The sequence below is a fragment of the Chlamydotis macqueenii genome, chromosome 6, assembly GCF_036417535.1.
Source record: "Chlamydotis macqueenii isolate bChlMac1 chromosome 6, bChlMac1.mat, whole genome shotgun sequence".
Taxonomy (NCBI): Eukaryota; Metazoa; Chordata; class Aves; order Otidiformes; family Otididae; genus Chlamydotis; species Chlamydotis macqueenii.
Genome location: NC_141561.1, coordinates 32,432,629 through 32,504,717, shown reverse-complemented (window position 1 = coordinate 32,504,717; position 72,089 = coordinate 32,432,629). Strand labels below are relative to the sequence as shown.

Sequence of the window (72,089 nt, the reverse complement as noted above, 5' to 3'; positions counted from 1 at the left end):
AAGACAGATTATATCTTCACTAATTTGGTCCAAGGCAAATTGTCACTATTTCCTTAAGAAAACGCTGCTTTTCATGGGGAAATTATTGAGTGCAAACTGTTTCTTTTTCATGAATTTAGTCCAGGCAACCAGACAGAATCATGCTTTTATTATTTACTTCCACTGTATAATCAGCTTTTCATTGAAGATGACAGCTTTCAGCCAAGAAAGTCCAATGTTTTTTTTTCTCAGGGAAGCAAGATAAACAGGAGGCAAAAAAATGTTGAGCTTTTCTTGGGGCTGAAGAAATCTCTTGATTTTGCTGTTTCCCCTGTACATGTATGTAAAGGTACACAGACCTGTGCACTCCAAGTGTGCACGCAGGGAGCTCTGGCCCCACTGAGAGCTGTGGACCTGCTGTGGAAGCCTGTGCGCTGTTGTGAAGCAGGTCTAAAGCAATGACCAGAAACGGCCCTTCAGGACTTGAAGTGGAGAAATCAGGGCTGAAAATTCCCACAAGAAACAGGGAATGGGTGGAAGAATAATAGCTAATGGTTTTTATGGTTTTGTTACACAGGTGCTCTGATCCTCATAGTCTTCATTCTCAGGCTAGAAACGAAAAGTGGTGTGTGGGGAGGGAGCCGTGCTGTATTACTCAAGCATTTCCCCTGTTTGGGGCTATCTGGAATGAGCTCAGGCAGTCCCTAGCAGACCTTTCATGCCCCTGTTTCCAGTGAGATGCAGGCGTTCAGGCACAGCCCATGCTGGGCGGGAGGTGGGGGCTGAGTGTGGCAGCAAAGGCACATGAGACCATGCCTTGTGATGCTCCAAAAGCAGTAGAAAATATCTGGTTTTGTGCCTCCAGGTTGGCCATCACAAGCCAGCTTTTAGAGGTGAAATTAAAAAAAAAAAAAAAGGAAAAGCATTTGCTGCTAGAACTGCCTTTGCCTTCCCTACTTTTCTGTGCCCTCAGGGTTTTTCCCATGTGTCCATTATAAAGTGACTTTTCTTGCCATACCTGGGAAGTGAGTGCCACTTTCTCCAAGGTCATGCCTTACAGTTTTCCTTTACCCCGCTAAAAGAGAAGGACCTCAGTTTCTCATGTTTGGTCCTTCCATAGGGCACCTGAATGTCCAGCCCCAGTGCACTGGGTGCCAGGCTGAAAGCCCCCAGCCTTTGGCTGAGGCCATGGCAAGTGCTGGTGTTGGTGAGCGTCAGCTGCCAGGAGCCTCTGCTGCCTCTCTCCAGAGCCTCTGCGTTCATTTTATCAAACAAGACAGCAAGGCATTGATCTCGTGTGTACACTTGAAGTGGAAGATGGAAAAATATTAATGTTTCATTGTCTTCATGTTTAAAAGTGAAACCTTTTAAAGAAATGGGACTTCACCAAGGATAAGAGAAACGTTTTTCTTAACGGCATAGCAACAAGCTATAGCTGCAATTATTTATATCGAGTATGAAATTCCCTCAGTGCTTCATTTGTTCAAAGGTATATTTTTTACTCGGTTTTTGTTTTCACAGATGGCTAAGCTAAGATGCCGTCTTGGGCTTAAATATCTACACAAACTTTGGCAGTCCCCACCAACAAACAAAAATAGATTAAAAAAAAATCAACACAGAAAAATTGCAGTTAAACTTGCAAATCCCTCCAAAGAGCACAGCAATATTTTTAACTAGTTAAAACTATGATTGTCTACTGAGGAATTTATGTAATTCTGTCATTTCAACATAGTATTAAAAGAGCCTTTATGGGAACCACTGGTTCTCAAATGACAATTGTGATTTTTTAAAATTCTTTTACAAAAGGCACGGGTTTATAATTTGATGCCAGCACTCATTCTGAAAGGAAAAAAAGAAGTCAAGTACTCACAACCGAACCATACACACTCAACCAGCGCTGAGATTCAATTTCAGTGTTTTCTCTCGTGCTCTTTTGGGGTGAAAAAGTGTGATTTGCTTTGTTGTTGTTTCATCTTTTGCATAGTTCAGAAAACCAGTGCCCATGGGGATGTGCTGCCCTTGCATAGGCGTGCCAAGTATGGGGACCTGTAACTGAAGCTCCCAGGTATTTCCAAAGAATGATTTTGATTTTGATATGATTTTGCATTTGAGAACCATAATTTTATTGACCTTTCCTCCAAAATAAGTATCACACTTCTGTCTAATGTGTTTTCCTACTGTTTTTTACTCTGTATGTGGTATTTTGATGATGGGCATTGCTTCAGCTGGCTACAGACAGCCTTTTTCTCAGGCAAACTCGATGTTCTACCAATGTAGAGTGTTATTTAAGAGTAATCCGGAAACTAAGACTGTAGACCAATAGTATAGGGTCATTACTATCTCTATAGAGCACATAGATATTGAGGAGGTGTCTTTCATCAGATGGGAGGTTCCTTCCTCATCTGATCTTATTGTCAACCTTCTTTTTTGATACAATGTACTTGAGCTCTGAAAATGAATAATCTGTTTATAGCATTGAGATCAACAAGCAGGCTTCAGTTTGAATATGAGTCTCCTGAAGTATGTAAGGAGTGTGACAGACAGGGACTCCTACAGTGTGCAGGTTATTTTTGCTTTCCTGCCTAAAGGTGGTGAGAAACCTGCTTTGCCTCTCTGGCTGTTTCCTGAGCTGTAATATTGGATTAGGGCTCCCTTGAAATCTGCCAAAGGTGTGAAGATGACTTCTACGGAACAGGTAGTAGAAAAAAATACCAATTCAAAGCCATGTTCACCATTTAAAATAAAACATATTGGGGATGCTTCAACTTCCATGAAGGTCTCACAAATGAGTTACCATCCTGTCTAACACAACCTCTGTGCCAGTGCTGTAGCACTCATCAATCAGCACGAGAGCGGCTGCCACAATCGGAAACAATTACTCACTTCTACTGCAGTTCCAAACAGAGAGAATAATGAATACTTTTCACCAGCTCCTGCCACTTTATGTTTTCATATCAACCAGTCAATCAAACTCTGTATAAAACAGCATGTGTCTGTTCATTAAGAGGAGAAAAAGTTGATTGGTACCAGAAGATGAGTGCAGAGTGATTTAATTGTAGCCCTTTGGCACATCTGTGTTAGATATATTAGGCACTTAGACACTCCACATTGACAGCAACAATGGGAATTATATTGGAATAATATGATCTCAAAAAAAAAAAAAAAAAAACAACCAGCCAAACCCTTTTTGATCTCTGTGATTAAGTATTCCAGGTAATTTCACATCATCAGTTAGTCTTTCTCCAAAACCAGACTGAAAGCTGTTAACTCCCCTCTTTTGCACAAGCCAGCTGATCTATAAATAAGGAATACGTTCTCACAAAGAGAGTGTTCTTACTGATTCGCAAGATGTATTGTTACCATTTCATTACACTTGATCATTCTACGTTCCTCTCCTGCCAAAATTTTTTATTCACTGCTAAGTTAGAGCCTTGCAAACTTTGCGAAGGCATGCCCCCTCAGCTCACAGCCGGGAGGGGTGTTGACTCCTGGCCAGAAGCAAGGTTTACCTGAGTGATGTTACTGGCAAGGAGCCATCACTGTACTGTTAAGTCTGTCATTTGAAACACGCTCTGCATGTTCTTAACTGGGTTTCTCAGAGTACCTTTGCTAGAGCAAGAGCAGAGGTAGGAATACGGCTACAATGTGACTGAGACCGCCTTGGGAAGCCAAGTGGCTACCTGCCACCCTCGGCATGGGCCACGGTGTCTAGCTGGCCAAGAGCATTGAGCCATCTTTGTTAAGGAGCCAGCAAGCTTTCAAATCCTGTCCTAACAATCCCGAATGTATCATTATGAGAAAAGCATGGCTGAGTCTCTTTTATTGTTTCCATTTGAAATGTATTCTGCACTAAAACAGTTTTGTGGGGCTGGAAATTCTTTTCAGAATCTGCTAATTATTTTCACAATCTTCAGTCTGCTCTTACAATTCTAATTGTAACTATTAATCCTCACTCATCTACGTGTCCTAGATCTGTGCAAGGCAATAATGCATTTTATGCTCAGCAGCACCCTGCCTCTTGACTCATTTGTCAAAAGGATTATTCTACAGTTGATGCTGAATGTGAGAAATTAGCTGCATAAACTTGGCCATTAAAGAGAATGCCTGTATATTACCTGTGCTGGGCACTGGTATGTACACAGCAATTCCCTCCTCAAATACGTAAGCACAGCTCTCTAGTTTCAGTTAGATTCATACATGCTGCAAACAAATTTGGAATTTATTTGAATGCAATTTCACCCTTGTGTCAAGTCAAATGGTGTTATAATTGTAATTAATGAGGACTGAACTTGACTTCAGTCTCTTGATTCATATTTTGTTTCCTAAAGACATTTTATAATCCATTTTAAAACATGGCAAGTACAGAACATCCCCTGTTGTTTTCGAAATGTGATCAGGTAGCTACCTACAAATATTGACACCAAAAGTCTGACAGATATTTATAATTGCCAAGCACTCGCCAACACTGCCAAGACAAGACAGCATCCCTGCTGCTCTGTCGGAGACAGGGAAGAGCGATCAGACCGGAGTACTATCCGTTTCCCTTCAGCTGTGTAGGAATGATGTGCTTTCCATTCCTCTCTTAGAGCAAAGAAATTCCCTGTTTCTGTCTGATGAATGTTGCCTACCCAGGCATCTCTGGACAGGTTTCAGTGAGGGTTGTTTGATGGTGAAATCCATTAGTAGCTGCCTTATCAGAATGGCAGCTGGCACTGCCGCTGCCCTTACTGCCAGAGACAGCAGCCAAATATTTTCTGTTGGCAAAGTATGAAGAAGTCTGCTGAAGCGTTCATCTATACTAAAATTTGGCCCATTATTTTCATGGATGGCCCTCAAGCTGCACAAAGGTCTGTTCGCTTCTTGGCTTATGTTTATTCACATTCATCAAACGTTCTCTACAAGAAGACCACTAGGAGAAAAATAGCAGAGATGACACTTTTCTGGTTATGTCCTGCCTGTCAGTCCCAGCTGCATCATGGCCAGACACAGCCAGACCCTATGTGCCTCATCCTTGGTGTGCAGTTGGAGTTTAGAGAATCATCTTCTCAAGCTGCACCACAACTTCTGCTCCAGGCTCTTGCACAAATCCAACATCACTTCTCAACGTGACGCTTAGTCTATGAGGCTCACTGAGACACGTGCAAATCAGACTCATGCTCACCCCACCATCACCAATGGCCTGGTTTCTCCTGGGGTTTCCCTTGGGCAGTGTGACTCTTCGTTTCTCCTGCCAAGTTACATCCTCCTCTGGCAAAGACAATGAGAATTCACCCATCCCCGAGCCCTGTGCAATTAGCCCACTGCTAACCTCGTGTTCAGAGCAAGGTCATCCTTTGCTTCGGATTGGGATGCATCCAGGGGTCAGTCTGTCAAACTCATTCCTCTCCCAGTGGTCCTTTTGGGCTGTGTGGGGACAGGGCAGTCCCACCAGGTAAGGACTCCTGCGGAAGGAGGTACAGTCACACATGCCAGTTATCTTAAAATGCCGTAATATTTGTACTACTTGATGTCATGTGAGCTGGTGTGGTACTCTCATGGTTCGACTCACTTGCCACCAGTGCAAAATCTCTTCCAAGGCTTTGTAGCAAGTTTAAATGTGGAAGGACAAAATCCTTTCCTTCTCCTTTATCTGGCACAAGTTTTCATAGACGATTACACTTATCCTGCTAAAGCCCAAAGATATATCAGGCTGCAGATTAGTATATGTGTACAAGTAATTGGGGTGCCATGTTCTGATGGGAAATGCTTAATTAGAAGAAGATTGACTCAGGAGACCAGAAAATAACCATTTTCTGAAATAAATCAGGTCTTGCAAGAGGAGTATGTATTTTTTTTTCCTGTCACACCTGCTGATACGCAGGAGGCCACCCAGACAGAGCCTGTCATCGTACTGGTTGATGAAGATGACTCAACTCTAATCTGAAATCCACACTGGCTTTGCAGAACTGCTTCTTTGCTTTACATCTGCTTTCCCATCTTACCCAAGCCATTTAGTCACTTGCTTTCTATTTCAAAAGGTGACATTTATTCTAATTCTTTGTTCGCATTCACCCCATTAAACTTCCACTTTCAGTCATCAGCCGCTGAAGCGCTTGGCTACACCGTTCAGCAAGCTTTGGTGTCTGGCTCGTGCTGGAACAGCGCTGCGCCCTTCTTTATCAATTCGCTAACACTGAGCTGATAACACTTATCTTCTCTGGAGGCTGGTGCAGGGGAGGGGCCTTTAAAACAAAATGAAATTTTCAGTGTGCAAAGAGCGCTGTTCCAAGAAATAAGAATTGAGGTGGCTTTCTCCTGGTGCAGTGTGTGGCCTCAGCCTGGGAACAGCACACAGGGGCTTCTGGGGGAACTGCCGAAACGAGTCAGAAACCTTGTGTTACACTGCACAGTATTCATTTATTTTTCATGCTGAAGTTTTCAGCAAGTGTGCAAAGAAAGCTGGAACAGAAGAGCACTTATTTGTATTTGAAATAGCAAATGCATTTCTGGAGTGAGGAGGAATAAAAGTGCCTTCTGCAAGAAAAGTTTAACAAGTTAAATACTAAACAGACAAAATCAAGTAAAAATTAGGCACGATATAATTTATTGCCTGTTCCACCCACCAAAAATAAATAAAAATTAAAAAGGCAAAACTTGCTTAACACAGGCAAGCTAGATACAGATTCACTTGTGAACTGACTCCTGGGCATCACCGAGGTCCTTGGCGTTACAAAGGAAGTTATGACAGCTGTACGTGTATCTCCCCTGCGCTTCCTAACCCCTACATACCTGAAATCCCTTGAATAAACGTAAAGCCCTCAGAGATATGCTGATTTTTGGTACCCACACCAATCCCTCAGGCCCTACTGCATTAGTAGGAGCACAGCACCTTGCCTCCAGCTGGGGCATAAACTCAGAGAAGAGCTACTGTGTGCTGAGACAGACCCAGCTGAAGAAACATTTTTCATCCAAATATGGGTCTATGTTGGCAAAAGTTGTAGGATTAGATACTCAGTAATGTAAACAAGCTCAGCTGCAAGTAATCTGAGCTCCCATCAAGTGGATTTGAGCTGTGTTAACTTTTCCTCTGCAGCTTGGACACCTGCTCCGACTACCGCTGAAGTGCCACCAGGTCTCTTATCCAGTGACAGTGTCCTCACGGATGAGATCCTGCTAGGAGCTTAATCTGAAGCATAACACAGTACTGGGATACCCAAGGAGAGCTAAAGGGGGTCCATCAGGAGAGTCTGATCTTGGAAACTCCAACAGCATGGCCTGATGCGACATGTTTATTCACCCTCTACTTTCACAACAGGCTAATAAAGGTAAGATGATTGTTGAAGTATACAACTATTCCCTTTGAAAATGAGAAGGAGGGGAGTTTCTATGGGTTAAAAAAAAGACTTTGTATCAGCAGTCTTTTCTGTGAGAGCTTTTTAATTTCCAAAGTCTTCACTGATCACTTTCATTTCACCTTTTCTTATTATTCCAAAGACCTTCCAGGAGAGCACATATAATTTTTTTTTGGTGTGTGTGATGGCAGGGTAGTGTGTTCCTATAAGATGCTCTTTGAATACAGAGATTTTTATTTTATTTTCTTTAAAGATGAGGATCACACCATCATTTCATCTTCTCAGTTACTCTGTGCTGTGAGCGTGTGGAGGCTGCAGTTCCCTTTTCATTTGCCTTTATTCTGTAAGATTGTCCTTAGAAAACAAGCAGAGCCCTAACAGGGAAATGCTTGCACCTGTGGGCAAGCCACTGTTGCTGGTTTGCAAGGAGGAGGGAAACTAGGTGCAAAAGGTGAGCATGTGAACGAGGAGGGCTCAGAGGCTATAAAGGAGAGTCCCACAGGCCAAGAGAAAGCTAGCTGGTTGGGGCTGATTCAGGAGAAGATGGAGACTTTGTGTTGCTGTCGGCTGGAATGGCTGCTCTTTCTTCTCTCCACTGATGTTCTCTTCTTTCTACTGTGAGTTTTATGTTTGTAGTTTATAGTTTAGTAGTAACTTAAGGGTTTAAAAGAGTAACTTTGCTTGTCCTTTGCTTGTTTTTGGATGTTGTTCTTCTCATGCTCATGAACCAACTAAGTTACTGGGTTAATCTCTCTTCCTTTAGAAACGAAGTGAAAGCCCACAAAACTCTTCTAAGTGTTGCCTATCAAAGAGCAGAAGAATTTTTAACACAGGAAGATGCAAGAGTTTTCTTTTTCTTTATGAGATACCTAAAGTAGATTGAGTTCCTACAAAATTACCAGCTCAGGGAAGTTGCCAAATTTAAGGTTAATCTCAGGTTTTCTTCTTTTAAGGAAAGATTTCTCAATGCAGACATAAATTCAGAAATCCTTCTTGAAGCAAAACTCCTACAAGAGTCCTGAGCTAGAACTAGAGTGTGCAGAGAGACTTCTGTTTTCCATAAACATTAATAACTGAATGGGGTGAAATTTGAAAGTTGAAGCTGTTACAGCCAGATCTTCAGGATACAGAAAATGAAACATCTTAGTCTGAGTTAGTCAAGGGATTAATGGCTTTTTGTTTAACATACAGCTGCGTGGACTATTAGAAGTGGAAACATGTGGAACCGTAATTGAAGAAAAATCCTTTTTCCAGTGATAAGATCAAAGACTTTTGGTCTCTGCTTAATATGTAGTAGCCAAAGTGGTGCATCTGTTCAAAAAGTGAAACAAAAAACTGCAGAGGCAGTGTTATAATTTATTTTTCTTCTTATATTTAGAAATGTCCCATTTAAATCAAAACAAAAGCAGCATCACAGCTTCTTTTTTTTTTTTCTGTTTGTACTATCTATATTAAGGCAGGTGGGTGCTCAGGACGCAGGTGTATTAAATTTTTATATGGTCTTTAGGAGAGCTAGGATTTTTTTCCCTCACTTGTCATGGAAGAAGAAATGTTGTAACTTTACAACTGATTAAATTGATCTTATGAAATATTAAGCATGAGTAAACTGAATTTTTCAAACCCTTTTTATCTGGCCAGTGATCATCTCAGGTTCTTTGCTGTAGGCAAATTATTAAAGATTAATAAAAAAATGTACATTGATCAGGACTTAAAACTAGTGGACCACTGCTCTGCTGGCATGCTGTTCCCGTACCTTGCAGCAGAGCCAGGGCAAACACAGCATTTCTGAAACTCTGTTTGCAGAAAGGTGTTTCTTTGGGTTTTGATTTGTTGCCTTTTTTTTTTTTTTAACCAGTTTCTGACTCTGAAGTCAAACTCTGTGATAGCCTCAAAAACATAGTGCAGAGAGCTGTCATGGCATCTCAGTAGTGGAGTAAAGCTGGGAAGGATGTCAGCTTTCTGTGCCAAACTCTCCTATCAAGACCCAACTTTGGCCAGGTGGCATCCAGAGGTGGAGCTGCTTGCAAAATCTCAACTTTCTTACTCTGGGAAGCAAACATTTGAAGGGAGAATACTAGCAGTTTCTGAGACCAACTTGAGATTTGCTGATTCTAGTCTTGGCCAGACATGGACTGGCAGATTTCTTTTCGGGTTGCAAGATTGAAGGAAGCTCTGTCATTATAAGCTGAGAGAAATAAGCCGCAGGGGAAAGTTTTGGAGTCATTGTGCAAATTGGGGGGAAAAGCATGTTAACTACTTCAGTTTGATCTCAGGAGAAAAAAAAAAAAAAACTTTAGTAATACAAATGTGTTCAAGAAACTACGTATTTACAGGTTTTTCAAATATTACAAAGTAGTATCTGTCTTTAGGAGAGAGAAAATTTTGTTTCTCAAAGTCAGCATTTTCCCTTTTTTGTCAACACAGCCTCTTTGCTTTATTTTTAATTTTTATTTAGATTATGTCTTGCTTGCATTTTAAAATATTCCATATCAAAGTATTTTTTCCCAACTTTTGCCCTTTTTCTAGTTTCTGTTGCAGAAGTATAAAAATAAATCAAAAGCCAGAATTTGTGGTACTTAGACTGTAATAAGCCTCGCTCCTTTCCTCTTTCTCTTACACTTGCTGTGAAAGTATTGCTGAAATTATCTACGTTGTGGCATGCTTTCTGTAAGATAAGAGGAAGGGAAGAAGGGAAATTGAGATAAGAGCTAGATGTACTGCCAAGTACATTTTCCCTGTGGAACAGGGTGAGTTAGCAAACGGGGACCTTAGGGGTGGCCGTCCAGAGTTCAGAAAAGCAACCTCACATCCCAGTGTGCTGTGCTTATGATGTACATAGGATTTGTGTTAACTCTGCCTTCAGGAAAACTCCTCATGAGCGTTGGTATGAGATGCATAGCCTGAGGAGAGATCCCTAATGGACTGTGCTGCATGTCATGGTCCATGTGATAATGGCTCAGTATCCCAGGCAAGTGATGTTTTTAGCTTAGATCAACCTGCCGAGTGTTTTTAAAGTATTGTACCACTTGTCTTGAAGAAGCAATTGTTGGTAGCAATAGATCCTTATACTTGCATCTGGCTTGCCAGAAGTGTGACTTTATTTTGTGACTTGTTTTTCTGAGTCACTGATGAAGTAACTCAGGATCTGCATATCACTCAGCCACGAAAGCTGGTGTGGTGAGCAAAACATAGAAGCATGTGCCTGCATGCAACAGAGCATGTTGTTCTGCACGGGAGGATGGGAAGACAGACCCTTGTGAGGAGGTATCTTTCCAGTCTGCCATTCATCCTGCTAACAAAGCACTAACAGTTTTGCCAACACTTGAATCAGAGCAGACATTTGGGGAAAAAACATTTATTGTGGAGTGTAAAGGAGTGCTGGGCTATGGCATGAGAGAAAGAGATTTACCAAAGATGTACAAGACATGGTTTAGATAGAGGATGTCTGTTGGGGTAGTAGTAAATGGCTTCTGTCGGTTTATGATGGGTTGGTTTTTTTTTTTTAATGGAGTCTCAGCAAATTATTCTACTGAATGTATTTCATTTCTCTCTAAAAAAGCAACATGACATTTGCAAAATATATTTTGGTGTCTCTTAAAAGCTGTTGTGGATAGCTTGAGAAATTTGTATTTAAATATTTGAGTCTATATGAGTAGCTTAAGATGAAGCAAATAGGAAGCTATTTTATTTACAATTTCAATTCATGCTGTGGACAAGCTAGATGTTTATTCCAGCTGATCTGAAAGTGAGGAGCAGCAGTGAATCTAACAATACAAAAAATATTTTTCCCTATTTGAAGCCTGTTGCCACACACCAAGTTTGAATATCCATCTTGTAATGATATTTCATGCTTTGAAATATGACAAAGTCCATGATCACTAGCTGTGAATTCTGACAGTGAAAAGCAAAAAGATTGGCATTTGGTAGGTTGTAGGTCTTTGTAAGCCAAAAAAAAAATCAAGCCAAAATCACTGCTCAGCTGAAGTATCCTTGGAAAAGCTAGTAATGTTTTCAGCAACAGCACTGAGGAAGTGGATTTGACAACTCTTTTACAATTCCTAAAAAAATAAAGAGATTGCAAGATAAGTCCTCTGTGCGTTTTGGAACAATTATGGTAGGCTTTTGTGTAGTTTTACCATACGGTTTCTTCTGCTTTCCCAAAAAGACGAAAAAAAAAAATTAAGCTTGTTCCCAGCACAAATCATCATCACAAAGATTTTAAGTGACTGGTCTGTAAAAATGAGGAGTGTGCAATTTACAGCTTGATAAATCAAAAAAATCTCTCACAGGCACATCTAAACCTCATTATACTGAAATGGAGTTGGGAATGAAAATGAATCATAGTAGCACCTTTGAGTCAGAAAAATATAAATGACTGGTACAGGATTAACACTTTTTTTTAAAGTAAATTAAGTTAACAATAGTTTCTTCTCTTCTCCTAATGCTGTTAAGCCTCTTAGGAGCTTTCTCTTCTGCAGAAAGCAAATGTTTAGTTTTATTAAAGGGACTTCAAATTTTGTATTCTATCAGTAGGGATATTATTTTTTTGTAATGTTTTGCCAATTGTTTCATTATGTATTTATACAAGTCACATAGTTTAATTTCTGAACATCCTTTATCTGTTACTGCACCGGAGAGTTTAAATGAAGCTGGGAGGATACAGAGATTTAGCCTTTTGTAATGAAGAAAAATATGTGTAATTCCTTGCAAAGAAAATAAAGTAGTACTAGGAGGTAATTTTCTCAGGGAATCAGTATGCAGAAGTAAAGCTTTTTGCATTCCTCCTTTGTCCTACAAATAAAGCACTTACGTGACTTGGTGCAAAGTGAGTCCTGTAGAGCTGCGATTATGTGCCACTAAAGATTTTTTCCTGACACCAGGTTGCTGTTTTTAATCCAGCTGGGTCTGAGAGAGACCAAAATTCCTGTCTCACTTCAGTCTGGGTCAAAAGAATTGGTGAAATCATCTTAATTAGGTGATCTAATGGGTGTCACTGCAGTGGCAGGGACTGTCGTGGTGGCGGGGCTGAAGTGTCTGGGGAAGGCAGGTGCTGCAGTAGGGGAGCGGAGGCTCGAGCACACATGGTCATCCATCACCCCACGTGCAACCAGGACAGCCATAGGTACACAAACACTCTGAATCATTTTCCTCTGGCTTTTTATTCCTTTTTGCACTGAACCTCCCGTACTGCTTCACCATTTTCCAAGAGAAAAGGGCTGCAACTGTTATTCCAGTGCCACTGTGCCAGAGGTAGGGAAAAAGAAATTGCTGCCACCTTTTTCTGCCATTTGATGCTTCTCTGTGGCTCTAGTCAAACTTGGATTCCTCCGTGCGTTCAGCAGCACCTGCACAAAGGCTGCTCTGGATGCCAGAAAGCTTGTGTATCTGGTGGATTAGAAAGTAATGCACTGGCTGACCATGATATAGTGACCTGCATTAAAGAAATCAGCAATCTCGCAGAAGGAGCTTTCATCTCAAGTGTATAATCAGCGTGGCATCAGATCAGGTGCCAAGTAGAAGATGTTATGCCAATAAGTCAAAAATACTTGATGGTGCAGAGATAAGTAGCTGTGCTCACAGCTGTTTGCAGTGCAGAATTGAAGCGGTGCTTTGGTTTTGTAATGTCGAAGAACAGCTTGATAGACACAGGTTCGCAGCAAACTACAGATGTGCTTTGAATGGCCTTGCACTGGGACTTTCCCACCTTTTATTGCATTCACAGTGCCACTTTGACTCTGTGGGAATTTTTATCCCATTTCAAACCTGCCTTAGCAGAGATTTGTGACTGACTTTTTTGGGGAATGGCAGAGGGGGGTGGGAAATGTAAGGAGCTTCTCGATTCCCCCCAGCCCTTTCCATGCAATAGCTTTTCCCCTCAAAGTCACTCAATATTGGAAGATCCTCAGCATCGTTTGGTTTCCAGTGATGTCCCATGCTGGGCTGTGCCTGAGTTCACTGAAGTTGTCTCCTGTGCTGGGGAACTTAAAGGAGATTACATTGTACATTAAAAAAAAAGTGTCATATTTCATAGAGCACAGACAGAAACCTCCTACAAAAAAAATGCAGGCATTTAGAATCACATTAGAAAGACATCATCAATCTTCACTTAGTATCATTCATGTCAATGTGTCTGTCACTAAACCACACACAAAATAGGCATTCTTGGTCTTTACGTCTTTCAGTGGCATCATTAGCATTTTAATGATTTGTTATGTTCTCTGTTCAGTCCTAATTTGGTCATTAATGTACTGTTTTAAGTTAAGGTTTGGAATAATCCCTTTTCCATTTTTAAAATTTTATTTGTATTCAGCAGAGAGTAGGGAACAGAAGACAACCTCATGTTTCTCTTACTTTTAGTAACTGCTGCTCAGGTATCCACTACTGCCCTTCACATGAGACTCATGCTCTGACTTAAAGATGGGATGCCAGTGTGTTTGGAGGGACACATGAGGACAAGGGCGTTTGCTCCCTCGACACAAGGGATGAGCGCTCTCCTTCCCGCAGAGTTTTAGCAGACAGGAGGAATGTGGATGCGTACAGGCATACATCTGAGGAAGGAGGGCAGAGAGGAGAGACCCTGCTGCACACCAGCTGCTGGGATGTTTTGGGATGCAGCGCAGAACCCAGCACTACGCTCTTTCTGCTGTGCCTTTCAAACCCAAACTCCCCAAAGGTACAGGGATCGTTTAACTTGGAAAAAGAATGTACTGCTCTTGTAAAAGCAACGATGCAAATAGCTACCCCCAGTAACTCCTCAGGGCAGCTGTAGAATCAAGACTTTTGCTTGGCCAACCAGGATCAGGTCTGATAGTTTAGGTTGTTACACAGAAAACATACCGACTGCCTGGAAGGAGATAGGGAATCACCAGCTTTATTAACAGTGGTTGCAGGGGGAAAATCAGAGGCTTGGTCTCCACAAATGCATAATGTGAGAACTTTTTGCAGCAGCTGCAACAAATATAATCAACTTCTGCCTTGTTTGCACATCGACTTGGTTGTAATTCAATGAAATGAGAAGCAATTCCCAGCTGACTGTGAAATTTTCCAGCAACTCTGAAGGGATTAGGTGCCCTGAAGTGAAGGATAGATCAGAGGATGAGCCATCCTGTTTTCCAGGCTGAGCAGAGATACCTCCAAATTTCTACTACCCTGAAACAGTTGATGAAAGCAGGGTAGTTAAAAGCCCTAAGCTGCAAGCAGGTAAAACTGAGTGACTGTTGTCTGTACCTGACACTCAGGAGAGCTGCAAGAAGGATGCCCTAGAAATGATTTTTTTACTTTCTTCTTTGTACAATGTACGTCATGGGAGAGATACAGGTGATTGTTGGCAGGGGGTGCAAAGCTAACACACAGAAATTAAGTGATTGCTTTTTCTTTTAAGTAGCAGCCAATGCATGCTTTTTTTTTTTAATTAGGGCAGATGAAAAGATAATCTATAGAAAATTATCTGCATTGAGAAGGTGAACAAGGGAAACAATATCTTCGTGAATCCTAAAAGAAATGAGAAAGCCTATTAGCCTGTCTCTATGACATTGTTAAACCTTTTTCTCTTTCATTTCTTTGTGTAATAGTTGCTCTTTTTGAACACAGTGGCATTTTTCATCTAATCTGATGATGATTCAAAGTATTTATGCATTCTGCTTATAATATGAACCACTGTTCTTTCACCACAGGGTTCACATTTAAGATTAGACTGCTGTGATTTTCACTGCTGCTCTGGTTGAAGGTCATTTAGTTTAGGAAATGGAGAGGGCAGTTGCCAAAAGGTAATCTCCTCTCATTTTACCTGGCAGTTGGCTGTCAAGTTCAAATCATAGCGTTAAAAACCACAGCTACAGCCTGCCTGTGGTTTAGCTTAAAAAAAAAAAAGTGGCTGAGAAACACTGCAACTGTTTCTCAGTAAATTTAAATCCCAGCTTTTCCAGAATGTTTGCTTTGCTAATATGGTACTTGCAGAGCAGGTCTGATCGATTGCTTATGTCGAACGCAGTGCCCAACTCATAACTCCATTTCGTTATTATGTAATTTATGATGTGTAGGGTCACATTATGCCATAATAGTGCTCATAACAATTATGTTTTCTTTTGTTTTTTCTCCCTCAAAACTGTGAATTCTCTATATCATTTTTGGAATGAAATTATTTTCTTCAAAGTTCATTTTGCTTTGAGTAGCAGAACTGTGATTAAAAAGCCCCAAACTGCCAGCCCATCAAGTCTGGCATTATATACGTTCACCATGGCTTAGTTTCTCTAGGGGAAGAAAAACAAGACTTTCAGGTTGTCTTAGTAATTTTGGTACAATACGTTAAAATTCTGTTTCTCTTTAAGCGAAGTGGGGAAGTCAGGCTCACCATCAAGCTATAGCTGAAAATGTTACAAGAGGAACTTTATGCAAAGATCAGATCACTTTTTGAAAGGCAAAATATTTAAGTATTTTTCCATATTCATTGCATTTACTTGTTTTCTTCTCTTTAACAGCATCCAGATCATAGGCAATGCTGCTAAGTTTCAGAGTCTATGTATGTCATGTGTATTTGTTTTATAAGAACACCACTGCAAAGGGAAGGAAAACATGACCTCCTCCCTCCAACAAACTGTCCTTAAAGAAATCTGTAATTTGGAGTGACATCAATATCACACACGCACCCGGTGTGAAGCAGAATGAGATCGAACACTCCCACTTCACCATCAGGCATTTCCAAATGTCCTTTACACTATCTTTGTTTGTTGTATTTTAAGAAAAGACTGGGAGCTTTATACTGAGCTTAGTGAAAAAAGGCCAACATATGGCCTTCTCTGCATGATGTCCGCTCAGAGCGCGACATAAAAGCAGCAGAGAGGAGAGGTGGTTTTAACCGATTTCCTTGTGTATACGCGGGGACCACAGCAGGTAGCTTAATTGGAAGGGACAAAAGGCATCTAGGGACTTCTCTGCCTTAAGGGCAATAAATACTAGGGATGCTGAACCTCCCTTTGGGAAGCTGAATAGCAAGTTCAGGAATGGGTAGAAATTTCCATTCACTGAGTAGCACTTGAGCTTAAACAAAAGGCAACTGGAAGCTTGGTTCTGTGTTGTTTTTGTTAGCTGCAGAAGGACATGATGCTCCATCCCAAGGCTTTATACTGTGTGAAGTCTACAGTTCCCTAGATTGCAGGACAGTTGGCTTTTGGCTTGCAAACAGAAGCTACCCTCCTGCTGCTTAGCAGTTAAAAGTCGGCATTAGACTAGCAGTAAAAATCCATAGCCTACAATTTCTTTAGGTCGTCTTGTTGCTTTCTAAAGAATCTATCTAGTTGCTTTTTATCTTTTTATTCTATGAAGGTTTAAAAAATCATCACTGTGATGTGCCCATGTGAGTAATAAATCCACATAACCATGAAAAAGTATTTAAAGATGGTCTTTATTGAATGTGAAGAGCTACTAAATTGCTTTTCCATGTGTGAACCTTGGAGAATATGGTACCTCGTGTTCAGGGTCTCTGCTTATGAAGTGAAAAATTTTGCCTAATTAAGGATATTTGTAGGAAAAGTTATTTATTTCCAAGAAGTGGGACATGAAAGACCCCCTTTTTTTTTAACCAAATGCATGCTCTACTTTTCCAGGTGATTGTGGAGACTCTATAAAACAACTCTATTATCCTTTTATTTTGCGTGGCATATAAACACCCTCTTCTCCTGCTTTTTCCTGGAGAAGCTGAGTTCAGGTTTTTTCTGAATCTGAAAGAGAAGTTCTATGCATCCCCTGGCCTTCTGTCACCCTTCTCTCACATGTTTCAACTTTCAGAGAGTGCAGGGTGACTGCAGATGGATTGTTTTCCACAATAACATTTCCTAAAGCCTTTGTGTTCATCTGATTTAAGAAAAACAAGTGTAGTCAAGAAACGTGGCTTCTAACCCTGTGTTTTCACTTAGGGAATAAACAAAGGAGAAACTTTCGAGTGCTTAAGATGCTTTATGGGTTTTTTGTTTTTCCCCTCTGCTGGAAAGCCTGTGGTATTACCTTACCGATACTCCTCCCATGGGACTAGTAATGAATGTTTTATGAACAAATACAGAATAAAATGACCTTGATATACCTGGGTAGAAATAAAAGAAACTATCTGAATGTAAAATATTTCTGTTCATCGGGAAACTATCTGACACTGTTTATACAACTTACTTACCAAACTTGGATAGTTAGGAATTGCCTCAGCAGGTCTGAGGAAGAAAAGAGACAATTCCTGACAACCACTTGAAGTAAAAATTTGATAAACATTATTTTAATTTAATTTTTAAAACAGGAACACAAAGACTCTTCTGAAATAGGACTTCAGCTTTGATTGTTAGCCCTGATAAAATCAAAGGAATTTCTTAATAAAGAAATTCAAACTCCAGCTGATTTTGTTAACAGGTTCTCTCAATCTTTCAAAGCAAAGATCTTTTATTTGATACAAAGAGATTTCAATAAAGTCAACAAAAAGTGATTATCAGTTTTTGTTTAATTCAATCGAGTTGCTCTTCACTGGCAATTTGCTGCGAGTACTGCATATTTGTTTTAGCAATTGGCACAGGATTCCTCTTCATTGGTTTTTGCCATCACACAAATTAAATAACTTTAAAGAAACTGAGGGATTTTTTTTTTTTACTTGAATGGTTAACTGGAGTGAACTGGAAACTGAATACTGAAAAAGCTGGGAAACGCTGTTGTCCATGGTTAAGCTGAGCTGAATAACAGCATAAAGCTGGAAGAATTCTAGATCCGGCCACTGTAGTGGCACAATAATGCAGGGCCTTGAACATACTCTTTAGAAGAGCATTTTCCAGTAAGTGTTGCATGTATTCTGGAGGTAGTACTTGATATGTGGTGTTGCCCTCAGAGGAAACAGCCAGTTTTTGGAGCCTTCCATGACCTTCCCTTCTTCCCTTCCTTACTGTATGTTCTATACTAAATTTAAAGCAACTTTTCCTGTGGGGTAGAACTTCAAAGCAGTCACCATCAGTCAACAAAATATTTTCTATTTATCAATATCCATTTTTGAAACAAAATTTATATCTCAAGAAAAAGTAATAGATCTGGTTTTTTACATCCTGTATTTCTTCTGGATCTGAAATAGAAGTCAATACATTATATTTATTGCAGTTGTGTTGAAACACAGTATCAGAAATCAAGGCCAGAAAAAAACCTCAGAGCTGCATGTATGCCTCTAGTAGATGCTCTCCAGCATTGGAGTATTTAGTCTTCCTTTTAATTAGATGTTTGTGTTTGGCCTGAGGAGAGATTCTTCTAGTCTGGTGGTCACGTTGGGGGCAATAGGGGCTTAGTGCCAGCCTGGTTAACCTGTCCGTGCTGAGCCCAAAAAATGGTCTCAAAAAATGTTCAGTGTACCTTCGACAGCACGTGGGGCTGCGTGAGAGACCGTGCATGGGGAAACATGTTTGAGGTGTGTGAGACCCTCTGTTGCTATGCGTGTCTGGACGGAGCAATTGAGGGAGCAAGGCGCCTGCCACCCTGGGGCTGCTCGGGTCCTGTGGGGCTTTTCTCCCTCTGTAAGGAGCCAGGAATGAACATGGAGCTGCATGCTGGGCAGGGTTAGCTTCACAGGTAGGAGCACTTTCCTCCACTATTGTTTTTGGATCAAGACAGTGCTTTTGAAGCAAATTGTGGGATCATTCCCTCTTGCCCGAGTCTGGCTCACTTGGCCCACCACCCAGGCCCCTTTTGGAGGGAGCTGGCCTGGGAGGTAACCTCCAGGAGGGCATCTAATGCCCTCCTATCCCTGAAGAACACTCTTTCATATCTGAGGTTCAGGTAAACCTGGGCAGAAATGCACAGCCTAAACATAAATCTGGTGGATACTGAGTCCACAGCATGAGCTATTTACCTCCATAGACCCTTTGCTCTTGCACGACAATGCTTGCAAATGTAGATATGCCTGTATCTCTTAAGGAAAGAAAAAATGGTCATTGCCAGCATATTGTTTGTTGCCTGGTGATTATCTGTGTAGTTCTGTGATGAAAGACTAAATTTCCAGCATTGATTCCTTTTATGACCTTGCCAGGAAGTATTTGTCCCACTTTAAATTCCGGCTATCAGCTATACACTGTAATAGTCTTGTAGAGCATTGTATTATTTTTTTTGTAAACCATTGGTAAACAGACCCGAGTTCATTACTCTGTGTATCTAAGCAGGTATTTTACCCTGTTTAAATGGCTATTGAAATTGCCTTTTTGCATCCAAATATTTACGTAGGTGTTGCTGGCAATTGTTGCAAACTCAGACATATTTTTTTCCAAAAAAGGGCAATCAACAAACAAAATTAGAAAAACTTGACACCATAATAAATCAGAGTAACAACAAAATTGTAAAAATCATTTGTAATGGCATGTTTTGTTGCTGTTCTTGTTTGCTAGATTAGATTTCTGCTAAAGGTAATTGAAGAAAAAATTGTTCTGTAGGGAGATAAAATACATTAAAATTAAATGAGCTTCCTGAACTCTTGCCTAGGCTTTAAGATATCATATCAAGTAATGAAAACACATGCATAGTAGTTATTTTGTGTGGTTGACCATAATGTACTTATGGTCCAGCCTTTCTGTCACACCACAAGAAAAGGCCTCTTGGGTAATGGCTGTGGCATTTGGGCAAAAGAAGAGGTCTGTTTGCTGCTTTCCATCTGAATCTCAGACCTCCCCTTGTGTCTAGCATAAACATGGCATTTGCTGCCGAACCGAGAAGCAGGGAGAAGCCACGGGGCGTAGATCAGAGCATCAGGGACTGCAGGCAACTGGTGCTGCTGCTGCTTCAGGGGAGGAGAGATTGGGTACCTCTCCGTCCCTGGCTGATGGACCTGGGGTGTGATTGTGCTGGGGCTTGAAATTCAGGCTGTGATTTCATAGATTTTCTGTAAAGGAATATAAAACTGAATTTCCTTTCTTCTGGGCAGCCCTTTCATGCATCTTTCAGACACTAAATAAATACAAACAGGTGGAAAAATAATTCCTTACAAAACAAATATTGAACAATGAAAAATACCAGTAATTTTAAAAGTACTGTATCCTTGAGAAACTCTGAGCCTACAGAACTCACTTTGTCCACTGGTTTCAAAACACAGTTCCTTTTAAAATGTACTTAATAGTTCCTTATGGCTGAATTTGGAAGCAGCCTATGCTTTCTTTTAACAATTTATTAATTTGTTTTGATGCGTACTCTCCTATTAAGTATACCTCACTGCCCCTGGCTTTTTTAACCTTCCTTTTATCCTCTGTCGTCTCTCCCTCCCCTTTCTCTCCAAAAATACTCAGTCAATCAAGCTAAGAGTCTGTTTAAAAAAAAATAAAAATATATATATATATAAGCAGTAATGGATGGCAGTTACGTCTCCAACTGGTATGGGGGAAGGAGCAATACCTTTTTTTTAAAAAGCATCTTTACACATCTGTAGAAAACTCTTAGGATTTTTTTTTCTTTCTTTTTTATTGTTTACTAAATCAAAGCCAATGCATCTGAGGCTTATAGTGATGATAGCAAAAATTACAAAGACCTTTCATATGCAAAAAGGCATTTTTGTATGACTGAAGATTGGAAATGTATTATGCCAGTCTTGTATTCAAAGACCAGCTTTGCGGGGTTTTAGTTCTATTATGTGATTTTTCTGGAGACTTTTTGTTTCTTGGGTATTTTCTTTTTCCTTCATTTTCATGATGTTTGTATTATTAGTACTTTGTAACATTTTCATGGAGTCTTTCCTTTGAACCCTGCACAAGAGATGAATAAAGGAGCTGCTTTTGCTTTATGAATCAGCCTCTCTAATAGGTCTTCTGGCTTTGGAAATATCCCCAGAATTCAAAAAAACTATCAGACAAATCTTCATCAGCAGTTTAGCGCTGGCTGCATGCTGCAGCACACAGCTTTGAAATTTGAAAGATCTTTCTATTCTGCTATTATGCATCTTGAAGGGATGTGTTATCTCGCTTTTGGGGGATTTGGAAGGGGAGGGTGAAGCACTTACAAGAGCTAGAACCACAAAATGTTTTTGAGTGAATACTATGTTTTTAATGAAAGTTGTCAGCTCCTCAGAGTTCAAGGCTGCTTTGTTTTGCTGTTATGGTTCTTGGGACACTATCTGTCTGTAGTGATCCATCAGCTGTTCCAGACTTTCAGGAACTGCTGTCAAGTTTACTGCTTCCTGGACTTATACACACTGACTCATCCCAAATTTTGGCTTTTCTTTGACCCATCTCCCAACTGTGCTTGGGGTATGTACCTGCCTGTTGTTTACACCAGGCAATTCCTACAGCCTGGGCTGGAATCTTAGGGCCCATGACTTTCATGGAGTCAGGATTTCCACTCTTATTACTTGTTTTCTGCCTTGGCACCCCATTTTCTTTGTTTTTCAACTAAACAGCATTTATTACTTCCTTGCAACTATGAAACTCCACTCTCCTACCAGCGCGACAATAGCAATTGGTGTTAGGAGGGAACTGAGAAGCATAAATTTGAACTTAGGTTATTTTTGTTTTAATTAACAGATATACACCATGAGGTAGGAGTCAATACACAGGGAAATTCTTGCAGCACAATAAGCAGAATATTTAGTTACAGTCATACCTTAGATGTCCAAAAAGGTCTCCATTCAGACCCCTACTGTCTCCCAGCAGCCAGGTGAGGAAATGTTGAATGCAGCTACTAACCCCAGGCACATGTTAGCAAGCCTGCTAGCGTGGGTTAAAAGTCATTGATTTTGAAATAAAACTGATTCAGAAGGTTAAGATATCCTCTTGCCACTGCCAAAACCAGCAGCTACCAAAATGGAAATCAAGAAAGGCGTGTCCCAGGGGCTCTAGTGCTTACAAGTTACAGCTATATTTTAAATTGAGGGCAACAGGGATCAGTTGCCTATTTAGAAGTGTCTGTGCCTTTTAACTATCAGCAGTTTCTGTGCTAAATGAGAAAGATACAATTACAAGAGCTCATGAAGTAGTTTTTTCTCTTGATAGCATATTTGGATATGTACAAATGAGAGGTAGCTTACAGCCTTCCAGCATCTCAGAATCCTTTTCATAAACAATCCCAAAACTGTCCTGCAAAGCAATATCTATCTACCGTACTGACAGATTCAGAACAAATTGTGCTATATGAGGTTCAGTTTTTTTAATAGACTACAAAAATTTGCACAGCTATGCAGATGTTTCAGCCATTTGGCTTACTGTAATCAAATATGGTGAAGAAGCTCTAAGTGCATTTCAAGTTTATAGCATGTCAGTTCAGCTGGCTTGACTGTTTTTTTTTTTTTCTATAGCAAGTCTGTTGGAAAATGCATTCAGTAGAGCAAAATGGTGCTGCTGCTAATATTAACAATAATACTTAGCACTTCAATTGCATTTCATATTTTCAAAGTGCTGTACAAATGCTAATTAATTAGGCTGTGAGATTGAATGCCAAATAGAGAAAAAGCCTTGTGTCACTGCTTGTAGAACAAGTTATCTTGATTATTGCTCTTTTAATATTTTCCTTGGGAAAGCACTATTAATTAAAGGAACAATTAAACTGTGCGGAGCATGGCAGGGACTAGGGGGGACAACTGCCACAAAACCCCCAGGAATGTTCTGATCCCAAAGCTGTGACAAGCTCTTGTGATGTTAGTCTTTCAAATGAAAGAAGGTGTCTTTATTCCAGGATTATGGTTTTAGTTAAGTGACAGAAGCAGAACAATTGTTTTCCTAATCTGTGCAAAGTCTGAGTTTGTTTTTCTAATTCTACCATGAGGTACTGCATTTACAAGTTTTTCATCCTTCCTCAAATGTATATAAAAAAAAAAAACCTCACACACCATCCCCAAACTCATCTTCAACACTTTGCTATTAAAAAAACCAAACCACTTCAAACTGCTGTCAGGGATTGCTATGCAGTCACCTTGTAGTTTGGCCTATAAAACCAGCCCCTTTTGTAACAAAAGCTCATAGCTGGAGGCTGACTGGGGCAGGACAGGACGAGAGGAAACTGGATCTGCCAAATCCTCTCCACTGCTCCTCTGGAGATCTCCTGTTAGCTGGAGGTGGGGAAGACTGTACTCTGAGTCTGTATACCAGGGCCATAAGGAAAAAGATAGACTTTTCACCTCCGGACATTTTGTAGGGGTCAGTAGTGCTGTTTGTTGGCTCATAAAATTTTCGGAGGCTCTACACAGTTGATATTTGCAAAATGTAGTGCCCATCTTGTGGTTTGTGTTTTATCACCACTGCAACACTTCAAAAAAAGACAAACACAACCGCCCTGTCCTTCTTTAGACAGCCCACACCAGCAGTTCAAAGTCTGAAAAATGCCCTTGCAGTGGAGCTGCTTCTGTGAGAGCTGAGCCGCTGAAGGCGATGTGGAGGCGTTTGCTTTTTCCTGGAAATGATCATTCAGTTTCGGAGAAAATCAAATGTGAATTACAGTTCAGTAAGACCCTGGGCTGTGCACTGGTTGCATTAATTTTGCATCAAGTGGCATGGAGACATGAGTCATCCCTAAGTGGATGGTGCACTGCCCCGCTCAGGGTCCTCTCCCCTGAGAGCACCGTCACCTACTGGTGCTGCCACGGCCCCTCGGGATGGTGCTCGCCCGTGAGCTGCCCGGGCCCTTCCTCTGAGGCAGCCCCATGCTGCCAGTCACTGTTGGAGATGTGGCTTCAAGGAGGAGACGGCATGGTGTTACTTCTCAGGAGCAAGGACTTAGTTCATGTCTCTTTTCTTTATTGGTTTTTTTTTTCTTTTTTTATCTGTTTTTTTTTATCACATACAAAAGTGGTTGTGGAATGCCAGAATATGGTAGAATGGGGTCTGCTGAAGAGGAAGGCATTTGCTTGGTCAATTTGAAGTGGTAAGGTCTTTTGCTATGTTCTGGGCATTGATGTTTGTTGCTTAGTCTTTCATACTGACCAACTTTGCCAATAGCTGTTTTGCTCATATTTATTTTCTCATGAGTTGTTTTCTTCTGGAGAACATGAGAGAACTTGTACAAGTGAGTGATGAGTTAGCAAGGAGAAATGCAAATCAGGTCCAGCATCTCCTGGGCATCAGCAAGTACTGAAGCATTCCCTGGAGTCCAAACTGCAGTTCTGCATGTTTCACTTGAGAGAGTTGCGTTCCAATGCAAACGGGCGTCTAGTTCGTCAGTAAACAACATCAGAGGCAACATTAGGCTGACTTAAAATAAATTAGGAAGCTGCTTTCAAAGATGCTTTGCTGATAATCTGTTTGTATAAAAGAGCATTGTGAGACGGTGTCATAGGTAATGTTTTCCCAATCTCACATGCTTAGTTATCCTTATGCACATCCACAACATAGGAAGATAATGGAAAGGAATAATGATATTTATTCACATTTGGAAGGGACTTTTCAAACTCTTGTAACCAATATGGAGATAGAAATAAAGGTAAAAGAGTAGTTCCTCTCTTTCCTTCTCTCCCAGAGTCAATAGAACATTTGTTATTGCTTTTGAAAGAAACAAGCTTTTTATCCTGAAAATGCTGCTACACCGCGTTGCTGCTTCAAAAAGACAGAAATAGGCTAGTGTTTTGAAATCAGCAGTTCAGGAATTCTATTTGCCTGTACTGAATTTTTTTTTCACTATAATTATTATAATGAAACAGCGGCTAATTTTTGGTCTGACCACCAGGCCTTTGTTAAGCAATTAATCTTTGGTTTGATGAAAGCAATGTGTCTAGCATCCTAGTTTCAAATTGCCTCTTGAAATTATCTTAATTTTCTCTATAATACCAAGAAATTACCATTATTGTATTTTAATGTAATTTGCATATGAGCAGTTCCTTTACTTTATTGAAATACAAATGCAAGGTGCTTCCATGACTTTGGTCATGGTGGATGGTATATTACGATGATAATTCCTCAAATAATACTCCTCAAAAATATATACATTGATATACTGATTTTTCCAGACTTCTATTTTGAGAGGCAGGAGATTAAGTGGTAAAATTGCTGGAATTACTTTTTTTGTGAATAAATTATCCAGCCAATTTATTTCGTTTTGTGGTTGGCAGATCATTTTGAAACTAGCTGTGATTTCTGTTCTGGTATGATTTGTTCATATGTAATCCCCTAAAATAACTAGCGCCACACCTCAAACTGCCAGGAATTTGGTCACCTCCTGATTTATACTGAGTGGCAGAATAATGCAGAGAATGGGATTGTCCACTGCAGTCTCAGGGGCTGCTCTTATAATCACTCAACTGAAGGCGTGCAAACAGGATAACAGTGATGTTTGCAGTTGGTCAGTTATCTCTGCAAAAAGTGACTCTGCATCAGAACGTTGATGAACCCAAGTACTAAATGTTCAAAACAACCACGAGGCACATGCAATGGCATGTACTTAACAGAATTGTTTATTTTCTGTATTATTTTGAAAATACTATGTTTGTAGTTTTTAAACCTCTTGTTGACCCCCCGACAGCAGTGGATTTGGAGGGTTCACTGTGCCCTTACACTGCTCACTGCACTCTGCCAGCCAATTCCCTCTGCGGCAGGAGGTGAATACGCTCCCAAATCAAAAGCAAATTGAAAAGTTACGAAAGATATTACAGAACTCCTCAACTCTATGGAGGGATGAGTGGTTAAGTGCTAATCAATTCAGAATATATTTCTTTTGGGACCAACACTTACTGGCAAGTAATTATTCTTTAAGAGATATATATCATAATGGATTCTGCTTCCCAAGAACAAAGGCTCAGGTGGTATCTCCCAGAACAGTACAGGCCGAAATGGTCATCACGTTTTCCCAGTGAAGATGAGTATACTTTGAATATATAACTACTGCTAGACCGATGAGGTGGAGCTGCTGGCTTGCAATCAGGACAGCCAGGCACTATCTCTGTTACCGCTCCCAGGCAGTAGCTCTACATCAGCGCTCATGTGCCAAAACCACTTCTTTACCTGCTTGTAAAGGACAGCGGTAGGGTACCTCTGCTCTACCAGGAGCCTCATTCCTGTTGGTGCTAGGATCTTGAAACGCAATCATCAAGCATTAAAATTAGTCACAATTTTCAGTGCTCAGTGCAGAGTGCAGGAGTCTACATGCAAGTAAGGGTCAGAGTCAACTGTGTTTGTTTACTTGTTAGAAAAGGGCTGATCTGGCTTTAATGAGTGATGTGGCATCTGTATCTTCATGCTGAATCTCCTACAAGACTTGTTTTTCTGTAGTATTTAGGAAAAAGTAAATCAGTGTGTGTTGTAGTGTTACATATCCTGTTGCTAAAAACATATCCCTTGGTTTATATATTTCTTCTGTGTATGCATGCAGAAATATAGATCTCCTCTATCCTGCAGGTGCACTCACACGTGCAGACTTCGCGTTTTATATTCTCTATTGTAGCTCAATAGATAAAGGATGACTTTTGGGTCCTCTCAGGTCGTTCACTCTCTTCCCAGGCCTCTCTTCTTTGACCAGTTACAGTTTGGGTTAACTTTTTCTTTAGCTGAATTAAATGTGTACTCTGTATTCAGAGTATGCTCCATATTTTAATCTCTACTTTAAAACACTTGCACATCTTTTTTGCACTGAAACTACATAAAAAAACCACCTTTTTTTCTGGGGTTAGTTCTACTCTCACTTATTTCAGACTATAGCCAACACATCTGCACTGAAGATGTACAGTAGGATAAGCAAAACCAAAATCTCACTCATACAATATAAATGACTTTTATGTCTGAAGCAGTAATTATCTAGTGTCATAAGAAAAGCAATAATAATTTCCTAATGCTTCTTCCAAGTGACATGGGAAGCATCAGACACTGAATCTGTTCTGTAAAGTACAGGAGATGTTAATGAAAATTAAAACAGAATTAGTGGAAATACCAACGCAATGACGTCAAACAAAAACAACAGATATGCCAGATTGTAATTGCAAATGCTGTTTTGTGGCACGTTCTCTCATGTGGAAGCAAAAATAACCATATTCTCCAGCCTCTATTCAGTCATTTTTGAATGTTGCATTTTCTTCTTTTTCCCCACTGTACAAGCCAGGTGTTCCTTTTTGCTGCAAAACAACAATACATCATTTAAGTGAAGTTCATTTTTTGAAGCTCAGGGAGTTGAGGCTTTCTCCATTTCCCTGGCCATATCCAATCAGCTAGTGGAGGCACTGGCATGTGTCATAAATTTTGCTGCAAATATGGGCCAGCTGAAACATATACCAATTCAGAGATCACATCTCCTCAGCATCCCACTAGGCAGGAAAGGAAATTAAATGTGTTTGCTGTGTTCCGCTGAAGTAAGAGGACGGAGCAGGAGCTGAAAGAAATCTGAATTCTTGGCAGGAAAGAAAACCCTTCTCAAAAGAAAACTTGAGAAAAATTAACCCCCAGAACACTGTCTTTGCTTTTCTCCAAGAGTCTCTTCTTGAGTAGTCCCCGAGCCCAGTGTGCCTCTTGCTTGCTGTGATTCACCACGGGTTTCCCTTCTTTGGCCCCAGCAGTGAATGCCTTTGCAGCTGCACGCACAAGGCTACTGCAAACGTATTTTATGAGCAGTGTCTGGAAAGCGGTTTGAAAATGAAAGCCATTTATAATAAAGGAGTGCTGTGACTCTTCTGTCTACGTAGAAGTGGCTCTTGTGGCTATGCCATTTGCAGGCCAGAGTGCCCAACACTGAAGAGCAGCACAGCACATCTCCAACACAGTCTGGCGTTCCTGTCCCAGTGCTGTGATGAGAGGAATGGTGTGGCCAAAAAGACAATTACTTCTGCAAGTTATATGCTTTATCACATAAATGCAGCCACAGTGATCTCACAGCATGGGAACAAATGTCCTACTCCTGCTGTCCAGACACTGAAACAACCATATCTGGTTCTTGAGTCAGACACTCTCAGGAAAAGTTGTATTTTATCAACCTGCTGACCCCACTGCCTTATGTGTTTCCCAAACACACTCCTCTTCTCTACAGCCATTTTAGGGGTCTCTGGACTTACTTGTTATATTCATGGAATGATCCTCTCCCTTTCTAAGCATGAAACATTAATCATTTCTCCAGCAGAGCCATGCAGCCTGTTGAGGTCACAAGAATTTACCCATTTACTTGATGCTACAGCAGGCTGAAGGTGACATTCTTAAATTAAAAAAAAAATTAAAAATAAAAATTCTACAGAGGATAAAGAAGTGCTTTGTCTCGCAGGAGGTCTGAGTTTGTCGATTCAGCCTTTGGCCCACTCTAGGATGGCTACATGGCATACCCACCCTGGTAGGCAGAATTTTTTGCATGAGGAGTGGGATATATATCAAATTTGAAGCTTTCGGTCATCCTGAGGAAGTCAGTCCTGACTTGTTTGATCTCATACTATGGACTGTGGTGTCATTCTGCAGTGATTTCTGGTTTCTATGCTACCTCATTTTTTTTTTTTCCTGACTGTTCTCTCTGAGTAAAGCAGCACATCTAAATGGCAGTTTCTTCTTACTGTTGGAGATTGAATGTTCTCCCAAGAGTACTCTCTGGTCTCTACCACTGGGGAATGAACAGTTTGAACCCTGGATGGTCTGAGCAAATATAGGCATTACAAAATGCCTTTAAATCACTATGGCATGCAGGGTGGGGTGTTCCTCATATATTTATTTCAAGGGGTTTCCATGACTGTAATGAACTTTGTGCAAAAAAAAAAAATTACTTGTATTCATGTAGTATGTAGCAAAAGGGGGGAAATAACAAAGTGAAAAAGGATTTAACTGTGCTTGATCACTCTCAGGATTGCTTACTTTTGTCTGTTTGCTTCAGGGTTTTTCTCTTAACTTTGCATCAAGGGTATGTATTGACTTTGCTGAATTATTGAAGGTAGTTGCAAATGATGCATGAAATGAAAAATCCTTCTTCACCCTTTGCACTGACTGCCAACAGACAACTCTGTGCAATCACTGCTGAGCTGCACTGTGATACCAGGTATACCTAGATACCCACAAAAATTGTTGGATTTAATGGTAATGGGGGTTTCTGTCCTTGATATTTTCCTTTACTCCTTTCACCTGTCAGTTTCAGAAGTGCAGCCTACTGTCAGGGCAGTTGCCATTGCCAAAGGCAGTTGCACCGGCTATAATCTTACGTTAGTATAATGGCATAGCATTTGGGACCAAGCCAAAGAAAATAGGCAGCCTTCTGGTGTGCTTCTAGAAATCAGCCTCTTCAATTTCTCTCAGATTTATGACTGTACATGTGTGTGTCTTTTAATATTTATGAAGGGCAAGCTTAGCACTGAATACATAAAAATTACCTAGAAGCTGCTACAGCGCAACATACAGCTGCACGATGAGAAAAAGACTAATAAAGTAGAAGGATATGAACACACACACACACACAAAAATACTATTAAAGATAAACAATTACTAAGTTGTAACAAAAGCAAGAGGTATGCATGGGAAGAAAGCCTATACTATGGAAGCAGGAGGGAATGGAGTGGTGAGGGAAGCCAGGAGAAAGCAGACGGACAGTAGAAGATTGGACTGTGAGTTTCTCAGGATAAGCTCTGAAGAAAATGTGGAGTGTGCAAAAGATGTTCCACACTGAAAATAGATCTAGGAACAGCACGTGTCAGGGTTGAGGCCTCTGGGTTGTCAAAATTTGTCTAGAACAGGAACGAGCAACTTCCATTCTCAGTCTCCCCACGCTAACCCAGCTGGTGTGACGGTGCCAGGACGGGGGAAGCCATGGAGGCTTGCCCCCGGTTTAAAAAGTAGGGAACACCGCACTATGTAACATATGGGTTCGCTTATTTTTCTCTTTTAAAATATGCTTTACCTGTTAAAGGAATCTCTGTTCTGAAAACCTACATTTCCATGTAGCTGCAAAAAAAAAAATCGCACCACATTTTTAATTGAGCAGCACACATGGATGACAACGAACAGGAGTTTTTCAGCAACTTGCATGAATTTTTTGAGTGGCATTTATATTAGCAAAACATCCCTTGCCCAGAGACCCCCACCCAAAACACTATATTTGCTTGGTATAATTTGAAAATCTTCTGAAAATATGTATTATGAGAGTAAGTGATAACGTTAGGGTTTGGAGTTTGTGACTGTGCTGCACAGCTGCTTGTCCTGGTTTCCAGCCTCTTCAGAATTTATGTCTTCATCTAGGTTTTTTGGGAAAATTTAATTTGAGGAAGTTATGTTTATCAACTTCCTGGCTTGCTGTCAACAGCATACTGCTTTCTTTTTAATATGAGGTGCTAATTATGTTTTTCTCAGACTTCAATATAAATGAAATGTATTTGGCAGTTGCCAACAGCTTTGCAGGATATGATAATGCGATCCTGCAAACTTTGAGGTTTTCTGAGCATGAGTTTATGCTTCTGAGCTGTACAGCTTACAAGTGTATTTCACACTGTGGACAAGATGATCTGGCTCCCAGGGGTTACTACCAGAGGAGCCTGTTTTGCAGATGTTTTGGAGAACACAAACTGCCAGAAAGTGTTATGGCACCAAACATCAGAAACACCAGTTCTTTGTGAGGAAGGAACATGACAAAGCTGGTCTTTAGTGAAAATTTTGCAGTGTTAACAAAGAGCTTGAATCTGACTAAACAGGGGAGTGCACCTGTGAAGTTCCTTCTTGATCCCTAAAATGAGAACTAGGTAAGGGTAAGCCATTCAGAAGGGGTGGCTTCCTCTTCTTTCCAACACACAATGATCTGCAGTCTTCAGCGAAGGGAAATCACTGAAAACTTTTTAGAAAAAGAGTCTGGGCTCCAGACCTTCCTTTGTCATGTCTCCTCTGGGCACAACAGAGGAAGCACGCAGCCCCGAAATCCATCTTCCCTGTGCCACACCTCTGGCAATGATAGGCTGAGTAGATCCCACTAGGAGATCCTCTCAGACACAAGCTGCTCAAGTAACTCTTGGAGGTCTTCTGTTAGGGGCTATTAAAGGAGTATTGAGCCTTTTAAGTTCCTGCAACAAAAGAAAACAATTGCAGGGCAGAAAAGAAGGAACTGGTAAAGGCTTAAATGCAGTTTGAGCATCGCATGAGAGATGGAGGCAAGCTATTTCCACAGGCCATCACATTAGGGATAGAATCGCATTAGTGCAGGACAGTCCTGCCATTTCCTTTGACAGTGACAATCTCAATAGCGGTGTTTTGAAGCTAAATAACCTGTGGGCTGCGGCGCAGAAGAAAGGATGATGAGGTATCGATTGCATTTTGCTTAGCGAGAGGGGGAGTGAAAGGGCGCAGTCTGTTTATAATGTCTGGTTACCACGGTGGACTGAGCGAGACTCGGAAAGCCTGGGAAACCTTTGTTTTGGTAAGAGGAGGCAATTTCACTGAAGTCTCAATAACCTTTGATATAATGTTACTGATATCAAAACTGGAGGACGGGGCAGGAAGGTGATGTAGGAAGCCATATTTTGAAGTTAAGTGGATTGGGGATTAAGAGATTGTTGGGTTTAAAACATTTTTTTATTATCCTTTATGTACTTAGAAATCAAACATTATTTCAATTATATTGCACTTAAACATTATGCTCTTAAATAAAACTTGCTCTCAGTTTACTTATAGAAAAATCTTGAAATGGGAGAGGCTTTTTAACATTTGGTACTTGAAGTCAAATTTTTAATAATTCCCTTTGCAAAATAGCTCTTACATCTTCCATGCAGATACAGCTATAATCTTTCTCTCTATCATAATTAGAAGACACTTCCTTGACATTTCTTCCTCCTCTTTTTCCTTTACATTAAATATTTCTTTAGAAGAAATACTGAAACTTGCACTTTTCCTTCTGCTCCTGCTGTGCTATCACCCGTGGTGCAGGACCGGTGTCGTGTTTGTATTCAGCACGACAGCTTCGTGGCTCTGTTTCCTTCCAAAAGCCGTAATGTTTGCATCTTCCTGGCAAAAGCCGCTCCAGGACCTGTGTGCAATGATGACAGGATCATTTACAATGTTCATCTCCTTTTGAACACTGTCTTTGACTGACTCGCTTGTGCTTGTGCGCGGCGGTTGCCCTCCTGGGGATGCACAGAAGTAGAACACCTCTGGGGACTCCTAAAATGCTAGCCAGGCAGCAAGGATAACATCTTTTTCCTTCCCAAAGGAGCCACTAACCATGCACACACATAGGAGATAAACACATATTTCTTACAATGACAAAGAAAGAAAGATAATTCAGATCCCCAAAGAGATTTGTGATATGAAAACGTGTCCCTTTTCCCTACCCAAACTAAAGCAAATGGACTTTTCTAGTCAATCTGATTTAGGTCAGCATGCCAAGCACTACAAGTGTTGCTGAGCCCTTAGGAGGGACAGATTCCTCAGAAATGAAGATATGTCCAATGTAAATGTGCCCACTGGCACCCCACTGTCTGGTCCCTCATGATTTTAGGCTATTACATCACCTACTGCCATTTCCATTGCTTCTCTTCTTCCTACCACAGTAACCTATGCTTTTCCTCATGCTTTTTCTAAGAGTATATTTATGATTTATCCGGAGGAAAAATATTTTTACAGTTGAAATGGACGAATTATCTCTCAATCTCTCCTCCACCACGCTGGCTGCAGAAGTGCTCTTGATGCTCCTCAGCATGCCTCAAAGCCAGCCCTGAGTCCTGGGGACAGACCAGGCTTGTGGGGTTCATCTGGTACCAGCTCTCTTGTTTGTGGAGGCAGGCGAAATGAGGGCCTCAGCTGGCCCGGCTGCTCTGCGAGAAACTGCTGTAACCTTCCTGCTGGCACTTGTCCTTCACATCTTCATTCACAAAGCCTTGAAAACAGCATGGTAGAGATGTTAAAAAGTTAAACCAACCCTGTGAGGTAAGAAGGTTGTCTCCACAATGGCATAGAGAAGGAAATCCCTTTTCAACCAATGAAAGCTAGGTTTCAGCCAGTGGAAGTTTGGGGTAATCCTGCCCAGAGACATCAGAAGGCACTGAAGAGTCTGTTTCAGGTGCTTTCTGCATGCTTAACTGTAAACACATAAATAATAGAGAAAGACAGGAATGATAGCCCAACTCTCAAACCAAAACTGAAGGAGAAAACCAACTGGGGATGAACCTTACAGACTTTGGGAAGGGCAAGGCAGGAGTGCCAGCAGCATCATGCCTTGCATTGCGAGTCGCTGTGTCCCGCGCTATGCTGGGCGGCGCTGACACCACACACCCAGGGAGCCCACTTTGACATTTTTCCTCAGTTTAAAATTTGCTTGTATAATCTTTGTATAGAAATTTTGGCACAGCTACATTGCGCCCCTGCCAAAATGTGTGCCGTGTTCATCCTTTTGTTCTTCTCAGCATAATCATCGTAATTTAATTTTGTATAATTAAAAAAAGCCCAAACCCCTCAGGCTTTAAATACCCTGATTTTTTTTTTTTTCTAGAATGAACATAGTAGAATAAAACATATTCTGTTTTTACCATTATACTTACACTTGAAATCACTTGCCATTTCTTTCTGTAAAAAATGATTTGATCTCATCTCAGGAAAAACAGTTAATTCATTTTTACTTAACTCAGTCCTCTTCTGAGTTTAATTTTCTACATGAGATTTTCCCTCTTATTCATGTGTTTCTTAAAGCCACTGGATCAAAGTTATAATTCACCACTGCTTTGAAGTTATAACTCACAGTGGTGTCATAAAAAAACAAAATGGAGAGAAACTTGTGAGCTTCACTTATTTTGACTTAATTTATGTTTTTTTTTTATTCTAAATGTCAAAAGTGCAGCAGAACCACAGTCACTTCTGTTCATGACATGAGAAATATTAATAAACCAAATAAAGGAGACCACACTGGAAAACGCAAATTCTAAAAAAAAAAAATCCAAATAAAAAGCATAAACTTACTCTATGAAAATGAAAGAATGCTGAATTTTTTATCAGAACTGTATTTCGTCTGTATATTTTGAATGAATTTGTCATGCCTTATATATACAAAGAAAAATCATAAATCGGATTATTTTTATTATTTTTTTTTCAGACTAAGGCAAGAAACAAACAAAGACATAAACAGCTCATTTTTTCTTTATTGCTGTGTAGTTGTTGACTTTGATGGAGTGACTTCAAAGACTTTACATTTCTTCTAGCATGAGAGTAAAATCAGATTCAAATTCTTTGTATACAAGAGAGCTCTGTTTGACTCAGACTTTTTCCATCTTGAACTTTCTTTACTGTGTAAAAGGAAACCTCAAGTCTCTTTTTCTAAAACTTGTAATGAAATTTAATATTGTTAAATTTTGGTGAAAAAGTAATCCATGTGCAAAGTCTAATAGAGGTCAAAGGCTGGAAACTCAGTAGGAAGTTTAAAGTGAGCAAACCACTCAGAAAATTATAGAAAATCCTCTTACAAATGAAAAATTAAGATTTTGGTGTCTGATTCAAAAGGTATTTTTAAAGAATCTTTACATGGAAAAACTGTCTCAGTCCAAATAGTTGGGCTTTGGATTCAGAGCGTGACCTGGCTGTTCCCAGAAGCCCGAACTGTAAATTTTTCTTTGGAGCCATAACCACTCAGTCACGCAATTTGCTATTTTACAGATTAAAATGGTTCTGCTGAGATGCCCATCTTCTTTTCTGAGAAGTCATTTTTTTTTTTCCTTCAAAAAGCAGAACACTGGGGCTTTGCAGTGGCAGTTGTCACAGGATTTTCTGGGTTTCTTTTCCGATTAGGAAAAACAAACTGCATCAGTCTGGATTCTAGTTAAGTCTGATCACTGCTTAAAATAACCTAGTATTTAAACCTGATTTTATGTTATAAGTACAGAGAAAAGAGACATGACACCATAATTTTAACTACAGTTTCTATGACCTATATGTTTAGAGTGATAAATGTTCTTAAATGCAATTGCTTATTTTGCAGGGAACAATTTCTACAAATCTGTCTTTAGTCAGTCAATAAAAGCAAAAAAAAAAAGATTGTTTCAGCATTGCCATAGGTTAACTACCTATTTAATTCTATGTCTCGAAGACTAGCATGGTACCTGCATAGACTGTGGGTCTATGTATAAGCATTGCAGGGGTGTGTTGGGGGGAGTAAGCTCCAGCTAATTATATTGGTATCGATGTGTAAAATAGTTACTAAATTGAAATATTTTTCAACAAGAATTGGGTATCTTAGCACTCAGGCATTGAATTAATATTTGATGCTCTTTGAAGTTAATAATAAAAATTTCTCATTGGGCTAAGTATGACACTGGTATTTTTGGTTTTGCTTGGAGATGGACGCAGGCTCTGAGCAAGTAGAATAAGGAGGAAAATGTATGTCAAGCACCTGCAAAACTTCCCTTATTTGCATGAACTTCTATAAAGAGGCAAGAGGGGAAATGGTAACTTATTTACAGGACTGCATTTCTGGGATTGCAAAAAAGAGACAGCTTCTTGTATAAAAAGTGAATGTGGATGGTGGGACAGCATATAAGAAAGTCAGCCTGTGGGATATAGAGAGGGCCAGGAAGATGCTGCGCACTTCCAATCCAATCCATTCACTTTTGACTTCAAAATTTTTGAATACTAGCTTGGGTCTGCCAGATCTAGTGCAGAATCCGAGATTTCAGAAAGACCTATAGCACCAATGAACAACAGTTCTTCACTGAGGAAGATTGGCACTTGAATGTGGTGACAGGTCTTTATAAATCGCAGTGGTGGGTGGCACAGCAACCCATAGGAAAATTAAGACTTTATTTTTAGGAAGGTGGAAAAGCAATGTGCTAAGAGACAAATCACGAAGCAAACAGAAGTGGGCTGAAAGATTTTTAGGAGATAAACAAGCTATGCAGGACAAGTGGATAAAATAAAAAGCCACATGGATAAAATTGGAAAACTAGAACAACGTTTCTGACTCAGGTGCAAATCCTGAAGTCTATTATTCAAACTGAGGTTTATCTACCCAGAACAACCAAGAAAGAAGAAAAAGACTAAATAGGTTTGCTAAAGGAAAGGAAAATCAAACTTCTGCCGTGGTTAAATCTCAGTGAGTTTGGGTTTTCTGAAGTTTCCTGGCAGGCAGAGCATGGCTGGGCCCCATGGCTGCTGACTCCATGGCTGAACCTTATCAATGCTCTCTTATCAGAGGCATGGCTGGGAATGGCCAGGCAGCAGGAGGCAATGGAAGAGAAGCTGGGTTACAGGACACAGAGGCATCTTTCTGTAGGAAACGCCACCCTGCAACAGGGCTTTTTGCCTGGCTGTAACCAGCCAGGTCCCAGAGTGGTTACTGTACTGGCTCACCTTCTTTTCATTTTGTAATGTGGGATGGCAGAGGACAAAGATGCCAAAATAATGTCCAGGTGAGTCAGAAGATTAAGAATTAAAAAGGACTAAAATGCCATATGGAAATGAGAAGATGTGTCAGTTTAACTTTAACATGGCACCAAACGGACCTCCCTTTCACCACCAAATGGTGGCTGTCCCACATTTCCCTTTGATTTGGTTTTGTCCCAGCTCCTTGGCTTGTCAGGAGCACTCAGTCCCCTGAGAGGTTTCCCATGTGCGCTTGGGGTAGGAGCTGCTGTCCTCAGCCTTCTGTAAAGATTACTGTAATTGTGGTGTCTTTAGACTATAAAAAGATCATTAGCTCCCCACTGTTTGTAAATGTTTATCAGCCTCCTTTTCACTTCAATTGATTTTCTAAACACAGGTTCCCCTGGAACGGGAGCATTTGTGTCTCCGAGGAGCTGGATACACGGTTTTTCCTTCTGTCACCGGGCGAGGGCAAGAGGAAATGCTGGCTCACTGAGAGCTGCTGGAGGAGAGGTGACTATGATGTTTACTTGTTTCGTGTAAGCATTCATTTTTAATTCTGTCAAACTAATTTGAATGAGAACGGTGTAACTTTTTTCCTTGCATTTCTCACAGATGCAAAATGTCCACTGCACTGCTGATTCCTTGTACCTCTGTAACTTCCTCATTATTGTTTACTGGAGTTCTGGCCAGGTGTTTACATCAAAAGTGTATCAGGCAGCTTAAAAATACTCTAGGATTTCCTGCATTTTTCTTTGTTTTTTCTTGTCCCCTTTCTTTCATTCCACCTTTCCTATCAGTATAGCTCACTGATGCGTACTCTTCAATAGTTTCTGTCCTGCTACAGAAAGCAAAATGATTCCATGAAAAAAAAAAAAAGCTGGGTTTATATCTTTACAAAAAGAAACACATAAAAGTATAAAAGTTAGCAGCTTGGGGGTGGGTGGAGTGGGAAGTTCTAGTCTGAGGTCTTATTGATTTGGGGAAAAAGTCATTTAGGAAGAAGGAGTCCTTATCAGAAAAATCAGACCAAGCAAAACTGAGATGTGTGTGTTTTCAAATGTATCCATTTATACAAGATTTGACGCAAGAATCCTGAGGTACATCTGCTCTCTTCTTCACACTTATACCTTTTAATCTTTTACCTGTGAAAACTGCTCGACCTCATTTGCCACGTGATGAGGAAACATTGACTTTCCTAACCATTAAATCAGTTTCTGAGGAGACCATTTTTTTTTGTTTGTTTGTTTGATCACATGGTATTCACCCTCAATTGGAGATGTTGGCCAGACGACTTTCTTATTTCCCTGGGCTTATATTCCCCTTGCCTGTAAAGCCGGTAAGATGTCTTCAGAAGACATCTTCTTGCCTAATACATTAGGGAAGATGAGTATTTGGATAAACCTTCCCAGCTCAACATGGGTAAGGCAGCCAAGAATAGTATCAGAGAAGGCAAGCTGACAGATAAATTGGGCAGGAGCAGGTTTTACACAAGTACAGTAAATAAACATATAGAAAGGGTAAGGTAAGGACATAAAACCTTGTACCATAATATTACAATTTCTTCCCTGAAATGTCTTGTATAGTATTCATTCTGGGTTATTTACTACTTTTAAAGCATCCTGAAAAGGGAAAATACCTTTGAAATCAATATATTAATTTTCTGTTATCTTCTTCTTTAACTTGTTCAATAAACTATATTTTTAACAGCATTAGTGATTTTAACTTGTAAGCCTAAATGCTTACTTTTGTCAGACAAATAAACTAAACCCAAGCCTAAAATAGCCTATTATGTCTGAGAGGATTTTCTCCTGTTAATTGAAAATGAACTGGAACTAAGCTAAATTACTTGAATGTTTAATCTGTCTTTGCTACACTAAGGTTACTAGCAGGTGCAAGCACAGACACATTTCTCAACGGAAATAACAAGCTATTTAGTGTTTCAGCTTTAGTAGATGCTGAGAAGGGCAGTGACCTGTAATACCAGCAAGAGTATGAGCATTTCAAACTCCCAGGCATTCCTGCTAAGATCCAACTTCTCAAAGCTTAGATTTGTTTGTAGCTGAGGGAAATGTTAAAGGAACTTCTTGTAAGAAAGCTGATTGTCCCCATCATTAATGTAGGGAGAATTTAATCTTCAGAAAATTGAACAAGTTTGCAAACAGAAAACTAAAGAGGCTATTTTAAGGATCAAGCAGCAGGATAGACTGGATCTCCTGTCTTGAGGGAAAATTGCAGTAGTTACAGCTCCCTGTGGCGTGAAATCTTCGCTAATCCTCCAGGCGTGTGCTCCCTGTATCATCAGGCATATCTTCCTTGCAGCACTCTGAGACCAGTCTTGGGAGCAATTCACACTGGAGAGCAGGAGGAGGAAATTGCCCTGCATCCCTAGGGAAATGCTCAGCACAGAGAAAGCAGGAGAGGGGGTCTTTCAGAGGAGAAGAGGTGTATCTGGCAGATAGACAGTGGTTAAATCCTGCTCTTAGGGGCAGAGAAGTTGGGACTGGTGTCCAGCAGAAGCTGCTTTGCTGGCGGGGGATGAGGAGAGCTGGGGAGGAACACAGTTCTCCTCTGCATCTCAGTAAGGAAGGACATACATGTCTGGTGAGCCACACATTAACAATAGTCAATCATGCACTTACACAGAGATGAGGCAGAGGATAAAGTTTTAAATATTCTCTTAAAAAAAAAATGTGCATCTCGTAGATTCCTCATTATTTTCACTGACAGTTCCCTCTGTCTTGTGGAACTTCACAGCCCCTTGTTAACTTTCCCTTTTCCATCTTTTAGGTACAGGTGCTGTTTCACTCCACTGCCACAATTAAAATTACTTAGATATGTGGTACAAACTGGTGTTTGTTTTCTTTTTTCTCAGTGCCTCAAAGCACGGACATCAATAGCTTGATCCCCAGCCCATTGACACCAATGGAGTCTTTCCATTCGTCTCGATGGAGTCTGTGTCAGGTCAAGGAGCAACACAGGTGAAATAAGGCAATTTGGCCATTGCATTTTCCTTTCATCAAGCGCTTTACACAGCCAAACTGTTTTTAATGTAACTTCTGCTCCTGAGTTGGAGATTTTTGTCTGTGTGAAGTGAATTTCCTGTAATAACTACAGAGGGTTGCATGCAATTCCAGGACGGGTCTGAGAAATGCAGTGAAGAACTTGAATCACATTGGACATGTCTAAGGTAATGAACGCTTTCATTATTTTTATCTTCATTTGGCAGCTGAACTGGAGGGAGAGAAGTAAAACCAGTCTGAAGCAGAGCAAGTGGAAAATGAAGGCGAATGTACATTATTGTGGTAGTTCAGCTCCAAGCAGCACCCCTGTGCCCTGGCACGCAGCAATGGGGCCAGAGCAGTGGCGGGAGAGCAAGGGCTGAGGGGTAACATTCAGGTGGCACCTAAAGCATTCGTGTCACTATGGAGACAAAGGCAGCAGCAGCATGAGGATATGAGCATCATTTTGGTGGCCTGGGTGGGAGGGAGGACAAGAGCCAGCTTTCAGCCCTAAGTCTAGTATGGGATGTGTAAAAATGACTACACTCACCACAGCCACCTGGTGGGTTTCAAGAAAAAAAGGATCATCGCAGCGGAAGGGGAAGTTTGCAGGACTAGAGGCTTTAGGCAAGGATGTAGGTACGATCTTCTAAGTGACTGTAGAGCTTTCATTTATAAAAGGGGTAATATTTTTTTTTAAATAATTTCTCATTAAATATTGAATTACCTTTCAGGATAATGGATTGCTACTTTCTCCTTTGGGACAAGTGCCAAAAAAAAAATGGTACCTGGGGTGTATCCCTTGAGCTATCAACTTTCTGAGGAGGAAATATGCTGAGTGACAGGTAAGATCAAAAATAATAATTTGCCTCTTATTCTTCCTTTAACCTGATGCAATCATAGCAAAGGCTGGAAACTCAGGTGAAAGGATGACATTAAGTCAACTTTCTGCCTTTTCCCAATAGTACCTCAGATGTCTTAATGTTTGGGGTGTCATTTAAAGGTCGACTTTATTTTGACAAGGTCACGTCCCTGGGACACTTGGGATCACAATCAACCTCTAACATCAGTGCATTGTCAGAGGAGTGCAGCTCAGTGCATTGTCAGAGGATTGCACGGGTGAGGTTTCTGAGTGAGGGCCAGAGAGGCATCTGCTCCCAAGTCTGAGCTTCAGCGTGGGTGGAATGGAGAAAAGGCAATGCCCCCTCCCTGCACACCAGTGTGCCCAAAAGCTTGAGAGGACTTCTGTCCAGAGATAAATTGGAGATATTTTTTCCTTTCTGTGCACACTGATTTCTCTTAGTACATCTTCTTTCTAGAGTTGTAGATGCCTATTTTCTATAAATAAATTGTCATTGTTGGAGTAGATAGAGCAGGAGGTGTAGGGCCTTGGACATGGTTACAGTATTGGCCACTTCCATTCCTGAACTGTAAATGGTTATAATCATCTACAGCCACTTTGGGGATTCCAAACTGTAACTTTTTAATAAATGTAAATGCCTAACAATATGGATAGCTTGCTATCATGTGAAGCAGCTCTAAATTTGGTGACATCAAACCAGACCTGGCTGAGGGAGGCTTGATGCTAAAAATGGAAAAGGAAGTTAACTTTGGGTTATCTGTGGTTTGCAGATTTTTAATCAGGGAAGCAACGTATGTTAGGGAAGGGGAAATTTCCTGGAGTTGTGTCCCAAAATGATGGGCATGCCAACTCCAGGGACAAGCTCAGGGTGAGGACAGATGGTTCTGAAACAAACATTAGGAAGAGGCTTCTAATTGCTGATCTTTGAACACTCAGACTGAGTAGATTTAGTGGCTTGGTGCTGAAATCAAATCAGATACAGCTTGGATTTTTAATTCACGGCTGGTCAAAGTAACTGTGGCCATGAGACCTGGCATGAACTTCTACCATTGAAATTCCTTTGGAATTCATGATTTATGTACGCTAACAATTTATACTTAATTATATAGGAAACTTATATTGTCAATTCCTAGAAATCACCCTATTCATCATAATGTAAAGCTACATTATATGTATAATGTGTAATAAGCATATTTTAAATATAGATCTGTGTACTATTCTTTCTTATTTGATCCAACAAGGTTTTGATTGCCTTAGAAAGTAATTCAAATCAGTAAGAATAATTATTTTTCCTCACTCTTACAAGTCTAGTTCTCCCTTTTTCAGAGTCAACTTAGTGTAATTGTCCATAGAATCAAAATCTCCATTAATTATTTTGAAAGCAATACAACAGCGACTCGTATGAGATATAACAAGATAAGCAATGTGTCTTGGATGTACAGGCAGGATACCAATCACAACTGTGTTTTTTTTACTAAGTACACATGACAACAAAACCATATACATTTAACTCCTTCAGATTATTGTCTCGGTGGAGTTAAGACCTAATTTACACCATTGAGGCTCCCACCAATTCTGTTAAAGTTCAGAAAATTTCTTTAAAAAAAGCCTAGAGTGTAACAGGGGAAAAAAAAAAAAGAAAATATGAACTTAATTCAGACAGAAATTGTAATAACTAAGCCATTTTAGTTTGTAGACCCAACTCATAATTGCACCAGCTTCCATTGCTGATAGGCTGAAGCTAATGAACCTTCACTTTGGCATACAGGTTGTCACTAAACAAAATATCTGTTTAGCAAACCATCAGAATTTGTGGCTGATAGGAAGCAGATGTATCATTAAGCACTAAATGGGAATATCATTTACAGTAGATGTCATGTTTCATTTTGATAAACTGCAAAAAAAACATGTGAAAGATGTAGCCCTGTGCATCCAATGCTGAAAGCGCTATTTTGAAAGGTAATGCTATTGATACTCCTCTAGGCTGGCAAATCTAAGTTTTATTAGAAAATATGATATATGACTTGAGCATTACCATGAAAGATAATGAAATGTTATCTGATATGAGACAGTGTCCCATATAAAAAGCTCAGAGAAAAGAAGCTAGGAAACAGCAACCTTTCTTCCCCTAAGGCTTTAAAATGATGAGGTTCCTGTTTTAAAGTCTTTCAACTTTGAGACTTCTCCTTTGTCCATAATAACAGTATGTGTCCCTGACATGACACTTCTGTTATTTAAGCTCTTTGAAGTTATGAGCTAATTACTCATCACAACTGTAACAAATACAGTTTTCACTTTGTAGAAAAGGCATATGGAGTGCAGGGACCTGACCGGGACCAGAAAGTTGGCATCCTGTTTATGGACTTTAGGTTGATGTAGATTAGTCTTCCTTCATAAGAGCTGACTGTCCTGCTAGCTGGAGGAAAACTGTTGCTGTAGTTTTACATAGCAGCAACAGTGTTGCTATGATCAAGTACATTTTAATGTAAATAAGACGACATAGTGAAAGATGCTTGAAATGATACTGTTGGGCGGGGGGAATCCTTTGATTTATCTGTCATACTCCTGTCACTGCTACTTGAGTGCCAATTTACCATTTTTAATGCATGCATCTCTTTTACCTTTTCCTCATTTTGAACATTCTTCCTCCTTTCTCCTCTTCCTATTTATTCTCATTTTTAATGTCAGTCTGTATAGGATGTTTGTCTTCTAAATAGCAAGTTAGTTGGGAGAAAATACATGGAAACAACACTTCTTGGGGCTGTTCTAATTCCATAGTCAGTTTTGTTAAAACTGTTTGCTTCAGATTTTCCCAAAATACTTCTCAACAATTATGTTTTCTGGAATCCTTGTCTAGGTATTCTAACCCATTATGCCTTTTCTTTGGGTATTTACACTGTCTTACTTATTATCCATGTCAAATATGTAATATGTATGAGGCAAATGCAAATCACGCCATTATCATTGTGATTAATAGTCAAGCTCCCTCTGCACTGACTAGGGATCCGCTGCTGAATAGGTTGAGAAAAGCACTGTTGGCTCAGGAAGTGTATATGATGATACTGTGATGGGCTACGGTTTGCAAGTGCAATTTTGGGTGAGTTGTCCATCCCCTGTTTACCACTCCATTTAAATATGGTGAATACAGACCAGGAGCACTAAGGAGCTGATGCTCCTGCCACCATCAGTGGCTGGGCAGAGGAGTGGGTGCTGGCATGGGTGCTGGCTCACTGCTGCCCTGAACTGCTCCTGCAAACCAGCCACAGCCCCTGACTGGCAGCACCTCTGTAGGAAAAATGAAAACACTGATTTTTTTTTTTCTTTTTTTTCAAGTGTCTAATGGCCCTAGCTGATAAAAAAAAGTGCTGCCATGGTGACACAGAAGATGGTGATGAGGACAAGTATGATGGTTATGGGTGGCTTGTACATGCAGAATGACAGATGTCTCACTTTTGATCATTTTGCTGCAAACTGCTGGGTCCAGTCTGTGAGCTGACCTCCTCCATGCTCCCAAGCCCCTCCAAGGCTTGCAGCACAATTAATGATAAATGAACAGCTGTCATTAATTTCAGGAAAGCAATAAGAAATCAATAGTGGTACAGTGCAACTGTTAGTTAAAGCGTTAACTGCACGTGACTAATTGTGCTCAGAAGGTTGGGGTGGTTTTGTTCTGCTGACATTTATAGATTGTGAAGCCTTCACTTCCATAGTTTATGATTTCAGATAAATCTCTTGGGAAAGCATTTTCCTTTGGAATGATGTTTAAATGTCTGTAATTCTGTGCTGAATGCAATTTACCAACAATTGTAGTGCTTTAAAGCGTACAGTAAACTCGCTTATTTCTGTATCAAGCAACTTGACATATAAGATAATTTAACTGCAGCAAAAATACATAAACAATGTAATTTTCTTGTAAACAGTAGCCATGTAAGACATGCAGTATAATTGGTAGCCTCTGTCGCAAGCAGGAACAATGCCATTTTAGAGAGACTTGTCATGAATGTGGGTGTACAAAATGAAAAGCATTCCACTGGATTGCACCTGTACTGGGTCTGCTCAGCTGGGGAAGTAAAATGGGCTTACAGAGAGGTTGCTGCTGGAAATGTGTTTTTAAAGGAGGGGGGGGAAATAATTTTCCCCAAGGCTTGTTTTCCTTCTGTTGCTCTGCAGTGGGGCTGAGCTGCAGCAGAAGCTGGTGAACCTGTTGGATACCTGTCCCCGGCGCAGGGTGGCAGCAGCTGACACCGCAGTGCCAGGGTCGTACTGTACAGCTCTTCAAGACTTGGACCCCTGCTTGCTTGGGAGGTAAGGGTGCAAAATGGCCATTTCTGAATATCGAAGTGACTTGCTGTGCATTACCAGTCAGTGTCAGATCCTTGCCAGCTCCACGGCAATGGGGTGTCCGAGAGCCTGTAAGTGCGGTAGAGCTTGGGTCCCTCTTCCTGGGATATCAGCCGAGATTTTTGCAGCATGGCTGACCCTTAGTTATGTTCTCAGCAGTCCAGTCTGCTTTTTGTGTGCATTTGTGCTGTTGGAGCAGAAAGAAACCCTTTTTTTTTTTTTTTTTCTGGTGACCAAATGTATGAGGATGTAACCCTACACATCTTATTGAACATGTTCTTATAAGCAAGGTGACAGACGGGCACTGCAGCGTATAGCAATTCACAAACATTTTGGTTGATAAAGAGACAGTATGCAATGACTAAAAGCAAGATATTCTGAGAATTTGCTTAGAGATTCCTAGTGATACAACTCTTCCTTAGCAACAGTTTGGAGGATACAGCAGAATTTTTAAAAAATGCTGGATGCCTCTTGCTAGTTAATTGTTAACTGTACCAACACAACATGTATTCATTAACTCACTGCAGTCATTAATGCTCTGTAGGCTGTAGTTCCTAAGTAAGCTTCTGAGAGAGGAAATAGAGGATTTATTTCTAGAGGCATGTTATTCTGAGTGCATCCTTCATCTGGCCACTGAAAAGATCCATTTTCCTCTCCTATTCACTTTGCTTCCTTGCAGGACTGTCTTTTTGTGAACCATCTCTCTTTGCAGGGTCTAGGCCTCTTCTAGGTGATAACTAGGCTGCCACAATCCTTCCCTGTTCACAGGCCCTCTCCTGCTATTATAGAGCTACCCTTTGTGGATGCTGTTGTCCTCTTTACTTCTGTTTCTCTGGAATCAAAAATGAAATGCTCTGTTTCTCCCAACACAATGGTGGCAACACGCTTTTCACAGAAAAGATCTGTATCTGCGGTTTCACTAGTTATCTGCCTTGGTACTGCAGTCTTTATTCTGAGTTTATATTATGAATCCTGCTTCTATTCAAGTTGTGCTTACAGTATATTTAGAGGTACATGAAATATTTGCAAGCACCTTATCTTTATTTAAAAAAAAAATATATTTCCTTCTCAGGCAGAGTTTTTTAGGGGAATAAGGTTTTATGTACTCCTGGTACCTAGTAACAGTGTTGCTAGGGGGACAGTGTTTCTGCAGAATCTCCTTCAGCTGAGGTTTCATCTTAACATTTGTCAAGTCTTTCTGTGAGAATAAAGAGCATTAAGAAAATTAAAACAAAAAACCACCCACACCACTTGCATCACCTTAAACTTTCTACAGATTCAAGGGTTATGATAATAGGGACTCTATTCTCCTCTCAGTTAGGCATGGTGCACATCAGCTTTGTATTGAAGTAAATGAAATCAGACTACTATTTTCTCTTCAAAATATGTGCAAATGATGTTTTCGTCTTCATGATCAAGCTTAATTACCAAGTGGAAAATGTGCATTTAGCACGTAGGGCCATAATGAAGTTAGTTGGTGTTTGCTTTTCCAGAGAGGATAAAAGTAGAAGGTGTTCAGGTTCATTTTGTTTCTGTGAAAGCTGAGAGTTTGTAGAAACCAGGGAGCTTTCCTTACGAGTGGCCAAGATACACTATGTGAGGACCCAAACCAAACCAAACACCACCCCATGCGCATGTTCTCAGCTTCAAGTGCACAAGTCTTTGTGTAAATATGTGCGTAAGCACGCACTCAGTCACCAGAGTCAGGGAGAAAGAAATGATTGCACTCTGAACAGTTTTATTAACAATGTTAACCATATTTAAATGTCTCTTTTAACCCCCTCAGAAACATCACACCTACTCTTTGAGACCATGAGGGTCTTCTCTTCAGGCAAACCACAATTTAAAATGAGCATGGGAATCAAAGACTGGCCAGGGCCTTTTCTTTGCAGCAAAGAAAGGGAAGGATGAGAAACAAGCATCTTTGCATCAGTTCTTTATGGCCGTGTGATGCTCCTATAGCAGCTTCTTTACCCGGTTAAGCTGAAATGTGTCCTTGTTATTTTCAACAAAATCCTAACTGTATCTCAACAGAGATACAATCTAGTTTCATGGAGGGAATTTTCAAAACACACTCAACATAGGATTTACTTTTAATTTGTTTAGTAGAAGATAAGATGCTGTTTCTCATAAAGACATTGTTGTTTTGTTTTTCCTTAAAAATCCATTAGCTTCTATGCAGGTCTTTAAATATTTATAAGATTTAAATAATCTCTTAGAGCATCCTCACAGAAGACATTGACTTTTCTTTTAGTTAAATAGTTTTGTGGTTGGTTTTTTTTTTTTTTTTTTGTGGTAGGGGAATTGTTTCAGTACTCAGCCAGCTAATTCCCCAAATTAATCACAATATTTTTATACTCAAATGTCTATTTTATGTAAGCAAAGAGAAATACAAGAGACCAAGTTGTTATATTTATGTGTAAACTGACTTACTACTTGTGTGATGGGGATATTATGCAGTAATTCTGGAGCTGGCTGGAAATAGAAGATGCTTTTAGATAAACACCTCAGGAAGTTCATGCCCTTTAAATATTTATATTATAAGAAAACTTTTGCCATGAAATATTTCTTATCACCACATTTCTTCCTTAAAGCCATCTGAAGTATGTGGACTACTTGCAAAATAGATGCTGGAGAGTCAAACAGCATCACCCTTAGAAGGGGCCATGAAGTTTGTGGTGAAAGCCAGACTTGGAGACAACGCCAGAGATGAGCACTGTTACCACTTGCCATAGCATCTTTGCTCACAGCTGTGGTTAAAACATGCTGCAAGCAGAGTCTACCCAAGCAAAGGCCAGAGTCAGCAGGTATGTATGTCCAATAATTCAGTGCGGAGATGACCTTATTCCGCCTGGCTAGAGCTTGGACTTTTTGGGACTGCAGAAGACACTTCTCTGCAGAAGATGTTTGCTTTGTACAGGTAAAATGTGGGCAAGCAGGAGTGGATGTCTCTGTCTCAGGTGCTTTTATACCTGCCCCTGTACAGCACAAGTGAATGAACTGCATTTTTCATTTAGTTGGCTCCTCCTTGGCTTTATTTGGTTTGCTCTTTGGCTGCGCAGCATTTTGGTTTCTTTGCTTGTTTCTGCTACCAGCAGAGTTTCTGCATCTCTGCAGAGCTAAGTTAAATACCAGGCTTAGGGTGCCTCTTCACAACAATTAATTGTGCTGGGAGGTACGTCAAAGACAGTCTTCAGTATCACGCATGTTCAATGCAATTTTCCTATATTTTCCGCTGAACCCCTCAGCTGAAACCAATACTTCTTGGGTACATTTTGCTGAGAAGAAATCTACCTTTTCTAATCCATAGCCTTGGTTCCCCTGCTCACTGCATTGCCCCCAGCAGCAATGTGGCAGCCACAGCAGTCAGGCATCAGCCACAATTTCCTCACTAGTGGGGAAATAATTAATGAGAAGAACCAAAAGCATCCATGCACAGGGTTGCACCCTACAAAGATCTTTGCCAAGGTGATTCATATAAATACTTTTAAAACAGGCACTCTGTAGCTACACCAGTGTAAGCACAGGATTTTTTTTTTTTTTAGCACTAGCCTAACCATGTGGTGATACATGATGCTTTTTTTTTTTTTTTAATCAAGGGATAACATTCTTCTTGGCTGATTGAAGTGTTTTTATTGGAAATAGCTTCCAAATAATAACCTGTCTTGTTAGTACTGTAAATAGTTCAGGCTAAAATCCTTTGTTTCTTATTAAATTAACTAATTACTGTCTCATTGGATAGATGGATTTAGAAGAAACTGACATAATCTTGCCAGGAAAGCTGCCAAATTCTATCACTTCACTTAAATCTATTACCCTAGGATCTGCACATTGGCAGAAATTTACCACCATGTAATTGATTGCTTTAGTTAGTTGATTGCCATATCAAAAGGAGGCAAATATATAAGTTTTAAGCTAAACAAACAAAAGGCACCAGAAGAACTGCATGTACAGTTTATTAAATTAAGATTATTTTTTAAAACATATGAAAATTATTATTTTTAAAATTCTTCCCATCATTGCATGGCAGATGATGTCCAGCACACTCAGAAGCAGCATCCAGCTGGCCAGGTACCTGCCTAGGAAGCTGCTAGGGATGCTTGGTGTGCCCAGCCATGCAGGACAGGCTCCCCACCTGAGCTGGGGAACAGGCATTTGTACACTTGAAACCTGCTGTAGGGATGCCTCTGCTTTGCACCAATGGGCCATCAGCTGTCAGCCTGAAGATCCCAGTCACCATGATAGGGTCAGGTAAAACCCTATGAATCCTGAGCCACATGCCTGTTGTTTGTGACTCCACTCACCTTTTTTTTTTGCTTAGCTCCACAACAGAGTATTTAGGGTCCTGTCCTATGTGAGAAATAAAAAACTAGGATTTAACAGGATTAGAGAGCCAATTAATCTCTAAAACAGTTGATCCATAAGGTAGGAGGACTAAATCTTAGAAGGTTAATGGTGCAAACAAGCAATACCATTTCTCAGCTGCAAGCACTGCACTCTATCCAACTCCCAGCTTAGCTATCCAAGTAGTTTTACTATGTTTGCTCAGCTTTAATTTATATGTGTTTTAATATACTATTATTTTAAATTTTAAACTAAAAAAAACTCTGGCAAATATATTTTAATATAATTAGAATTTTTCCTTTAGTTTGCTATTTAGTCATTTCTTTCTTCTGCTTTATTTTCTGGGGGATAAATCCTCTTATTCATTTGTTTCAATGAAGCTTGAATAAAGGTCTTTTAAATTGATTCACCTTTCTTATCTCCTCTGTGTTGTTCTATAATCCTACTTTCCATTGTATTTAGGAGAATAGCTTTCTTTTCTCTGCTAGAAGAAAAAATTGTAATCCTTTATTAAATAAATTTGGGAAACCTGTGCTCTAAATCCATATTATTACTAGCTTGGGGAAACAAATCATTTCACAAACTTAAAAAAAAAAAACACTTTTTGTAGTTTGCTATTAAATGGCCTGAAGTTACTATCTCAAGCCCCTTAAATGAATGAGGGGAATACTTCAATGTAATTTGCAAATGCACAGACACAAGCTCAGGCAGCCAAATCTAGGAGCAATTTTCAATTGTAAAGCCCTGTGGAAGTGCAGAGCACCAGTCACCTCACTGCTGCTGGGGCAGTTGTCCAGTCTTTTCCCACTATTCCCACATACTTCCATATTTAGGAAATTGTCCAAACACACAAACTTGTCTCTTACCATACAGTTCAGCTTCTGGAGCAATACCAGGCTTCAGCTTTGAAGGGAATATTTCTGTTCTGGCTGCCTAACCTGGTACACTACCTACCTCTTCATGCACTTTTTAGCCTTTTTAAAAGCAAATCTAGACTGCTGAAAAGCACCACCTGGAACGGAGCAAGTTTATATACTCTCTAAAAGATCTAATATTAAAATAATAATGAGTGACTACTCTATTAGCCTGAGTGCATGCTTTTGTATTTGCTGTTTATTGTCAGTTGACAAGAATGCCTACAGGCTCCTGCACCACTTTCCAGGCACTTTTTGATTCTGTTGCAGAGAAAATAATGGGTTGTTTTCCTGGCCAGATGTCATTCTGTGATGTAGGACAGGTTTTATATTATTTAAAAAATGGCATTTAAAAAAAAAAATTGGAATGTTTAAGGAATTGAGAGGAGGAAATGTAGTCAATTCCATATGACTAGGAAAATAAAAACAACCCAAATCTGTTAACAGTATGTTCACACACATAAGCGTATATGTTCTTCATTTTAAACAACTCAACCAGTATTGCTTCTTATTTTGTTGCCAAGGTTATTGACTTTTTCATAGTTTCAGAGGGTGAAGGTTTTAACTCAAGGAATGGCATCATTGTTTAATATTAAGAATATTCTGATAAAAGCTATCTCAGCTGTTGTTACAGCCCACTCAAAAGGGTTGTTTCAGTGCGATCTCAAAGTGCAAAATTACAGCAAACATGCAAAAGAGGTTGGTTTCAATCAAACAGCACAAACTTTGTTATTTTGCCTGTAAAGTGGCATGCAATAGGTGAAAGGGAGTAAAAAGGAAAAAGGATTATAGCTATCACTGCACATCCAAGGCATCTGTATGGTCCCAGATCCTGGCAGCATCCCACCAACTCAATAATCTGTTGGTCCTAGTCTCACCACTTAAGGTGGTCCTCTACTGCTGCTACCAGACTTGCACCATGGCTTTGTCTCTGCCAGATTTTTACCCTTGCCTTCTTCTGCAAGGAAGTCACTACATCTATTACGCTCTGCAAATTTGTCCAATTTTGCCCAATCTTGCCCAGGTGTGGGCAGCCAGGCACCCTGCTGTGCCACAAGCTCATAAAGCAACTCTCAATTTCTCACTAACAAATGGGTACAGATCATCAGCTTTTCCTGCCATTCTTATTACAAAGGGAACAAACCCACTTCAGAGAGGCTAAGCTTAGTTTCCACACACACACAGGTCCCTGTGTTGCCCTTCTCTTCCTCAAGTGGTTGAAGGGACCAAAATCTGCTATGAGGAGGCCCAACTCACTTTCCACAAAGGCAGACTCCCTGCAGTTGCCCTTCGCTTCCCTGAGTAGTCTATCTCATACATGTGAGGACAGCTCCCCCTTTTGTACAAAGAGATCTTATTATTAATCCCTGTCAGCCAGAGCCCAAACTTCAGCTCAAGTTCAAGTCCATTGGGTGTGTGAGGTGTGCAGGAAATTTGGATCGGCCCCCTTGCTTTCTAGACACCTCTCATCCCAAGGGATGTAGGGCTAGGTGCGGCTGGACTGAACCGTCCTTCCCCTGTTACAGACCACACACAACCTGCACCCCTCCGTCTTTCAGGATCCTGCCAACAACATCAATTTAAAAAAAGAAAGTCACAGCCCAGTGGGGACGGTTCTTTTAGTGCAATCTCAAAGTGCAAAATTACAGTGAATACATCAAAGGGGTTGGTTTCACTCAAACAGCACAAACTATTATTTTGCCCATAAAGCAGCATGCAATAGGTGAAAGGGAGTGAAAAGGAAAAGTAAAAAGATAGGAAAAAAGGATTATAGCTACCACCGCGGGTCCAATGCGTCCCACTGATCCTCACGATCGATGTCGCTCCTTGGTGGGGAGAGCTCTTCAGGGTCACATTGTTAGGGGTCAACCTTTTATGCCAAGTAGCAAACCTTGCTCCTCCTTATTTTGGGGATCTGCGCCTGTTCTCAGCCCTTAGGATACAAGTGTGTTTCTGTACATTATAATGAGCAAAGTTCAGTTAAAGGGCACTTTCTCAATATTGTTTTTGAGACAGCAGTTGTGATTCATCCTCCTCGATAGCAGCTGCACAGTTACCTCTACCAGTCTTGACAACAGGGATGAGCCATGGCACCCCCTGAGCCACTCTGTCCACTGTCTCAAGGCTGTTGTAGGTTTTGTTGCTAGGCCAGAACCAGCCTTGCCCATAACAGTTCCCTTCTCTTCCTGGGAAAAACAACTGCATCTCAGGCAAGCTGCTTGCAGCAACTCATGTCAAGTTGTGAGCCTAACTTTCAGGCCACATCAAATCCATAGTCCACCTGGAAGTCCTCAGTGACAAGGCTGAGACAATACTGCTTTTCTGACCAACCCTTACAGCTGTGGAAAATAATAAATTCTTTCTTCAAAAAAAAAAAAAGACACCCCTAAAACTAAAAGTTATCATTTTAAAATCACTGGAAAGATAAGGCCATTTTTCCGTCTACAAAAGTGCTGGAGAGAGCAGGAATAGGCAGTAAAGAGCAGTTATGTAAAATCACCCTCTGCACCACCTGAAGGAGCTCACCTGGCCAGGCAGCATTGCCCAGGGTGTGTGCAGGGGGGACTCCACATCTGGCAGTCCAAAGTTTGCCAGGGGTGCAACATGGATGCAGCTGCATGGTGTTGGTGTGAGACCTCCAAATGCAGTCAGTTATCCCTGCAGTGAGCCAGCCAATGCCAGGGAGACCAAGAAGGGATGCGTCACAGTCAGCACAGACTGAAGAGCAGGGAAGGTGATGTTCAGAGGAAAAACAGTTTTTCAGATCAGTATCATGGACAGAATACAGACAAGTGCAGGTAAGGTATAAAAGCTGTCTCCAGGATCACAGCAGTGTTAAGGATGCAACAAAATCTTACCTTGTAACCACCAAAAAAAAAAGAAACCACACATACAACCACAAACAAAACCCAAACACTGGAGCAGGGGAGGAATGTGAGCTCTTTCCCCAAGGAGGAGGGAGAGGCAGAAAGCCAAGTGATGAACTGACTATAACCCCCATTCCCTATCCCCTTTGTGCCACTCAGGGCAGGGTTGTGGAAGGAAGTGGAGTGAATTCAGACTGAAGTTAAGCCTGGGAAGAGGGGAGAGATGGGGGGGGGGAATATTCCCCCCCCCCATTATCCTGCTTTGGTTTTATTATTAATACATTGAAATAGTTTTCCCCAAGTTGAATCTGTTTTGCCTGTAACAGTTACTTCAATGACCTCTCCCCGTCCTTATCTTAAACCTTGAGCTTTTTCTTATATTTTCTCTCCTCCATTCCCTTGGAGGGTGAAGAGAATGTGTGATAGCCTGTGTAGCTTGGTCCCAAGCAGGGCTAAACTGCAAGTTTACAGGAGGGATGCTCTAACATTACAGTCACATTTGGGATAACTCCAGGATGTGCAGAGCTCCTTCAAGTTCAGGCAGTCTGAGGGAGACTCCAGGAGCTTCCCCTAAATTCTCAGTTCTGCACATATTTGTTACCCAAAGCTCACCTGGTGATTAGTTTGGTTTACATCAAAATTTTTTTTTGCTGTCATGAAGTCTGTCATCCAGATCTCGAGTAGTCACAGACCCCAGCTGTAGCAGAGGAAACCTGATCCTTGCACTGTTTTTCAGGCCTCACTTCACTGAAATTTGACGACCAGGGTACTTGAATCCTTGACATGCAGCCCACCGTCCTCACTCACCCTGTGCAGCGCTCCTCACGCATCTGAAAAATACATTATGCAGCACCCTGCCAGAGCACTCTCAAGGCAAAATGGCATTTTAAAATCTAGAGAAAGACAGACTCAAGTAAGTTAGAAATATCTTTTCCCCTTGGTAGCCCAATAATGGAAGTGAAAACTTTTTGGGTTTCATTAGGTTTCAGAAAATTGCTTGCTTCTAACTACCTCAGTGTTCAGTTCTGCAACGGCTCTTCTGTGAGTTTGGCTGTTAAGCACTGAGTGCCACTGCTCGAAACTGGAGCCACACTACTGGGTGCTGCTATAATGACCTTCCTCATGAATATGTATTGCCAGATAAGTAAAGCAGAATAAAAGATTAGAAACTTTTAACACTCAAAACTCTCCAGAGCTTCAGCCCTGGAGACTGGAAAGGTAATCTGCTTCTTCAGGAGCAAAGCACTGAGCGAGCTTGGGGATCTTTGTGGTACATTGTTGCAGTTTCTTGGCTTCTAATAAAAAAAAATAGAATAGCAGACCCATTTATTGCCCTGCTAAATATTTTCCATTCAAAAAGCAGTAACGTAAAATGCAGTAAGAGTTTCATACAGAACTAAAAAAATTAACCATCAAGGAGTGATGGACTAATTACCAAGAAAAATCTGGTTCTAGAACGCACCTGGGTATTACAGAGTTTGAATTCATTTCAGAATTAGATCAAATTTAATTCTGCACAGAATGAATAGTATTTGATATAATCATAATGAACATTACCCTTATACTGTGCAGTGAGGGAACTCAGCTCACCTTGCCAAAATTCATTCCTGAAATCACTGCCAACATAAAAAAAAAAATAGCTTCCCCTGCAGGCACAATATTGAGGAGTTTTAAAAATACTTCAGAGTGATGCTAGAGTTAAGTTTAAAAAATACCCAAGTTTTGGAAACTGTGCCATGCCATTTTTCTGTCTGGACCAGAGTCCTCTCCAGGATGTCTGATGTTATGACTTTGTGTGGTCATTCAGTGACCATCTGTCACTTATCTCCTTTGGCTCAGTGTGTCCTCTGCTCTGATCATCATTGATTTATTTCTCCCTCCCCCTTCCCCCCCCCCCCCCCCAAACTAAATGCAGCAATTATTACATTCAGGTCAGGGGAAAAGAAAAAAAAAAGAAAAAAAAAGCCCTCTGTTGCTGTGAATTGTTTATGTGTTTCTGAAGTGTTTATTGGAAGCAGCCAACAACAGGAGAAATCATTTTAGAGGAGCCCTTTCACACTGGGATCATTAAGCTCATGTCCATAGTTTCATTACCAGCTTTTCTTTTCAGAGAGGTAGAAGTCATCTGCAAAAATTTCTATGCTAAATTTTAGTCGCACAGAGAATTGTTGTCTTTGCTGCCTTAAGCTCTTCTTGAGCTCCATTTGACTGATGTGTGATTTTCACAAAACCTGCAAATTTCCCCTAGAAAACACATCGCCATCAAGCCATCTGCTCTTCTCTCCCTTTGAAGGCCAACTTGGTCTCCCCACATGGCTCACCTCTCAGGGCTGTTCTTGGGTTCCAGTCCCATGCCAGGGCTCCTTGGTGCCAGCTCGGGAAGCACAGTCAAACTCCTGCCCTGGTCTCTCTGGGATGGCCCCTCACCTGCAGGAAGTCAATCCGTAAGAAATCTGTTTGCTATGCAAGTTGTTTCCTATATTCTGACCAAATACAAACTTCATAACACCACAATATTAAAAATGGAGTCCCAGAATTTTCATCTACTATTTGGCCTAAAAATGATCTTCAAATACCTTGCAAACATAATCCTGGGCATAAGCTTTACTTTTTACATTCTCCTGCAAATTTCAGATATAGTAATGTTCCTGTTCATTAATGGCATAGCTACCTCTTGAATAAATTTAATTTAGCCTGGAATTAGCATTTCATCAGTAATCAGTAATTCCCTTCATCAAGCTAGTTCTAAATCTGGGAGGAAATGTACCTTCTGCAGCTGCCTTCACCTAAAAGCCATTGTACTAAACCCTACCCTGAGGCAAGCAGTCCAAAGGGATTTCATCATGAGGGTTTCTGTTTTCCCTTTTGAGAGCATTTCTTCAGCAACCAACAACAAGCTCTAGAGCTGAAGTCCTTTCATAGTACCCAGCATTTTCCTTGATTAAGTACGTCTCGCACAGTAAATACCCCAGGTGCAGTGCATCTTCTGCTTGGGGAAATAAGGAATTGAGATCAGTCTCTGTGGGATTTTAGAGCTGTTACACTCACTGTTGTAACACCTAAGATCCATAAAACTGAGATTTGTACCTCCATTCCCCTGCATATTGAAGAGGGAGGAATCTGTTATTACACAGATCTGTAACATTCAGTACTCTGTGCAGACACTTGCGTTTGGAAAACACCACCAAATGCAGCAAAAAGCTGTCTTATTCATGAAATATTCTCCTGTGACATCTGCTTTTGTTTTTTCAGTTTTTGTATGCTAATGGAAGCAGGATCTCCAAGCACTTTTAGACTGCCCTGGAAAATCCCAACTTCATTTTGCCTTTGCAAAGACTTCTTCCTAAAGATGGAGGGTCTCTGGATATTGCGTGCAGAAACTTGACTAATCTACAGAATCCAGCCATTTTTTCCCCCCATAGAAGTCTCAAAACCATTAGTATTGTTGCAATCCTACCAGGTTTAGAGGAAGACAGTATCTTCTGATGGTTAGATTACCACTCAGGAGACTGCTAAATATCCAATTAGCATCCTGGCTGAACTAGTACCTTTGAATCCATCATTTCACTAAGATAACAGAAGAATGACTTCTTGGTTGATATGGCCTCACTTATGGGATGCTATTTTAATTTGGATGAAGTCTTACTCTGAGGCTAGTTTTAAGAGTGAAAGCGCATCTTGTGTGAAGGATGCAACTTTTTCTCTACTATTATTGAATGTCATGGTGTAAAACTGCAGAAGTAGACTTGGAGGAGATAATCCTATACAGTCATGGGAGCATAAGAAAAATAAATGCACTCTAGCAATGCTTTTTACCATATTTACGGTTTCCCAAGTAGGTAGTTTTTGTATTGCTGACTAATCTCTTTGGAAGATCTTGCCATTGCACAGGGCCACACAGCATTTGAGGACAAAACAGGACTTGAACTTTCTTTTTCAAGAGCCAGAGCATCTACCTTAATGAAAGGCCTTTTCTTTGTCTGTATGCCAGCTTGCTCTTTAGCCTTGCTTTCTCGTATTTTCAGATATCATCTTCTCTCCTCTGATTAGTAAGAGACATTTTGCTGGGCTTTCTTCACCAATGGCTTAAAACCCAAAAGAAATTTAACTTCATCCCACCAGCTATGACACTGGGCAACTGAACCTGCCTCAGCCCATTTCTGTGGCTTTTCCCCATTTTGTTGAAGGTGGGACCTTGCTCAGGTCATCTGCAATTACCTTTGTGTGAAGTAAGTCAGCAATTGCAGGATTTCCTTAATTCTTCAGCTAAACTCTCGACCTCCCAGACAGCTGCTGTTAGGACTGTATGGGTAGTGACTCCTCAGAGGAGGGAGGTTTTAAAGACAAAGTATTTGCACATGTTTACAATTGTGAAGCCATGTGGTGATGGAAGTTCTTATGGGCTTTTTATTGGTAGCACTTCAAAATGTTTTGCTTGAAACATGCTTCCAAAGCGTTTTCTTTTCTTTGCATTTATCTCTGCTCTGCCAGCTTCAAAATGTTCTCTCAAAGGTTTCTGGGTATTATAGCTTAGTGTGGATTTCCCACCCCACCCCCTCTCCCCCCCAAGTAAAGGCTTGCACTAAGAATGCAATTTGCTTTCCAGAATTAGAATGTGTTGAATTCCTAATTACAGCAATTGATCTAGCAACTTGTCACAAGAGTACAAGAAAAAAAAAATCAACCTTGTGTGAGGCTGCAGTTGTATCTATGCAGTCAAAAATCTCATTTTGAAAGAGAAGTTGCTCAGTCAACACCATCTTGTCCAAGCAGTTCTGCAGAGGAAAAGTGATGGAGAACATTTTTGTGTCAAACTAATTTGCGGTGCAGTTTTACACATGAAAAAGCACCTTACCTTCTCATCTATGTGGATTTCGGAGCACATGTACATTTACTTGATTGTTTGCTATTAAGATCAATTTCTTGAGGAGCACAAAGCACAGGCAAAAAGTCTGAGCAGGAATCCTTAATTTGGAAACAGTTTGATTATAAAACAGCAAAATGTGTTGAGGCTTCCAATTACAACAGAAAAACAATTAATTGCATGGCTAGTAGTTTGAGACCAAAGATCTTTCAAGGATTGTTAGACTATTTATAAATGTAAACTTTATACATGTCAACTACGTACATGTCAAATATATATTCAATTAAGCAAGCAAGAACCAAGAACATTCATACAGACATGCTGAGACCAAGACCAAATCCAAGAGTATAAACTTCTGTATGACTATGCTTCTTAAATCAAAATTATTTTAAGAATTGTTGTCTTTGAATCTCATTCAGCAAGAAAATAATTTTGTTTTGGCCTTCCAGAGTTATGTGGCATCCTTGCATAACGCACATTGTTCTAAGCACAACAATTAGCAAGGATTTTCAGTATATTGCACATTGTTTTCTTAATGTAAGGTCTTCTAGCTGTGCATATTTTGCTACTGTTTTCTTTAGTAAGTCTATCATCATTTTTTCTTTATTTAAATTTGCTAATGCTACTCCTAGCAGTGAAAGCAAGTTCTAACTTACAGCTTACACAAATGAAGTGTACTTAGGTCTGTAATTTGATTTTTATATTTAAAATACATTCAGTGTACTTGATGCCAATAAGAGTAGTTTAGAGAAATAGAAAATTAATTTAATGATAGACAATACATTTCACTATCTCTTCTTCAATATATTGCATAGTCTCAGGGACCGATTCTGAGCTCATTTGCACTAATTTAATGTTGGTTAAGCTCAACTGACAGGAGTGAAATTATTTTTCATTTACTAGAGAGTAACACCTCTAGTGTTACGTGACACCAGAGATTCATTTTCATATATCATGTCTTTACATTTCCTAATACAGGGTAATGATGCTAAGCACCTGTTCAAATAATGATTGCTTGTTCTGATTATTTCTATTATATTACAATATCACCTGGGAAAAAAAGCCATTGTTTCCTTTTAATAAGCAAGTTTAGAAACCAAATGTCTGTTAAAATGTGCCTTTAATCTTTGTTACATAAATAGCCACATGACATTATTAAAATCAAGTTTCTATCCAACACAATGCACCAAGCTTACCAGGAATAATCGCAAACTGGTTGCGGTGACCAGCCCTGTCCTCTGTCCAACAACACTTTCCTAAGATCTCATTCATTCTCATGCAATGAGACAGAATGAAAATGGAGAATGTCAACCCATGCACCTCCTTAGATTAGATAATAAATCCTATATTCAAATTTTTAAAAACTTACCATGACCAAAGAGGAAGCTGAAGTTAAAATGTAGACAGTGAACTCTAGTCTGTTTATCACACCACTCCTCTAATGTGTGCTCTGGGAACCATCTATGGATCTTTAAAACTTGATGCTGCATTCTATATGACCAGAAGGACAATACAAATAATTCTGTTTATGTGCAGTACATGCTCACAGTAATACTTTTCTTGACCTTCATGATTTTTTTTCATACAGAAAATAGCACATTTTTAAAATGGCAAGCAGCAGAATTATGTAGGAAAGAAAGGAATAAAGAATAATGAAGTAATAATAGCAGAGTGTGCACGTTACTCAGTGGTTCAATATGGGCATGACTTGTCTCATTGTGTAGTTTATATATAGCTTCATTATTAGCAAAAGTACAATTTACTGTAGAATTATTTTCTGGAAGGCGTTTTATGCATCATCTACTTTCCTGGCACTGTACAATCATGTTTAACCTGTATAAAAATAACTATATTTATAGATGATACCTAAACAAACTGAACATGATTTTTTTTTTCCTCCAGTCTATTTCCTGAATCAGTTACAGCAGCTTAACTCAGAACAGAAGAAACCTGATGAATTTCAGCTTTGGTGAGACCTCTGCAGCCAGCTCAGTTTCTGTCTTGTAATAACATGAGGCAGATGACCCACAGAAATTCCCTTTGGCCTTCTCCTTGAAAATTGAGCCCTGTGGATCAGCTGGGATGCAGCTCATCTCTCAGACAGAAAGGATTTTGCATGAAAGGACAAAGAGCTTTTACTTATAAAAAAAATGAAAGGCTAGGTAATTTCTAAGGTATTTTACCTCCACTAGAACTACTTTTTGCATATAATGCAAAAGTTGAATGATAGTAATCAAATAAGTAACTTTATTGTAAAGTGATAAGGGGGGAGAGTTTTCTGCTGTGTGGATTGCCATCTTACCAGTTCTCAAAGTCCATGTGCATTTGTCTTGCAGAATTATGCCTTCAGGTGGTAGCTAACCATCCCACAGCTCAGTAATTGCTCCTTGGCTTATTTATCAGAATTATTGTGTTATTGCCAGCATTTGAAGAGCTTTGAGAAAGAGGAATTCACATACAATTAGCCTTCAGTTATCTATGTATTAGTTCACATTTCTTAATACAACAGACTGTCTTCTTCAGGGCACATATTGAATAAAAGCTATTTTACCTACCCCAGACAATAACAAACTTTAATCAATACACAATCCAAGGACCTGGCTCCCCAAGATTCACCTTAATTTTTGATTCAGTTCAAGCTAGACATCTTATTCACTGGGTATTCATTTATACTTAAAGTGAAACATGGGATAAACAAAGTTTTCAATTAGAGGTCATTATAGTTCTATGCGGTTGTTATATGATATAATCTTCCAGGGGAAAAAAAAAAAAAACTCGTGTTTTTCTCTCAAATCTGCTTTGCCTCAGAAAATTTTCATATGGAGTGCTTATTAAAAAATAAATTAAAAAAGAGGAGGAAAGGAAAAGAAAAATCTCTCAAACAAAATTATATAAAATTATTTGAAGCTTTAAATGTCACCTTTCCCAGTGAAATTAGCAATAGAAAGTCACAGGAAAAAGATACATTTTAAACTCTACTGTGTGATAAAGATATGGCAGCCTCCCAAGAGATAGCTGCCTCACTGATAAAAGGAAAGGTCCACTGCCTGTCCATGCCTCACAGATTACAGCCCCTCCTCTCACATGCTTCCCCCATTGACCCCTCTCCGCAGACCCCTACTGATAGCACTGCAGACTGAGAAAGCTGTGCTTCAGTATCCAGGATAAGAAAAGATGATAATTCATTACCATATAAAGACCTTTCAGAGTGGGAGCTCATCTCAATAGTATATTAAAGCAATCCATTCAGATATAACAGAATAAATAGGCCAAACTATATCAAAAATCCCTGAGCCATACACTATTTATTGGCAAATGAAAGATAAGCTTCAGAGAAGAAGCTGCTGTATATTTGCCTTCGGGTTTAAAACTATTTTTAAATCTTCAAAGATATATTTAAAAACTCTTGTAAAGCCACCTGTCAGTGTAAGGTCCATGAGAAGAATGGGCTTCTAGTTCAAAGCTTTGAACACTGGGACTAGCGCTAGTTTGCAGCTTAACATTTCAGAACTTCTTACATTAAACTTTAAATACATGCATATGTCATGTGAGAGGACTTGGTGAAATTAGACGTAGGAAAACTAGACAACGCATACCCATGCAATAACAAAGCAATCATTTGCCTTATTTACAAATATGGTTCAAAATACATTTTTTTGGCCATATACGCTTACAGATCAGTGACAAATATGCATGTATTAATATAATCCAAATACTGTTTTTAAAAAAAAAAGTGTTTCTTGGAACAACAGCAGGGACAAATTGTGTACAAGCTCTAGTGGTTGGTGCTTACCTACTTGCATGCAGCTCTATGCAAGCCAGCCTTCAGCTCAGTTCAGAAAAATGGTATATCTGCAAAACAGTACATAGGACTATCCTGCGTTGCTTTAGAGAACTGCTACAGCTGAGCCTGCCACTGGAGATGAGAAAGAAAAAAAAACCAGCATTAAAAAAAGAGCTTTTGCATATCAAATCATTACAAAGAAGCAGGAAAACATAATTTTTCTGAAACAAAACAGAGCTTTCTCTTGTTAGTTATTTCTTAAAAAATAATTCCACAGGTCTTCTAAAACATCTGTAGAGCCTAAGCACTAAATGACTGGGTGGCAGAGAGAACAGGTTGATAAAATGCAGAAACGTCGAGGAATGAATGTCAAAATCCATAATTGTTACAGCTTATATTTTAGGAGACATCCTGCAATTTGCCCATATTGCGTTTGAATGAATAGCCTTAAGATAGAGTATGAATTTTAGGAGTATGTAGTAGAAAGCTTCCTTCATACAAATTCCCAACACTTTCAGGCAGTACTGCTATCTACTGGGACACTTGTTCAAACCACACTGAAGCCCACGGAAGCGGCAGAGAATAATATCTCCAAGGCAAACATGACAAGAAGTCAAAGACAATGGCCAGATGGTAAATAGCTTAGCCCAAAGAACACCACTAAGCTGTGCAAAAACCAAAAAGCTCCATGACCGTGCACTTTAGCTAACCAACAGTTAAAAACAGTGCATGAACAATGGGAACAAAGATTTTGAAGGAAGGGTGTTTCTCCGTGTTCTCCCAACACTGATAGCTGTCTGCGCCAGTACAAGGGCATAATCAGTGATAAAGGCTGCAAAACTTGTCTGAACTGAGACAGCAGTATGTTCATGGTGTTTCAAGTGAAATGAAACCATTTTAACAGCATAGCCAGATCATGTACTGGTTTCTTTAGAAGGCAATTTGTCCTGCAAGTCTAAACTCACTCAAGATACCTGTGGTGTGACTGTTATTTAAAAGTTATAGTTACCTGTAAAAGCAAATCGGTTGTTATGAAAAGCTGCACATCTTTTCAACATACCACCTAACAAGCTTTTTGGCTAAGTGCTTTCAGAGTAATTGCATTCACTTTACAGACACAATCATAAAAGCTGGAACTGTTGAAAGTAGGACCCTTCAGAAAGGAGCACATTGATTAAAATGAAAGCTACAAAGGCTGATAAGTAAAAGTATGCTGTACATGTTTAAAAGCGTGCATATGGGCTCAAGGAAACTGTAGATATGATTATCAGTAAAACAAGTATGCTGTTGGTGTCATGAAAACTCGCTTTCGTCCTATCAGTCTATGATGTGAACAGTCTGAATTAGCCATGAAGTCCTTTAATGCCTCGCCTTTAAGTACTTTAAGTCATAGTCATTCTCCCAATCAGTGCTACTCCCTGCCCAGAACAGATTGGGAAAACAATCTTGCTTTTAAATACCAACAGAACAGCCAAATAATGGATAATAGTAACTGCAGTGTTACTGAATCGTCAAATACAAGATGGGTTTAATGGAGTCAAATTACTGCGTTTGCATGGTGACAAACAATACACATCCTATTCCATGCCTCATCAATAAACCATGTTTCATTCCTACCTAGAGGTCACAGGGAATGGAAAAGCTCAGGCTGATGGAAGCAGTGGACTGCAGAAGTTCAGTCCATGCTGCTCTCTCCTTTACATGTACAATAATACTTACGTTGGCACAGCAGCAAATGGATAAGCTTTACTCTAACACTGCTTTCAGTAGCTTTAACATACCCCACCACTTTTAGTTACTACCTTTCACTGGTACCAGAGACAACTACTCATTTATTCTTTAAATTACAAAATTATTCTAACTTCCAGAAAGGGAGATCTTGTTCCCCTTCATCTGGAATTGGGAAGCAGAATTGATAAAGGCTGGAAAACTTCCATATAAATTTTGATTTTATTCTAGTGAGTAAACGTTAGTACTAGACAAGGGTAACATTACATCAGTCTGTATCATCAAACCAGCTGTAAACCAGTTGATATAAAAACAGTATTATTTTGCCTAGATGCTTATACCTATTAACACAAAAATTCATTTGATGTCCACGTGAAGAATTCCAGGGGTTGTCTTTTTGATGTCAAGTATGAAAGAGCATACACTTCATTAAATGGCACATCAAAAGGATGAAAATACCATCATTAATCTATATTTTAAGATATTCTCCTAACAATGCCTTGTAGAAATCCATATTGATTCAAACAGCAGGAAAAAAAAAGCCCTGAAAAATTCCTTGATTGGTAGAAGCATCCTTCATTCTTTTTATTTTTCCTGCCTCTTAAATTTCCTAAGCCCTCCATTTTATAACAGAAGATAACAATGTTTATCTTCTTCTCACTGATGTAATTTGAAAACCTGCACAACAGAGGCAAGGTTAGAGATGGAAAACATAAAACACATATCTACCATGCTTAAATCCTTTGTCTTGGCAACCAATTACTGTGTTTGATCTATGTAACTCTCTGAGCATACTGAACTCTTGGTGCAGTGGGCATATCCAGATCTAAACTGAAGCAGGCTGATTACTCCTCTGACTGACCCAGCTCCTCCCTCTAATGTACTGAGGAATGTCTACATCTGCTGCCACCACCTCCAACATCAGATTTATATTGCATTAGATATTGTTTCTAATCAGCAAGGAAATCCATATGTATTTGTGTGGCAAGGGTTTGCAGTGGGGCAGGTCACAGAGGTGCCTTCTGTGAGAAGCTACCAGAAGCTTTCCCCACATCTGATGGGCCCACCACTGGCCAAGGCCAAGCCCATCAGCAATGGTGGTAGCACCTCTGGGATAACATGGTTAAGCAGGGGGAAAAAAACAGGCAGCAGACCGCAGCCAGAGAGCAGAAAATATGTGAGAGGAACAACCCTGCAGTCAACAAGGTCAGTGAAGAAGGAAGGGGAGGAGTAAAGTTGCTCCTGACAAGATTCCCCTGCAGCCCATGGTGAGGCAGGCTGTCCCCCTGCAGCCCATAGAGGTGCAAAGATCCACCTACAGCCCATGGAGGACCCCATGCCAGGGCAGGCAGATGCCCCAAGGAGGCCGTGGCCCATGGAGAGAGGAGCCCATGCTGGAGCAGGTTTGCTGGCAAGACTTGTGACCCCATAGAAGGGACCGGCACTGGAGCAGTTCATGAAGAACTGCAGCCTGTGGGAAGGACTCATATTGGAGAAGTTCATGGAAGACTGTCTCACATGGGAGGGATCCCACACTGCAGCAGGGGAAGAGCATGAGGAGTCCTCCCCTTGAGGAGGAAAGAGCAGCAGGGACCACCTGTGGCGAACTGACCACAAGCCCCCTTCCCCATCCCTCTGCATCTCTGCAGGGCGAGCAGGTAGAGGAAATCAGGAGTGAAGTTAAGCCCAGGAAGAAGGGAGGGGTGAAGGGAAAGTGTTTTAAGATTTAGTTTTATTTCTGATTACCCTACTCTGATTTGATTAATAATAAAATAATTTTCCCCAGGTCGAGTCTGTTTTGCCTGTGACAGCAGTTGGTGAGTGATCTCCCTGTCCTTATCTCAACCCACAAGCCTTTTGTTCTAGTTTCTCTCTCCTGTCCAGTTGAGGAAGAGGAGTGATACAGCAGCTTTGGTGGTGGCATGGTTTAAACCCACTCAGCAGGTAAAATACCACACAGTCACTCACTCCCCTCCTCACCACTCCCACAGAGGGATGGGGAGGAGAATCAGGAAAGAAAAGACAGTAAAACTCCTGGGTTGAGATAAAACTGGTTTAAGCGAACAACAGAGGAAGATAAACCAGGGACAGAAAACAAAGCAAATAAGAGAACATACTTAAGCAAGTAATTTACGGTGCAGTAACTCACCGTGGATCCTGATGCCCAGCTCCCTCCTGAGCAGCAAAACCTACCCCTCTGCACCACCCCCATTTTATACCCTGAGCACAGTGTCCCATGGGATGGAACTGCCCTTGGGCTGATTTGGGTAACCTGTTCCAGCTGCTAGCTCATTAGTGACCTCTCCCACCTGTGTTCCCAGCCACTGGTGCCACCAGCTCCAGCTCCTTTCCCAGCTCAGGTGAAAATTAACTCTGTCTTAGCCAGGGTCAACCCACCACACCATAGCTGGCAAGGAGGGCAGATCGCCATCCTCAACAGCAAGAGAAAAACAGAATGTAGCTTTCAGTCAAATGTCCCTCACTGATTTTTAACAAGCAGTATTGTAGTTGTGAACATCGTGCCTGGCAGGACTAAGCCTATAGCACTCAGCTGATAATCTCTGCGGCTTGCAGAAATGAAAAAGAGTTACCTGAAGCTTGAACCGATTTGTAAAGAATCTGACTAGGCAGGCACAAATTCCCCATTGGGGAACACTGATGCAGGTGGAAGAACAGAAAGCGGGTCAGTGCATCACAGGCTCTGCCGGTACCCACCTTCCAAGGAGCCACTTCAGAAACAACAATTTCTGAGTTAATACAGTGCTGGATCACTCACCTGCTTTGCTAGCCACATCTTTATGCCAGGTCCTGTAATGATATGAGCCAGAAGAGAAATTGGAGGATCTAATTTCTCAGTGCAAGCCTGCTGTATCTGACCACAGACACATCCGAGCTCCTTTGCAAGGACTGTGAGATCCAAAATGGTACAGCAAAATCAGGACTGAGGTCTGAATGCTTGACAGTTTACTCCTGGAACCAGGAAAGAGGACCCTACAAAGCATAAGTGGACAGCATAAGAGAGCATTGTAGTGCCTGGATAACCTCAGGTTTTTGTTTGGGCTTTTTTTTTTTTTTTTTTTTTTTTTTTTAAGCAAGCCTCTGTCAGTTGTGGGATTGGTCTTAAAAGTTCAAAAGTATGACTGCATTAATCTATGGCTTAAAACCACTAGAACAAATAAAAACTTTAAAACATACTGTGACTTTAAAAATGAGACACTTGTTGATTAAAATGATGACTGACATCCCAAGAAATAGAATAATTTCTATTTTTAATATTTTACATTGATAAAACAAATTCATCCTGAAAGCAGCTACATGGACAATTTCTGACTTTCTTCACTTCACACAGAGCTTGATGAATTTTCACCAGATGAAGAAATTAATTTGCTGTTGTAGCTTTCCCATTGTATTTGCATTCCCCTAATATGCTATTGAACAAGTCTTCTGGCAAGAATGTTCACTTAAACAGAAGCTTAAAGTAAATACTGGAGGAGGTTCGCAGAAGATTTCTTCTTCTCCAACCTGTAAATGAGAATATTAACACTGGAAATAAGCTTCCACAATATAATACTTATCCAATAACAATAATGTGACCTAGTGATGATGTTAAAACCAATCAATACAGTTGAAAATAAATCATAGAATCATAGAATGATTTGGGCTAGAAGGGACCTTAAAGATTATCTAGTTCCAACCCCCCCCCCCTCGCCCCCCTTGCCATGTGCAGGGACACCTTCCACTAAACAAGGTCACTCAGAGCCCCATTCAGCCTGGCCTTGAACACTTCCAGGGATGGGGCATCCACAACTTCTATGGGAAACCTGTTCCAGTGCCTCACCACCCTCAGAGTAAAGATTTTCGTCCTTGTATCTAGTCTAAATCTACCCTCTTCCAGTTTAAAGCCCTTACCCTTTGTCCTATCACTACATGCCCTTGTCAAGAGTCCCTCTCTAGCTTTCTTGTAGACCCCCTTTAGGTACTGGAAGGCCGCTGTAAGGTCTCCCCGGAGTCTTCTCTTCTCCAGGCTGAACAGCCCCATCTCTCTCAGCCTGTCCTCATAGGAGAGGCACTCCAGCCCTCTGATCATCTTTGTGGCCTCCTCTGGACTCACTCCAACAGGTTCACATCCTTCTTAAGTTGTGGGTTCCAGAGCTGGGCACAGTACTCCAGGTGAGGTCTCATAAGAGCAGAGTAGAGGGGTAGAATCACCTCCCTCAACCTGCTGGCCATGCTTCTTTTGATCCAGCACAGGATGTGGCCTTCTGGGCTGCAAGCGCGCATTACTGGCTCATGGTGAGCTTCTCATCAACCATCACTCCCAAGTCCTTCTCCTCAGGGCTGCTCTCAACCCATTCTCCACCCAGCCTGTATTTGTGCTTGGGATTGCCCCAACCCATGTGCAGGTCCTTGCACTTGGCCTGGTTGAACTTCATAAGGTTTGCAAGGGGCCACCTGTCAAGGTCCCTCTGGATGGTATCCTTTCCCTCCGGCATGTCGACCACACCACACGGCTTGGAGCCATCGGCAGACTTGCTGAGGGTGCACTCTATCCCACTGTCCATGCTGCTGACAAAGATGTTAAACAGGGCTGGGCCCAATACCAACTCCTGAGGAACACCACTCATCACTGGTTTCCACTTGTACATCAAGCTGTTGACCACAACTCTTCAAGCGCAGCGATCCAGCCAATTCCTCATCCACCGAGTAGACCATCCATCAAATCCATGTCTCTCCAGTCTAGAGATAAGGATGTTGTGCAGGACAGTGTCAAATGCTTTGCACAAGTCCAGGTAGATGACATCAGTTGGTCATCCCTTCTCTACCAACGCTGTAACCCTGTCATAGAAGGCCACCAAATTGGTCAGGCATGATTTGCCCTTAGTGAAGCCATGTTGGTTGTCACCAACACAGTGAAAAATACATAGATGTTCATTATAGCAGAGGAGCTACTCTACTGAAAATATTTTATTTCTAACTACTGAATAAAAGTAAATACAAAAGAAGTAAAAAAAAACAGTTTTAAGTATGCACTACCAGAGGGGAAGAAGGAGAATTTGAGTTTTCAGGCTGCAGGATTTCTCAAAGCAAATTTTATCATTTAAAAATACTCCTGTATTTTCTAGTTACGGGGACATACGTCATTCATTCATGAAACAGAAGTGATACCATATGACTTAAGAGGATGATTTGCTTTCCACACTTCCATTATCAAATGCTAAGGATTATCATGCTAGTATTTCTGAGCTACCTGTCACAGGGAAAAAAATTACTAAGAAAAATGTCAGTAGTTCTGAGTGAACGATAAATTCAACATTTCTCTAGTCTTTGTGTAAGGATTTGAGGAAGAGGAACAGAATTTTCCATGTAATATACCCTTTTGATAGTAGTCATTTACACATACTTACTACAAATCCAATATTCAGCATACAGTGATTGTGATGTTTGAAAAATCTGTTTTACATCCATAGATGGAAACCAAACCCGGTAGGTGAAAGACCTGGCCAGAGAGCACCAAGGTCTTTCTAGGCTCGCATACATTCCTCCTGGTGAGCCTGGAGTTGCTTGACACTGAATAGGAGAATTGTCCCCGAGACATAGCAATTCCTTTCTCTCGTCCCTTTCAAGGTTTTACTACATAGCAGATAAGAGCATAATCTTGCCTCCTGAATTGAATTTGACTCAAACTAGGGCCTCGTACTGTGTTTAAATCTGAAATTGGCTGCATACAACCATAGAGCAGGTGGTCTCCCTGGGATGAGAGGAGGGATGTCTTGAGATCAGAGAAAAGTCTTGCACCGTCAAGGACCCTGAGGCTTTTGTGATCAGGGAAGGCAAAATAAAGATAAGGGAGATCCTCATGATGATGAGCTTTTTTTTGGGAAATGAAAATCCATTGCAACAACTTAAGAATGCACTATGAGGTCTACAGAGGGTTGGTTTCCTGGCCAAATGGTCAACTATTTTTTTGCATTTAGAGGTATTAATTAATTGCAGGAGAAAATAATACAAATGGATTTGGTTTCCTTGCTAGACTGGTAATGAGTGGCAACTTGGTGCCTTGGAATCCCATGAGGCATAGGCAGAGGTGTCTGTCCTAGCATCTCCTTCAGGTATGCACCACGAAGAAGAGCTGCACCAAGACTACAACTGAAACACAAACTTGCACCCATCACAGAAAGTGTTGTGAAACATCTACTCGGTGTGTCTGATCCACTGCCCTCACGAAAGGCAGGGAGCATCCATGTGCTTTACCCTGGACACTGAACCCAGGGCGAGGGACTTTGAGGTGTCCTCCTGGGCTGGGGGCAAGGGGTGAGCAGGCACCCAGGAGGGCCTATGGGTTCAGGGAGCACTCAAACCTCTTGGGACACATGTCCAGGGAAGCACCTTTCTCTAGCAGTCAAGCCAGAAAGGCACATTAGCTTTTGCAAGGGCAACAGTGCTCGGAGGTTGACTTTTGCCCAGGTTCAGGTCTTAGTCTCCCCACGAGCCACAGTCCTCCGGGAGAGAGACCCTTACTCCTCATGCAGACAAATGAGTTAAATTAAACCCTGACATATATGCCTTTAATTGCCATTTGGCCCTATTAAACTCAAGCTGAATTCAACCCACATTGTTTTAGTAGAGCAAATGATATTAAATGACATGCATGCAGGGGTGCAACAGCACCTGTGTGGACCCCCTGCTGCACATCTGAACCATTGCTCCCTTCGGTATGGAAGCAAACATAAATCAGCAATTTCCAGGTGCCCTGGGCTGTGTCCGAACCTTGCAGCTTGCTCAGCTGCGCTCCTGCTGCAACCCCTCCCACTACTGTTTATTTGCATTCAAAAACCATGATCACCAAATCATGCATCAAAGCAGACTTTGAATCAACTAAGGTCTGTTTGAAAGCTGAAGAGGAGCAAGAAAGAGGTTCTTTTCAGTAGTATTTCACAGGCAGGGAAGGATAAGTTTTAATGTCCTCTGCCTAGGCTTCACGTGGGTGAGCTTTTGTTGTCCATCAGTATAAAATGGTCACAATCTTTGTATCTCCCCCATGCAGTAAATAGCACAAACAGTAATATAGCTGTCAATAAACCAAACTAGCATTTTTTTTTTGAGTCACTCCTTATACAGTGGTAACTAAAGAGAAAAAAGTACTTAAGCATTTCTGCTCAGACTTTTCTGCATTCAACACGGAAAACATCTTTGAACATCCCCCTTTTCTCTCAGGTTTTTCTCCCTTTACTCTGAAGGTCAAAGGTTTAATTTGTATGCTCGTCTCTCTCTTTCACTTTCCAACATATCCCTAATTGAAATTTGACACATATACCCATTAGCTGAATTTATTCTTTTTCCACGCTTCATTAACAGTGCTCTTTGCTATATTACAACGCTAATGCTCATCATAAAATGCTCTTCTATGCAATGCGGCTCACAATGGATGGTGATTGATGGTATCAAAGGTAACATGGAATCTAGAAGGTATAACTTTACATGCTGAAATTGCAGGCTGCGGCAGGAATCTCAACAGTTAGGGACAGATCCTGACTTTGCAAGGTCTGTTAGAGGGTGTAAAATGCCAGCCGACTTCTCTGATGCAGCAGCATTAACCCAGCTAAAGCAGAATCCATCCACCCCTGCGTTCTCCGAACCCGAGTCTGTCACAATGAACTTCTTCTGGCTGAACTTGATCTTAATCTACGTTATTCACCTGAAATGTTGAATATAATCTTCTCCACTAAATTGTGCACAATTGGGTCTTGTAACTAGAATATGAAACTCAAAACCATAAATGCAAATGAGCTTTTAATTTAAAAATTGCCATTTCCTTCTCTGATATACTGTACCCCTTGCCCATGAAGTTTTGTCTTTTTCGGAAAATGACATTTTCCTATGGTGTATAAGTTTCCTAGGGTTGCCATGGAAACTGAGCCTCTCTTTCTCCCTCTTTCTCTCCATCTCTGAGTCTTTCACCTTGAGAGGAAAATGGCTGTCATTTACAGTGCATAATTTTGCAGGTTAAACTTTCTATGATCACTCAGATAGTGATAAAATACAATCCCAGAGTTCAGGGACAGGGGAAGAGGGAAGAGTGCTCGTGTATTTCTAAAGGTGACAGTCAAACCCTTTACTGTCTCTCACCCTCACTTTAGCTGCAGGGGCAAAGGGTGCAAGCCTGACATGCTGAGTAAATGACCCAAGCTCTCTGCTTTACGGCGTGTTTACACAGCACAGCAAACAGCCTGTGCCTTCTCCTGCCCTTGCTCCAATGGGGGATGCACTGAGCCAGCCCTGGTTCAGGGACACGTGGGTCCTTGGTGGCCTCCAGCAAACCCACACATCCCCCCAGGAGCCAGGCAGCCTGGCCGTGTCCCCGGCCGCATCTCAGGCTGCCCTGTGGGAACAGGGAGCAGGGTCTGCTTGCTCTCAGCGGCCCTGATGGCTGAGAAAAATAGAAGTGCGGGAAGCACACAAAAAGCCTCAGAGGGCAGAGAAACGCCTTTGTAGCTAGGAAACAAGGCTTGGTTTTACCATAATACCAGCTAAAGTTAAAGCCAGTCCTCCTAAGGCAAGAAGCGAGGATTGCCTCAGAAAACAAAGCATCATTTTGAACAATTTATTGGTTATTCGGCCCAGCTGAAGGAATGTACCAGAGGAAATGGGGGCTGGAGAGGGTCAGGCTTGTTCTTCTGTCCAGACTTACAGACCTTCCACTTTGGTGAGACTGGTTTGTTGTAGTCTCCATGCAGGGAACATGTGTGTCATGAGCTGTATCCTGCAAGAAAAAAAAAAAAGCTGTAAGCCCAGGCACCAGCACAAAGTAGATGCTCTTGGACTGGCTGCACTGAAGGGATTGGAAATTAGTGACAGTCTGGCCAGCCACGGGGGCCTTGCCGTGGCCACATAACAC

At 40.7% G+C, this 72,089-nt stretch overlaps 1 long non-coding RNA gene across 2 annotated transcripts; it reads left to right on the top strand.

Moving 5' to 3' along the window:
* Positions 1 to 36,899: 36,899 nt before the first annotated feature.
* Positions 36,900 to 44,650, top strand: LOC147600245 (uncharacterized). 2 transcript variants are annotated; one of them, XR_015258952.1, is made up of 5 exons: positions 36,900 to 37,026; positions 39,363 to 39,468; positions 39,625 to 39,677; positions 40,224 to 40,334; positions 44,522 to 44,650. It is a non-coding gene; the product is annotated as an uncharacterized LOC147600245 (long non-coding RNA). The 2 variants fall into 2 exon arrangements; XR_015258951.1 differs by having other exon boundaries at positions 39,363 to 39,677.
* Positions 44,651 to 72,089: the final 27,439 nt, after the last annotated feature.